The following is a 60,948-nucleotide window of genomic DNA, read 5'->3' on the forward strand; positions in this document are numbered from 1 at the left end:
TTTTCCTGTCTGTCAGTCTGTCTCAAACCAACTCAGCATCCAGAAGGAGCGGTGGGGGACGGCACAGACATTTTTGAGACTTTTGTTGTTACTGCCTGTTAGAACGCATTCACATTAATTTGTAATGCACAGTAATGGCGGTTAATTATTTTTATGTCTCCTTTTAGTTTGGACATCTCAAACATTTCAACAGGTGATGGTCGCTGTCCGTCGGGTGCTTAAACCGTTGGCCCAAAGAATCCACGAAGTATGACAGGAATGGTGGAGGTATGCGAAACACACAGAGAGAGAGAGGGAGGGAGTGACCGTTAGCACGGACACCTCGTGTCGCGGCCTCGTGTCACGTAGTCACTGGGTCAGTGCAACTTGTGCTCTCCCTTGTGCTGCTCGTGTCTTGCCGTCCACACAAAGTCCCTGGACATCAGAGGACAGGAATTGTCATGAACTGTGGCGGGCCCGGCCACCTTGTCACTTTTGTCTTGTTGGTGTTCTGTTTAGGGTACTGTAGTCATTTTGGATGTCGTTTTCGAGGTCCTCCATTCACTGGGCAGGTAACTCTGTGTGTTTCACAGTTGGTGTAGTGTCGCCAGCGAAGGATGTCTGGAGGGGAGAAGATCGGGTAGGTTGTCGCCGTCTGTCACTCCGATCTTGTCCATTCCATTGAGTATGACGTCTGTGTTCTTGGCAGTTGGAGGGACCTAGGGTGACAGTAGGAGGGTAGTCGGGGTCCGTCATGTGCTTGTCATCTTCGTTAACTGCTTTGTTACCAGCAACCTCGTTGTCGATGACGTCAGCGGTTCTGGGGCGTGTGCGTCTCGGTTGAGTAAACGTTGTTGTAAACGGCGAACTTGACTTTTTCACGAACTTTAGACACGTTAGTTGGCAACGGCTGTATAGCCTGGTGGCTACCGACAAGGTCTGAAGACTGAAAGGTGGTGTGTTCAAATCTGACAGTGACAAATAAAAAAGAGTGAGTGAGTGAGTGAGTGAGTGAGTGAGTGAGTGAGTGAAGTGAAGTGGAGTGGAGTGAGTGAGTGAGTGAGTGAGTGAGTGAGTGAGTGAAGTGAAGTGAAGTGAAGTGAGTGGAGTGAGTGAGTGAGTGAGTGAGTGAGTGAAGTGAAGTGAAGTGAAGTGAAGTGAAGTGAAGTGAAGTGAGTGAAGTGAGTGAGTGAGTGAGTGAGTGAGTGAGTGAGTGAGTGAGTGAGTGAGTGAGTGAGTGAGTGAGTGAGTGAGTGAGTGAGTGAGTGAGTGAGTGGAGTGAGTGAGTGAGTGAGTGAGTGAGTGGTGAGTGAGTGAGTGGAGTGAGTGAGTGGAGTGAGTGAGTGAGTGGAGTGAGTGAGTGGAGTGGAGTGAGTGAGTGGAGTGAGTGAGTGAGAGTGAGCGAGTGGAGGGAGTGAGTGGAGGGAGTGAGCGGAGGGAGTGAGCGAGTGAGTGGAGTGAGTGAGTGAGTGGAGTGAGTGAGTGAGTGAGTGGAGTGAGTGAGTGAGTGAGTGGAGGGAGTGAGTGGAGTGAGTGAGTGAGTGGAGTGAGTGAGTGGAGTGGAGTGAGTGAGTGGAGGGAGTGAGTGGAGTGAGCGAGTGGAGTGAGCGAGTGGAGTGAGTGAGTGGAGGGAGTGAGTGGAGTGAGTGAGTGAGTGGAGGGAGTGAGTGGAGGGAGTGAGTGGAGGGAGTGAGTGGAGGGAGTGAGTGGAGGGAGCGAGTGGAGGGAGTGAGTGGAGTGAGTGGAGGGAGTGAGTGGAGTGGAGTGAGTGGAGTGAGTGAGTGGAGTGAGTGAGTGAGTGAGTGAGTGAGTGGAGTGAGTGAGAGTGAGTGAGTGGAGTGAGTGAGTGAGTGAGTGAGTGAGTGGAGTGAGTGAGTGGAGTGAGTGAGTGGAGTGAGTGAGTGGAGTGAGTGAGTGAGTGAGTGGAGTGAGTGAGTGGAGGGAGTGAGTGGAGTGGAGTGAGTGGAGGGAGTGAGTGGAGTGAGTGAGTGGAGTGAGTGAGTGGAGTGAGTGAGTGGAGGGAGTGAGTGGAGTGAGTGAGTGGAGTGAGTGGAGTGAGTGAGTGGAGTGAGTGGAGTGAGTGAGTGGAGTGAGTGAGTGAGTGAGTGAGTGGAGTGAGTGAGTGAGTGAGTGAGTGAGTGGAGTGAGTGAGTGAGTGAGTGAGTGAGTGGAGTGAGTGGAGTGAGTGAGTGGAGTGAGTGAGTGGAGTGAGTGAGTGGAGTGAGTGAGTGGAGTGAGTGAGTGGAGTGAGTGAGTGAGTGAGTGAGTGGAGTGAGTGAGTGGAGGGAGTGAGTGGAGTGGAGTGGAGTGAGTGGAGTGAGTGGAGTGAGTGAGTGGAGTGGAGTGAGTGGAGTGAGAGTGAGTGGAGTGAGTGAGTGAGTGAGTGGAGTGAGTGAGTGAGTGGAGTGAGTGAGTGGAGTGAGTGGAGTGAGTGAGTGGAGTGAGTGAGTGGAGTGAGTGGAGTGAGTGGAGTGAGTGGAGTGAGTGAGTGGAGTGAGTGGAGTGAGTGGAGTGAGTGGAGTGAGTGGAGTGAGTGAGTGGAGTGAGTGAGTGAGTGAGTGGAGTGAGTGGAGTGAGTGAGTGGAGTGAGTGGAGTGAGTGAGTGAGTGAGTGGAGGGAGTGAGTGGAGTGGAGTGAGTGGAGTGGAGTGAGTGGAGGAGTGAGTGGAGGAGTGAGTGGAGGGAGTGAGTGGAGTGAGTGGAGTGAGTGGAGGGAGTGAGTGGAGTGAGTGAGTGGAGTGAGTGGAGTGAGTGGAGTGAGTGAGTGGAGTGAGTGAGTGAGTGGAGTGAGTGAGTGAGTGGAGTGAGTGAGTGAGTGGAGTGAGTGAGTGAGTGAGTGAGTGAGTGGAGTGAGTGGAGTGAGTGGAGTGAGTGAGTGAGTGAGTGGAGTGAGTGAGTGGAGTGAGTGAGTGAGTGAGTGAGAGTGAGTGGAGTGAGTGAGTGGAGTGAGTGGAGTGAGTGGAGTGAGTGGAGTGAGTGAGTGGAGTGAGTGGAGTGAGTGGAGTGAGTGAGTGAGTGAGTGAGTGAGTGAGTGAGTGGAGTGAGTGAGTGAGTGAGTGAGTGAGTGAGTGAGTGAGTGAGTGAGTGAGTGAGTGAGTGAGTGAGTGAGTGAGTGAGTGAGTGAGTGAGTGAGTGAGTGGAGTGAGTGAGTGAGTGAGTGAGTGAGTGAGTGAGTGAGTGAGTGAGTGAGTGAGTGGAGTGAGTGAGTGAGTGAGTGAGTGGAGTGAGTGAGTGAGTGAGTGAGTGAGTGAGTGAGTGAGTGAGTGAGTGAGTGAGTGGAGTGAGTGAGTGAGTGAGTGAGTGAGTGAGTGAGTGAGTGGAGTGAGTGAGTGAGTGAGTGAGTGAGTGAGTGAGTGAGTGAGTGAGTGAGTGAGTGAGTGGAGTGAGTGAGTGAGTGAGTGAGTGAGTGAGTGAGTGAGTGAGTGAGTGAGTGAGTGAGTGAGTGAGTGAGTGAGTGAGTGGAGTGAGTGAGTGAGTGAGTGAGTGAGTGAGTGAGTGGAGTGAGTGAGTGAGTGAGTGAGTGAGTGAGTGAGTGAGTGAGTGAGTGAGTGAGTGAGTGAGTGAGTGAGTGAGTGAGTGAGTGAGTGAGTGAGTGAGTGAGTGAGTGAGTGAGTGAGTGAGTGGAGTGAGTGAGTGAGTGAGTGAGTGAGTGAGTGAGTGAGTGAGTGAGTGAGTGAGTGAGTGAGTGAGTGAGTGAGTGAGTGAGTGAGTGAGTGAGTGAGTGAGTGAGTGAGTGAGTGAGTGAGTGAGTGAGTGAGTGAGTGGAGTGAGTGAGTGAGTGAGTGAGTGAGTGAGTGAGTGAGTGAGTGAGTGAGTGAGTGAGTGAGTGAGTGAGTGAGTGAGTGAGTGAGTGAGTGAGTGAGTGAGTGAGTGAGTGAGTGAGTGAGTGAGTGAGTGAGTGAGTGAGTGAGTGAGTGAGTGGAGTGGAGTGAGTGAGTGAGTGAGTGAGTGAGTGAGTGAGTGAGTGAGTGACCGGCCAGACACGCACAGACACTCGGCCGGAGGCAGTCAGCGACTTACCTCTCGAACCCGTGCATGGCAGAAACCACGACAAAAAAAACGGGAAAAACGATACAAGCACGCAGTTTAATAAAAATATAAACACGAATACACGTACACACACCCCCCCATAAAAACCAGATAAAAAATACACCTACGTGTCCTCGTCAACAAAACTGGGGACTGCCTCCCCGCAAAGAAAGTTACACATAATATTCACACACAGCAGAAAGAAAAAAAACTACAAAGTGTACTCTTTATCTTTTATCCTTTCTTTCGGCGGTCGTCGTTATTACTGGTATCTTCATCTGCTGTTTTATCATTGATCCTTTTGTCTAAAATTTCTCATCATCTATTTCTTGGTACAGATACGACGGTCTTGCATTATTGACCTTTTGCCTTCGGGATTCTAGCTAAAGTTGTTGTCCAAGTATGCGTCCTGGGTTTTATCCCTTTAATCAGCCATTTTGTAGCCTTATATTTGTGCTGGAATAATGATACGTCCAGAGCACCTATTTTTCTGTTGCTGACAAGATCACATATGACACTAAAGGACCCGAATCATTGCTGCTAACGGAATAAAAATAAAACGAATCTGAAATGGAATCTGGCTATAAGTGATGACGGACGTGTTGAAGGAGAGTTCAGAGCTCGCTTATTTTTATTTCCGGTAATCAGTTTTGGAGAAAATATAGTGCTTTTTTTTAATGTCTCCAGGAAATGTGAGGGTGAGAGAAGCAAGCTTTGGAAGCTGAGGGTGGCTACCCTACAACAGTCAAACGCGACTGCCAGCAATGCCAGTAAACATGTCTGTCGCCTCCCGTGACCTGCGTGACCCCCTTCTCTGCTAGTCGAGATCAATGAAAGTGATACTTCATCTCACTCGCCAAGATGCTTCATTTGTCCGTCGTACTTAGCCAGAGGTGAAAAACGGGGAGGGACTGGAGGCGAGAGAGAGAAAAGGGGGAGTGGGAACTGCTCAGAGAGTGTAATTAAAGAGGCGGTTATAAGGATGAGGACTTCCAGAGAAGAGGAAGCTTATTGTCGATGTCATCAGAGAAGCTTAGTGTTAGCCTGCTCATCAGTCGCCTCTGGTTTATTATTTTATTCAAGTAGCATTGCTGATTAGCTTAAATATTTGTCTCGCGTAGGAACCCTGTGATCATGAGTAGCTGCTATACCGAACATAGTCCACCACCCATCAGCCAGTCAGTCGTTCCTTGACCAACCCTTGCATCACAAGGATGACAGATTTCCTTTATTAACTGACCAGTAGGATGAAGATTTTTTTTTAAATAACTGGGTGTAGCTCGGGCAAGACTATTTCCCCAAATCTTGGTGAATATACTGCTTCCGTTCTCGAGATACGCCTACAATTATCCACACACACACACACACACAGAGGGGTCAAAATCGTTACCACGTGTATATGGAAAAAATATTAACCCAGATTTGGAAATAGTAACTAGTTTTAGCCAAACATTAGATGCCTTCCTAAGGTTTTGCTGATTACGGCTGTCACTCTTCTGGGTCCCGGTGCTCTTGGAACAAATATTAACAAGGGAGGCTAGACTGTCCCTGTTCCCTAGGGAGAGCTTGTGGATCCAAGAGATGAAAGAAGAAGTGTTGAGAATCTCAATGAAGGACTGATAGAACCGAGTGAGGATGGCAGAGCTGACAGAGAAAGATCTGACATTCCGTAGGAGGTGCAGACGTTGGAGGCTCAGACGGAGGATCAGGTCAGTGTTGAACTCCCGCTTAAGCTGGGTATCAACTATAGTAACTAAATATTTCTAAGAGTTGACAATCTCCATGGCATCCCTGGATAGTACAGATGACTATATCAGATTTGTTTATCATTAGGTCGAAGATCATTTGTCTTTAAGGCATTGAAGACATGGAAATATTCGTCACACCAGCCTACAAAGCCAGGAAGAGCCCCGCTATGTCCATGTTCATTATTATACATGAGTGACAATAAAACAAGATCCTATACTTCGTGCTTCTTCAACAGTATATCGTATGAACAGTAGTGGGTTGACTGGGTCTAGTGGCTTTGGGAACAATTTTCTAAATATTGTGAATATGGCCAAACTCTACAGAGACCTGTGAGAGATGTTGCAGTTGTTCGGCACAGCAATGGAGGATGCGTCCACAGATGGCATCTTCACCGGGAGCCTTGTTAATATGTATTCGCTTCAGCAGGTCTGTGACAGAGGACTGGGCAATCGCCAACCCGTGCTTAGAGACCAGAGACTGCTTTAGTTTGATAGCATTGTGAGAGAAGTCATGCTTCTTGAAGCGGGAAAGAAAAGAATTAAGCATGCTGGGAAGATCACGATCATCAAAGCCCACAAGTTCCATGGGTTGAAGAGCTTTTGCCATGTGATTAACAGAGGACATAGTCTTCATACTGTACCATGAGTCTTCATACTATACCATGCAGCCCTGAGGTCGCCACTGATGAACTGCAGCTTTGTCCTTGTATTTTATCTTTGCCTCCATAATAGCATCCCACATCCCAGTTAGCTAGGTTTTTATCATGTGTAGAACCGGTATCGAATATAAATTTCTTATTACTCAACACCGGTTTTAGCTCCTGTGCCACCCAGAGTTTATTATTAGGAGTGACGACAGTTTCCATAGAGGGTTTGACTGTCAACACAGAAGGTGGATATAAGAAGAGAGAAAATCAGCCAAGTCATTAAGTTTGTCACAGGAATCATAAAAAAACATGCCAGTCGGTGCAGTCGAAGCCATGAAGGCGGATAATGTTCTTTTCCGTCCTGAACTTTACTGTCTTCATCAGCAGTCTCTAACACAGTCTTATACACAGGAGCCAGGAGACTAAGCAACAGAGATAAGTAATAAAACTGCTCTATTGACGACGACGTCGACGCCGAGGAGGAGGAGGAGGAGGAGGAGGAGGAGGAGGAAAAAATCTATTGGATCCACACACAATGCAGTGCGGGAAACATCACCCATACTTCTACACTTCTCTCTGAAGACAATCCTACATTGTTCACACATTATCCACACATCAATACCGAATGCAGTCCAGTCACATCATCATGAACAGTTCATACTCGTACACCGACTGAAGATATAGAAGTTTACACCTCTTCCCTAAAATCACACACATTCGTTGACAATGTGCACACTTCTACCTCTATTCGAGACGAAGATCCGTTGTCCGCATTTCTACACAAACATCTATAATTCTCTACAGTTCTACATAGACTAGATACACATCAACAATTCTCTATACTTCTACACAGGCTGGAGACATGCATCTGCAACACTCTACACTTCTACTCAGAATAGAGATCACCACCAACTTTACTCTTCTTCGGTCAAAGTGGAGGCTGTAACCAAACACTAAGAGGGAGGGATGCATGTGAGCCACTAAGAAACATAAAACCCTTACCTGTAGAAAAGGTACTCTCTGCGATGGACATGATGGCTAGTCCTTTAACTCTCTGTCAACCCCAAGGCTAGCATTAGTCGGTCCTGCCCCACCCTCTCTGCCCTTCTATCTCACCCGCTTGTATGGCCTTAAGCGAAAACATGGCGTCCTTAAACGGCGAAATGGGATTGCCCCAGCGCCATGTTGAAGTGACAGCTAGGGAGAAAAGTTGTCATGGCAACCAACCAATTTGGTCTGACTAAAATCTCTTCCAGCTCCGTCCGTTGCCATGGACCACGGTGTTCTGTTCATATGCACGGCATCCACAGCTCCAATGCTTTTTTTGTGTCCATTAAAACTCTTGTCAAAATGGAAATCTTCTTCAGCAAGCATCTGTAACTGATGTTTAAGAGACGAAAGGCAATGTACAAAAAATAAATGCGACAGAAAAAAAAATCATCTGGAAGGAGAATGGAAGAGAAGCAACGCTATAAGAGAGCACTTCTCATGTGACAAAATATCAAAGGGTGTAAAATCATCGTAAAATAATATGAGATAGCAATCCTCTGCATTTTAATTTTTCACTGAATTTCAACATCGCTTTTATTTTCCTGATTATACTATATTGTGAACTCTTTCGTGAGTACTATATTGTTAAGTATTTTATGTAAGTCCTTTACAACTCATGGGATCTCTGGTGGACTCAGCCTGATTGATTTTTAATTCTTTAAAAAGAAATTAGTATATTTGTATGCTAGAAAGTAGCTGCCATGTGTATTTTCACTGTGGCATGTCATGTTAAAATGTTCAGAGCAATTGGAATTATAATACATTGCAGAAAGAAATTTAGAAGTACGGAATGATGACATACCAATGAAAAAATGAAGACGGATTGACAAAAGAATGAATAAGGACATCACAGCTTCAGGGAGCATGTAGTCTGTCAACCAACCAACCAGTTAAGGTCCTTTCAATGCCAGCTTCAGTCTGCAGACCAGCCATCTCCAGTCAATAGAACAGCTACCTCCATTCTAACGGTCATCTCTAGTTAATAGTCAGCTCAGGTCCATAAAACATTCATCTCCAATCTGCAGAATAGAGCTTTAGCTAATAGAACACTAGTCAGCACCAACAAGTAGAATATCCAGTTCTAGTCAACAGAAGATGCAGTCTCTGTCAACAGAACACCTAATGCGAATTCGCAGAACCGTTAGAACAAGTCTAGTAGAACAGTCCCTAGTCCGTAGAACAAGTTCAAATCTGTAGAATGGTCATTGCAACTCGATATAACGGCCATCTCTTGTGAGTACAACGGCCAACCAGTTAAAAGAACAGCCAGTTCCACATCGTAGAACAGTCAAATCGGTAGAACAGCCAGCTCCGGACAATAGAACAGCTCAGGTCCATAGTTGAGGTCCGTAGAAGAAGCAGAAGAGCTCATGTCATCGTGGTGGGATTTGCAATCAACTCAGACAAGACATCCGAACATTAGCCTGTAAAAACTCTCACACTGCTCTTTGTGCTTTTAGAGCTCTCAACAAAGGTGAAAAGGTCAGAATGCCCTTCCTGTCTTGTGGATGTCATCTCAGCTGAGAAAAGCCAGAGACATTCTGATGTTTGGACTTAGAGATGTGAGAAAGTTCACAGTGTTTTTCATTCTGTGTGGACTCCCGGGTAAATGAAAAGCACAGATTTTTTAGTTGTTGGAAGGGTTTTGTTTTACTCCCGTGGATAAAAATATAAGCGCTTTCGCATCCGTTAGATTTCACAAAAGTTAAATATTTTATAGTTTGCTTTTTGTGTTGACAGTTTTAAGCCACAGAACTTGACGGAGTTCGTTTGATTCATTCTTTGCCTGGTCTGTTGTAGGTTTTCGCCGGGATCTTAAATTTTGTTTAATAATAGTCTTTTTTGCTGCTCCATTCTCTGCTCCGTTATTCTAGTTTTTCTTTTTTATCATCTTTTGTTTGTTCTCGTTTGATGCTGTCTTCCTGCGTTCTCTCTGATCTTTACAAAACCCAATGCTTCTTTTTTAAATCTTTTCGATATTTTTATGCCGTTTTCCCATGTATTTTATATAAAGACTTTCTTAGTCACCCTTTCCCTTCATCGTAGGTCTTTCCTCTTTGTCTTATAGAGTTAACAGTTCTAATCATTTTTTTTCTTTTCTGTCGTATCGTCTGCGCTGACCTCGGAAACGTCCTGCTCTTTATGGGCTTGTGTCTGTCTGGTTGTCTTATGTCTGTCCTTTTCTTTCAGCTCTGTGTGTGTGCATTTTGTATTGTCACATTTGTATTAAATAATTATTCTCTTATTAATGCATGTCTTGCTACATTAACATTGATTATCTAATACATAGTCATCTTTGTACACATCTGGTACCGAAGGCCTCCACCAGAGACCTCCTGTGTGTCTGTCAGCAGCAAGTGTAGTTTATGTTGTTCCAAGTCGCATAATTTTTTTCTCGTCTGATATTTACTGTGTTTTTATGGTTGGCCATATTTCCTCTTATGATCAATTATTAATTAAAAGGTTATTTTGGGTGGCTCATCTGATTTCATCCTGTACACATTCCTAGCCATTGCAATCTGCCTTTTTGGATTATGTTTGCTATATTTGTGCAAATGACATTTATCAGGACATCCTTGTTGGTGATTTTGCTTGACAAGAATATCCTGGGGATTTTTCTTGTACATTTGTTTTGGAAGGTGTCTAGTTTTTGTATTATTTTTGCTAATATCTCTCAACATTCACTCCCACAGAGTACGAAGAAAAGGTCATCGCTTCTGTAAACTTTAATTATGTATTCTTGGTTAGAACTTTCGACTCCTTCAGACTTATTTTAGTATGGCAAAGGCTTGATTGGCTTTGATGTCCACTTTTTATGTCTTCATCTGTGCATTCTTCTGTTGTTATTAAACTGCCCAAATTCCACAAGTAACAAATAAGCAGAAAGGGGTTCAGAAAACAGAAAGAGCAGTTCAGAGAAGTAACCAGGGCAGGTGCCAGCAAAGAAATTAAAACACAGCACGGACAGTTTGTACTGGATGCCAGAACGGATGGGAAGCCAGTGTAGAAAACGAAGTAGAGGAGTGACATGGTCCCTATCAATGATCAAGTGGTTGATCCGACTCTTTGTTTTCGCAACAGGTGACTTCAATGCCATGTGTCTCGAAAGAAACATTTCTCCTGTTACAAGGTTATTTTTCTTCAGACAAAAATGTCCACACAACCTGTTGCCATAGTCTGATACACCGTCCTTTCCAATAAATCTTTCTCTTTCTTTGTTCTTGGGGCCACCTCTCGCGCCGTACCATCATTACATATTCTGTTTACCATTGCAGCCTGTAAACTGTTGTAGAAGTTCTTCTCTATTCTCTCCATCCGCAATATCCGAAAGTGCACAGCAGGTGAGGACTGACTGATGAGTCCGCAGCTGTTCTTGGTAAACAGTTCACTGAATGGCTTCCACTCCAGTAGGGAGTTCTTCTATTGTTTTTGGATAATTATTCCCGCATCTCTCTCTGTAGATCATCGTTTCTTCCACATCAGAAAATAGTCACCATTTGCAAGATTTTATTTTTCTTTGACTCTGTACTTCTTTAATATCAAGTCGGTATCGATGCAATTTTTGAAGACCTATTCTAGCTTCTTGTTTAATGTTATTCTTACATTACAGCCACTTGATCCTATTGTAGTTCGAACTCTTTTTCTGTTTTATCTGAGTCTCTGTACTGTTTCGATTGTGAATTGACAAAACTGATGTTTTTTGTTCTGAAAAGGGCGATTGTAAGTATATCCTTTTAGTTAAGAGTTTGCAGTCAAGAGCAGCTATCAGGTTGAAAAAGTTCAATTGGCTTTCGTTCTCATTCATTGTACCTCCAGTTGTCTGGTACTCTTCTTTATCTCCCCCTTTTGTTGGACTACCGATAGTATACGTTTCCATAACAGTTTGCTTTTTACGGGAATAAATTGTTAGTCCATTGCCCAACACTCTGTGACCCTAAGGACTGGTGAGCAACACTTTATCTGGTCTCCAGACCTCGACCTGTCCAACATGGGGGACCTGGCAAAAGTTAATGATCAAATCGTCACAGCTCTGTCACCCTAACAAGTCTCCGGCAAGGTGGTGATCCATCAGAGAGTGGTGAGATGATCGTTCTGTCTTATTAATAATTGCAAAGCATTAATAATTACTACAGTAATAATTATAAATCATGAAAGAAACAGGTGCAGGAAGAGATAGTTAACAAAATTTGAAGGAATGTGAGATAGGTATAAAACAAAAATGTCATAATATCGATCAGTGCTCCCGCTCAATCACTCAATACGTTTTTTTTTCTTCACTTTTCTTTCTTCACAGTGCAGCATCCGTCAAATATTTTAAAAAAATATTCCTTTCATCTCAGAAGTCAGAAAAGTCTGTGACGAAGGAATAAAAGGATGTTTTCTTAAACTTTCTTTTTGTGCATATAATATATAATAATATTATAATCATATAATTTAAATAATGATAGATAATATTAAAAAGATATTATTGTTATGAGTGTATAATAAGGAGTGACAAAATTTCCTTTCCTAAGAATTTCGCGACACGCACTTTCCACGGACTCCACAAGAGTATTAAATATTTTTTTTCCGGATAGAAGCCCTGTGGGGACGGAAGTACCGTGCAAAGTGTTCTATCACGCGCCAGATGATGGACTGAAAACAGAAATGGAGACACAAAAATCCTCTGCATCTTTTTCGAACTACTTCGGTTTTTTGAGATTTTTTCCTTTTAATGTTGCTCTAGGTTCTGCAGCATAAAGAGACTAAGGACAGAAGACCTGAAGAACAAAGACCTGTAGAATGTAAGGCCATGTGGTGCTTTCTTGTAACCCAGACATGTATGAGCTGTATTGAAATACTGACTGTAATAAAGGCAGTATCTGTGTCCAGCATTTTCATAATATACTTGTGTGAAATAGGCAGCATCTTGGGGTCAAACATTAGTTGTTTGTTGGGTTCAAATATTTTTATTATAATCATTTAATACGGGTTGTATTTGTGTCTCAAGCATAAGAAAACAATCACGGACTGCGCCGAGGAACTATTCGTAACTACTTGTAAAACATGTTAACGAGATCAGTTGGGATTTGTTGTAAACTTTTTCAGTGCAGGTGTAATAGCGTATTAGAGATATAACCACACTGAGATATTTGAGCATGCTGACAAGCTCAAACTACCTACCATTGTATACAAGCATCTCCTTTTTCAGAGAAGCCGCGTGAGAGAGAGAGAGAGAGATAAAAAAAAAGTCTTAATTATGGGACTTTCTGGATTTTGATTGAAGGTCCATTTAATTAGCTGACATTCTTCTGCTTCGTGTCTTCGTATCTTCAGCACGCCCTTCAAAAGAGTAACAAACAAGAAAAAAGTGTGTGGACAAACATTTTATTGGAGACGAAGTGAGAGAAAGGCTGAGATTAAATTCTACGAGGAGCCCGCAGGATGAACCGGGGAGAGTTCACTCAACATCATTTCATACTGACTTCGCTCCCTCGTGCCTTGCTGTCGAGCTGGAATGACATGTGCGGACTGATGGTCCGAAATCCTGGAGTAGGCGCAGTCTAATTAAATCTCATTCATCAGCTCCTCGCCATAACCACGTAAAGACTCGACAGTGACAAAGGGGGCGCGCGGGGCTCATGCGTGTAACGATACCAATGTAACCAATTCATTTAGTCACGACCAGGCAACTGAAAGTACCAAGCATGTTTGAAGGAGAAGGTCTGGCACATGAAGATGCCCTGGTGATGTGGTTACCGGTTGTGATGGTCTGACGATGTTACCAAGATGTCCTGACCGGAAGTGGCTGCAAGTTATCAATCGTCCTATTCATTTGTTGAGGAGTTAAACGCAAGGCCTCTTGAACCTACCTTACAAAGTTTACCAGAGAATTCTGTTTCTCGTACTGTGCAATACTAAAGTATGAAATCAAAACAAAAGAAGAAAACGAATAAAAGTGAGAGAAAGATTGAGATGATATTGAAAATATAGACAGGCGAAAATGCGATGCCATGTAAAAGAATGAGGGAGGATGAAAAATCTTGTTGAAAGAAATCGAAAGAAGAAGAGAAAATTAAAAGACAGAAAATCTTGAGGAAAAAATGAAACGAACGAATGAGAAAAGACAGAGGAAAAGAACGTCAAGGTTGAAGTAAAGTCTTTTGAACGTGAACAGATATATGAAACCTTCTTCCATAGACATTTCCAAGTACGGTTAATTTAAAAACAAGAGTCACATGATCATTTTTTTCTTGTTTAAACATGGGTGAAATCGCTTGTAGTAGCTTTTGTTCGAAAGTGAGAGCTGGCACCATGACCTTTACACAGAAGTCGTTGTGACGATAACTGCTTTGGTATTTATTTAAAACTTTTGCATCTGGAAATAGTTCTAGCTCTGTTTCACTTAAAAACCGAGCTAAAAATATATTCTCGCGACATCTTCCTGCCATTTGTCACCCACAATCAAGATCCTGTGTCTCGCGGGAAGGCAGCCTGTCCATGAAGACAGAGGTCTCAATAACACAGAGGCTCCTGTGATCGGAAGTTAAGAGTAACTTCAAAGAAGAAATTTGTTTTGTTTTGTTTTTTAGGCCATCATCTCTAGTCAAAATCCTTATCTGGGGACACAGCGATGTTTTCTCATCAAAGCAATCACATCAAGACAGTGTCTTTCCTCAGTTCATCATTCACTCCATCCTAAAGTAATCATCAAGCAACATTTTTTTATAATGTTTATGTAGCATTTTTACACGTTTTCTTAAACACTAACCAGAAAAGTTTCTACAAAGCCAGCAAAGAGTCTCCTTGCATGGCATCAGGGGCAGTGAACTCAAGCCAAGGGCGAGAACCCAACCCTTTCCTTCCGCCGTCTTTACCTCCCCAGTGTTTGTATTTCTGAAGCATGTTTACCCAACTTGTTTCCTTATCCACGCTTAATAAAACGGCAATCGGAAGATAGCGGATGAAATCTTGTATTTATAAACTCAGAACAAGTCTGTCTAAATCGTTTTCCAGCCGTTGGTTCACCAGACCCACTCCGATAAATTTCTTGCATGTATATTAAGTATGGAAGAGATCATGATTCGCTTAGTTTATCAGAATCGAATACAAAATTTGTCTAGACCTAACAAATAAACTAAATAGTTATCATATCAGCTCTGTCTGGAACTGCCCTTGTGGATTAATAATATATTGTATACATGTATTTTGTATATTTTGTCTCGACGGGTGGAGTTGCGGCTCTTGCTGCACTGATGGCGGCTTTGGGAAGATTGAGGTTGTTTTTCCAGTTCCACCTCAGAAGTCAATTCAATTTACATCCTATACACAGAAAATACACGTGCATAGTTTTAATTATTTAAAGGAAAGTCTTCATCTACTTATCGCACACACTGATGGCAGAAAGCGAAATTAGTAGTCCCCAGGGGGAGAAGCGAACAGACTAAAGAGATTTTCTCATCCCTACAGTGACCTATGGCGACTGTCGTACAGCCAATGAAATATGTAAAATAAGTCGCAAACATCGGTGCGACGACTGGTAATTGGATTGTAGAGGAAGGTAACGGGTAAATGGAAACAGTCAATAATCAAATAGCTGTAGAATCCAATTTAACATTTAAATTTTTTCTGTGGAGGCGTTCAAGGTACCCCGCTCGATGATTAAAAAGTCTGGCTATCAATGAACGGTGGTTAGGCAAAGAAATGTTGATTCTATACCGAGATTCACTTCAGCCAATCTTGCACGAAAAGCTTTAACTTTTTACAGTTCCGTCGACTAATTATATTCGAAAATCCACATTTTCGACTAATTATATTCGAAAATCATTGGCTGACCAAGAAACTGGGAAAATCTTCTTTATCTTATTTTTTTCTATTTCTTCTTTTTTCATTCCACATCAATTTCTTTCTGTTTATAGCCTGGCAGACTCCTTCTTTGTTTCATTCATTAATTTAGTTTTTTTTTCTTTTCCTTTTTTTTTACTTTCCCTTTTTTGCTTTGTTGATTTATTCTTTCTTTGCTTGATTTCTTCGTTTATTTATTCGCTCGCTATTTCTTTTTATTTACTTTTTTGCTCAGTTTTTGTATTTATTCGTTCTTCTCTCATTGTTTGCTTGATTCTTTCTATTTATTGATTAATTAGGTTTTTTTTCTTTAATTTTTGCACCCTACATTATTTTCGCCAGCATGCCGATTATAGCGACGATTTCACATTTTCAATGGAATGGAAGGAGAGAGAACAGTTAGGTGAATATTCAGGCGATGGAAACACGGTAAATTAGACGATTTCTTTAGTTTGAAATGAAGCTTAAACAAGGCTCGATCTGTTGGAAATGTTTTAGAAAGGCTCGAAGACATTGCTAGTGAAAGTGAAAGGAAGTGACGTAGAGAAGTCTCGGACTAAAGGCAGTTCTCAGTCGAGCAAATGTCGAACTGAGAATTGGAGAGCTGTGAGTGCGAAGACCAGAGGAAATCAGTGGTTCTGGGGGTTGGGCAGAGGTAATCTGTAGTCTGTTATCTAAATGTGCATGTGTAATGTGCCTTAATCAATAGCAGACGCCATTAAAGTCGACGTCCATCCACGAACGAGACGAGAATGCAAGAGTGCAGTCCCTTCGAATAGTTTCTTGCACTGAGGTTTACTGTTGAGAAAATATTACATCCGCCTTTCCTTTAGGTCGTCTGTATCAATCCATTGAATATAATATACTGTAATTTATATTATGATTAAATGTACATACTGCAATAAAGGTTTGGGTTAAACAGCAATTTTAAAAAAATGTCAAAGTTTACTAACTCTTTGGTGTTCACATTGTTACATCTGGCAGCTAGTACAAACTTTTACTCCCACTAATCAAACAATGGAACAGTAATGATAGCTTATTCTTTCCACATCTTGAGTGCCTCATTTGTCAGACATGTTTTGGTGGAACCTCCTAGAGTAAAAAGTTCAGATGACTGGCTGCACACCAGACAGACTTCAGCCTCCTTTTTTCTGATCTCAGCGGTTTCTGAATAGACTGGCTTTTTATTCAGTTTCCCGACCACCAATAAATTTTTTGAAGTCTAGACGTTAATTAGTGCTACTAATGGAATCTTTCAACTACGATGCTCTTTAGCCTGGTCTTTAAAAAGAAATACAATACACGAGAGACTGTTAGACACTTTTATATCTTCACACTGCTACACTCGTGAAGAGCTTTACTCACATCAACAGGGAACAGAGCCACTCACTTGACTACAAAACTTTGGCTCGAGCACAGTGACCTGCTAACTTGTTTTCTCTTGACCTCCTGTCTGACCTTTGTATACTGTACTATGCTAGGTTAATTTGCACGGAGACATAATTGTTTTTCCCAGTCCCAAACTCCCAGACAATGATGTCTCCCTATTGTCATAGCCTGATCGAATAGTCGCGAATTGTAAATCGTCAATGTCGAGTATTCCCGCCTTCAATTGTTGGCTTACTTTGTTCTCTTTTATTATTCTCTGGAGAATAAAACACTCGTTTGCTTTACCTAAAGTCATGAACATCCCTTCTGGCCGTGTCTATGTACTACATTCTGTTGTATTCCGCAACTAATTGGAAAAAAAAGAAAACAGAAAGACGGTTTGGATGATAAAAGGACTCAGAGGTATAAAAGGAAATGAAAGATACAAAAGGACGGAGGGACTGAAGGAGGGAGACACCAAAGAAGAAGGTCCTTCTGATCTCAACTATCATGTAAACCTCTGTGCATGAGACAGAAGGTAGGGTGTGGACGGGGACCGAGCGCCAAAGACCAAGCCAGAGGAGACTGCGTCTTGTGTCGAGTGTCGGTGCGACTGTCACCAGCAAGGTCTCTCCCTCTCTCTCTCTCTGGCGTCGCTAGGCAACAGCGCGCGAGCGTGAAGCTCATCCTCACTGTTCCCCGATGGTTCGTTGGCTGAGAGATGGAGGTTCATTATAAGTGTGTCCCGAGTGGCGGGAGCTCCTCAGTCGGTGCTCGGCGAGTCACGCCCGTGGCAGAGGATTGGCGCTGGGTTTACGTTGTCAGCAGTCACACGGTGAGTGAACAATCTTTGTCTTCTTGCTAAATGCCAAACCACAGACTGATGCTTTCACCTTAAGGACCTGAAGGTCTACATCAACTAGCATGCTGGAGGGAGAGAATAAAAAAAATGAATGAAATTTTCATGACCGTTACAGGGTGGCAAGACAGTTGTTGTTACAGTGTTAAAAAACTAAAAATACGGAAACTCGTTAAAAGAATGTGTTGAGGTTCTTAACAGAATTAGATGGGTGGAGTTACTTGGAATTCGCTGCAGAATTTGAAAGACAAGGACCTCAGATAACTGACTGAAAAAAAGGAAGGGAACGAAAGGAAACAGATATCAGAGAAAGGATACTGAAAATAATTGCTATCGTCGACAATGTTATTTATTTTTGTAGTTCATGAATTTCATACACCATCTCAAGTAATTTTTTGTGTTTGAAGGGAATTTAGAAGTGCAGGGATATGTAAACACTCAAATTAAAAATCAAGCTTCGGTATATAAAGTATGCAAATAAATTTTAGTTATTACCACACTCTGTATCGCAGAATATTACCAGAGAAAGTGTTGTGAAAGGCGACCAAAATCTTCTATTTAATCTCTTTTCTTGGTGTTGATATTGCGGATTATGGCTAACATCATTATCGATGCCATTAAGCAGTAAAAAAATTCTGGATTTTATCATTAAGACCATTACGAAAAGAGGTTTCTAGAAAAGCTATTACACAGGACAAAAGAATTAGGTAACTTTTATTATCACATTTTTATGAAGATTACTGATGGAAACATTCGGTATTTGAAGCACGGAGTTGGATGTTGCATTGATTTGGAAAATTTCATGGATTAACTGAAAATGGATTCAACACTTTATCCTTTGTTATTTGGAGCAGAGCAAATTTAAAAAGGGTAGCAAGGAATTGGTGCATTTTACAAAAAGAATCACGCACACATTTCAGAAAATAAATTATAATCCGCGATGCTGAAGAGCTCAATCCGATTGGAAAACGAAATTCAACTTTCTCTCGTGACTTAGAAATTTAATACTGGGATTTAAGAAAGAAATATGGCGACACGTTCATGGGAACCGACAGACCAGGATTTCAGAAATAAAAATTATCGAATTTAGACATTGGGGTGACAGCAGCTCAAGGTCGGGTAAGGCACGTGACAGGTTTCATAAACTGAAAATGACGAACCGAAGTTGAGTTGAGAAGAAAGAGGCGAGAAAGAGAAAGAGAGGCAGATAAACATGTCCAAGGAAGATGGAGAAAGATTAAAATACCTAGAGGCATTAGAGATGCATAGATGGAAGGAGGTAGAGAGAGAGAAACAGAGAGAGAGATGGAAAAAAGAGAGAAAGAAGAAGGGAGAAAGAGAGGGAGAGAGATGTAGAGAATGAATTCAACTATTTCCTTTCTATCTTACAACGGTCGCTTCCAGAAAGTTCAAAGATTCCTGGGGCGTGTAATAATGTATTGCTGTCATAGATATGTACTCAGTCCTGATTAATAGAACTCCACGAGGATGCCACAATCAATCACTCACGTCAGCTACCCGTCTCTCGCCAACATACAGATTTTTTTAGTTTGACATATTCTAGTCAAAGAGAGAGAGTGAGATGTGATGATCGTGGCAGTGGAGGCAGCGAGGTGATGACGGTTTTATCTGCTGTCGGCGTTGTCGCTGCCACACAGCCAGCGTGGAATGGAGAGTTGAGGATGTGGTTGCTGTGCAGAAAACCACAGGCGCCACGAGTGCGTGGTGTTTCTTGTCATCCCTTGCGAGCCTGGTAAAGACAGGTTACCAACAGTTGGCTCGTGCAGGTCCAACCTTTTCTTTGATGCTCACGGCAATGAAGGTAAGTTAAAGTCTGTTTGTTTTCACTGAAAGTCGCTCTTGTTCTAGAATTCCCGGAATGTCTCATGGCAAGACTTCAGTTCTCTCTCGCCTCTGTTGATGACAAACGACGATGCACGGATGGAGTGTCGCAGTCCGATAAATGTCTTCCTGATGCGTTTCGCTGGTTCATTAAATTTTGCTAGGTCCCCTGTGATTTTCACAGCAAGCTTGGCCAAAACATTGGCCAAGTCACTTATATTGTGAACAGTTATGACAGACCTGCTTACCTCAAATTCCTAATCAGTAGCCTTCGTACTCAAAAGGTTAATTTTCCGTAGTATTTGGCTTTTTATAGTTCAGAGAAATGGTGACACTTTTTTCTTCATTGACCACTGTCAGTAATTTTCAGTCCATTGTCAAAAATGAACATTTCTAAACTACTATATTGAAATATTAATTTTAATTAATTCTTCAAGCTAAAGCTGAAATGTTTATGAAACAAGGAATCTCAACATTTAAAAGAACAATTAATACAATTAATACAAAACATATTTGTGCACTTCAAGGGTAACTGCAGCTTTATACAAACTATACCCAAAGAAACAAATCATGACTCAACTGTAGTTTAACTAAAAGTCCGTAGATTCTTACACGTAACCGTAGTTTCTTGTTTAGCTGTCTACATCTGTAGCTGTCACGCGGACATATCTGGTAAAGATTCTCTGTAACCGGAGAAAATGTCAAATACTTAATTATGTTTGAAAAAGGTAAACCTAAAAGTTGTATTTTTTTAAATGGCCATCAGTCACATATTTAACAAAATGTGATTAGGTTAAAAAAAAATTCTTCGCAACACTGATAGTCGTGTTACATGAAAAGGTCGAGGATTTGTTTCCAAAGCTCAGACTTTGTCCTTATTGGCTGACTTTAACGTGAGGATACAATTACAGTTCCCCCTAGCCAAGGGAAGTAACCTACGACAAGGGGACGTAAAAAAGGCGAGATTGGTCTTATCGTTGCGTCATCTGGACAGCTGGTTGAATGAAACTCCCGTATCTGATACAAGATGGAATTGTTCTCTCGTGAACTCACAAAGAAAACACTGCAAGAGAATCTGGGTCCGGGGGTCAGCTGCATGAGGAGGATCGAGTAAACCAAAGAAGTTATTTTTAGCAACCGTTGACACACGATTAACAAAGTGTTAATAACATTATATATTATTTAGTTATCTGTTAAATTGTGCGAACAAACCCCAGGAAAAGTCGGTTTGTGGAAGTCCAGTCCTCTGATTGTTTTGTAATGAGAATTATTTAGACCTTTTGTATTTAAGGGATGTAGCTGTGGTTATACAAACCTCTGTGTACTATCCATGCTTCTGTGGCTGTGCAAACTTTTTGTATTGTGTACGAATCTATGTACAAAAGAAAAGATGACCACTGGCAGCCAGAGTGTCAGCTCGCCAAATGCTGTTTTCACAGGGGAATATATCTGGACTGCTCGCAGACGAATTGGTTAACAGCTTAAAAAAAAAGCGATCTACTACTCTGCCTCCAGGAGTGAAGCCCTGTAATAGGCAATAGAAACATTTATTATCTAACTTCAGAAAGGTTTTAAAGTGCAAAACTGACACTAACTTTCACTGAATGAAAGAATGTTAATGTTCACAAAATAGCTCAAGGAGCTGATAAACACCATTCCATTAATTTATCTGAAATCAGCAACATGAATTCAGTATCTATGTGAGTTCAACTTTACATATAAACGTTCTGATCTTGTTGCTATGGTTACATTCTCAGCAGCCTTTCCCAGCAATGGGTTCAGTTCCATCCTTAGCTAATTTGATGTTTCTGACAAAGAGTCGCACTTTGATGAGTTGGCTCTTCGCAATTCTTCTTGGACAAGTCCCCAGGCTGCTCCACAAGACTAGAGACACAGAAAAGCCCTTCACCAGAAGGTGAGATTCGCCAGCAAAGCACGCTAGGTGTCGCTGCACTGTTGATGTCCACGTGGCAGCTTCTAACGTTTCGTTACTACGTCCAGCATCCGTAAGCGATGTGTTCAATTCCCCATAGAAAATCGCTGCTCTTGAAATCAAACATTAGAAGACCACGGAAGCGTCTATTTTCTTTTTTCTGTCATCACGTGCTGTTTGACAGAAAACAGGTTAAAATGTTCTAAAAAATGTTCCCAAACATCAATGTCATTACCCACAAGTACCCCAGGATTTTACTCTGGAGCTAAAGTAACGGGTCTTTTTGGTTGCCTGTCGTGTCAGGCAGCCACCGTCTCAAGCTCTGAAAGTCTTGACCTGTGGCCCGGATGTAATGGCACTGTACTCTAGCCGCGAGTGGGATTGCCATCTCTTGACCTCATCTATCACACCACAAGTGTTCTTTATAACTCTCCTTACTACAGGAATTCTTGAGGCAAAAACTTAAAAAAACTCAACTTTATTGAGCCCAGGAAACCTCGTTTTCTCTGTTGTTTGCTAAAGAGCCGCCACTTTATTCACTTCTTAACGGGACCTCAAACACTAATGAGATTCTTTCACCGAGCAGCCTACGAATGATTTTTCTATAAGATACATGTAAGTTTGACAAAACATATTGGACACGACATGGGTACCAAAAACTTTTTTTTTTCTCTGACAAAATATTTTAATCCAATGATGATCAAATATAAATTGTTTAACTTATTTACACATTACCTTATGGTTAGAATCCTCATCCATCAACTAAACATTTTACTCACCCCAGCGTATGATAAATACACAATATCAAAAACTAAAAGAATATTTGTATATCGTCTTTACACCTGTGCGGGAAGTAATAGAACACGTTCCTACTTCAGGGTTAATCAATCACCACGAAGATTCAAATAAGATTACGAACTTGTATTACTGGACTGCTGACAGACAATTTTTTTTCCAGTTAACTACTAAAACGAGGCATGAGACGACAAAGCTTCCGGTTTAGTCACATTCTTTGTTCAGGCTCGCCGAGACTAACAGCGAAGAACCCCTAAGCGTTGGTCTCGGCAGACAGACAGCAGTCCTCCCATACACGTCCATGAGAAGACGAAGGTGAGCGGGTGAGCGGGTGGGCGGTACATTCGGTAATCGTGTCGATGGCGACTAAGTCTCCTGCCTGCTGTAGAGCTGACCGGGTGATAAGTCGCGGGATGTGCGAAGAGAGAAAAGCTTTTAGCCTTCTTTGACCCGGAGATCGATGGTGCGACTCCTCCTTCGCGGAACGAGTTCAACAAAGCTCGAGTCAATCTCAGGCGCAAAAAAATAACTAACAAAACTCTAAGAAAACATGTCTGATATCTCACTCACTCACTTTATACGTTTGTGTTTTGGTTGTTAGTTACGAATGACTTCTTTCCCAGAAAATCTTTATGAAAAAGATAAAGCTTTATCACATTTTTGACTGTTTAACCACGTGATACAAACATTAGCAAAGAGGCAAAGTCTGCCATTTTGCTGCCCTAGAGGTGTTTTCATGGAAGTCTGTGTTTCTTGTGAGTGAATTATCAAAACGCCTTAGAGTTCATGTGCTTTGCTGTTAGTGGCTCTCTACTCTGCTTCATGTTTAGATGAAAGGACGAACTCGGCATTTTATCGACTGTGTACAATATCCAACTGCTTCCTTGGATTCAGCATTCATTTCAGATGTTGCTAGGCTACAGTGTTGTGATTTATGAAACACTAGGTTCAAGGATGTACTGCATGTGTAATTAAGTTTTGCATCAACCCTTCTGTGCTTTGGCTGCTGAGAGAAAACAATTCTGTTCAGACCATTCGCCCCTCCCCTCGATCCATCTGTCTGTCTACCAGTCTGGTCTAGCCAATGAAAACTGTCTACACATCCCCCCCCCCCCAGAAATAATCTGTTTTGTTTAGCAACAAGTCCGATAACAACAGAACCTGGGAAACGGGACATAATTTGATGAGGTTACATTCCTACAGTATTTCCCACAAGTGTGTTGCATGCTCTTTGTTATTTATTTTGGAAATTAACATAGATACAATGTAAGGATAAATAATTTTTCCTGGAATAGCTTGAAAATTCTACCTAGAACAAGCAGAAATAACCCAAAAATATGTCACAAGGAGTAAGTAGAACACCAGAGACAAATTTACCATCACATTCAGCAGCTTCAACGTTTCAGACAACTTCATCGCCAGACATGTGATTTACCTGTCGCCCTCGCCACTTGTGATCTTAGTCACCTTTCCCATGAGATTAAAGACTTGGAAACTAACGGCACATCTTCCAGACAGTCGCGTGCGATCCTCGTGCCTCCCCCACCTCCTTATCTTAACGCCCCCCCCCCCAGTTCCCCACAGAGAACATCTACTGCACTGAGCGGTGCTCACACTATTGAAACCTGTGGCTGGTCCTGTGGCTGTCGGGGTGGGTGGGGTTGGGTGGTGATGGCTGTCGGGGTGGGGTGGGGTGGGGTGGGGTGGGTGGGTGATGGCTGGCGGGGAGGGGCACGTCCTACTGGTTGTCTCGTCCAGACGACGTGTCTCCGGCATCCCACTGTCTTCTGCCTCCTCCAGCGCTGTGAGCCTCGCGCCTTTTCCTCCCGAGGGCGGAACCCGTGACACATGCCTAGACATGTCTTTAATGGCAGACGTGGTCTTGGACTGGAAAAGGGAGGATGGATGGACGGTTAGAAATTAGGAGACGGATGGCATGACTTTGTACCACGATTGTCACACTGTTATTGGGGGGATTAGACAGTCAGAGGTATAATTACCAACAGCATCTTGCTGCAGTGAGTCGTTGGCAGAGGACATACAGAGTTAGGTGGTCATTAGAAAAATAAACGAATGAACTTCAATTACAGTCTCAAAACTTGTAATGAAGTATAGAAAAAGAGTTATTTCAAAAAAAGGAGCAAGGCTTGATTATGGTGGAAGCCTAATGTCTGCGGAGTCTATAGCTTCCCCAGGATGGCTGAATATGTCTTCCTATCTCCTCAGAGCACGGAATATAAACCTCTAGACTATAAACAACTTGATATTGCATGTCACTCGCCTTAGTGAATAAAACTCTCCTGGAGATCACGTGCAGATGGTGTCTTCCCCATCGTTTTCATTCTTTCTTTATTTAACTTTAACATCAGCTTTGTTTTAGTAGTTGAACTAATAAATTATTTCCTTTATTCAATTTATAACTTACGAAATGTCTTATCTCACATTTAACTTTCTTCTTTTTGTAACTATTATACTCTATCAAAAGATGCAGTTAAATAACAAACAGAGATGCTCTTAGTGTCACATTGATCGAAAAAAAATACATTTCCCAAAAATCAAAAGAAATAAAGCAGAAGGAATTTTAAAAAAAAGAAAAAAATGTATGCGTGCTTGTCACACGGGGGATGAAGTGGCGGGTAGTGGTGGCTGGGGAATATTCAAAGTAACGGATACAGGATAGGAAAGCCGAAGGGAAATCAATCTTCGGTGGTGAGACAGAACTGTGTACATTAAATCACAGAAGCTAGAATGGTGCCTGAGGGAACAGTATGCGCTTGATGTGTCTAGCTCCCGGGTAGCAGGGGACACCCAGGCAGCTTCTAGACTTCAAGATCCACTCTGGGTAGACTGCCGAGCAGGCGGCTTGGGACACTGTCCCAGTGGACCACTCTCTACGAGGACAGCATTATCGTTAGACAAAAGTCGGTGACACACATTGTTCAGATTACCCATCGACAATGAAACCCTTGGCCACGTTGAACCACTTATCCGACACTCAGCTTAACCCAAATATATTAACTTTCTATTGTCCTCAAACTTTGTCCAGAAGCTCAAGACCAGGTCTCACCCTTGGTGCACAATGATGTCATGGCTGTGATGGAGATGACTGTGAGAGTTTAGGGGGAAAAAAACGTGTCAAAGAATTTAGTTCTGAAAAATGTCAGGCCATTAGCTTCACACAACACTCGATCGTTTTTTGACCATTTTATCTCCCGACAAAACAATCCATCCATCAGCGGTCTGTCTGGCTGCTGGTACTTAGAGGATGTTGAAGTTCCATGGCGCCTGATGACGTCAGTGCTGCCGCCTGTTGGGCTTTTTTTATTTCAAAAATTGAGATCAAGGACGCGAAAGCTGGAACATTTTTAACCGTGTAAGAGGAGTCTGCTTCCAGCCTCAGCCTCATCCTCCCACCTCTGCCACCATCAGCATCATCCATTTCCCTTGTTTACATCCTGTCCTCCCCCCGTGGGACCGTCATTAAGGACACTTGCATCACGTGACTACAGGTCCAAACACCAGACAGCAGTGAATTTTGATGTTTTTTTCTCCATGACTCACTGGAAATCACTCTGTGATTGTAAGGATAGCAGAAAATTTTATGGGCATTTAATTCTGTCTGGGTTTTATGTGGTGTGCCACTTTATGTTTGATCGGGTTAGTATACATATGTGAGCGTGTCTGTGAGTGTGTTGTGAGAGAATGTATACGAGTGTGTATGGTCCGGACAATACAACCAGCTTCCACAGAAGCTATGTCAACAAGAACAGTAATAAAACAAAATGGAACCAAACCCTGGTCCTAGCGATAACATAGACTTCATGGAGAGAGAGAGAGAGGAAATAAAATACATCCATACAAAAATGTAAAGGATGCACAATGTATTATATCTAATTTTACTTCCAGACTTGGGATGAGCGTGAATATTCACACTCACATCATTGCCGTTCCGCCATTTTGATTTGCCTTTTCCTTAAGAAAGGTGAAAAAATGTGGACAAGAAGATGATGAAATCTATTGAATCATGACAAATAAATTCTACTTTCATAAGATCAATCTGAAAATTAAGCTGAGTGATTTCCCCTGGGCTGAAATTTTCAAAATTTTATTTGCGACGACAACAGAAAGTCGGTATTGTTGGGAGAGATTGCAACGAAGACATATTTCGGAAAGGAAGGTGAATGTCTGAGAGACCACAGCCATGGGAGAGAATAAGTTGTCACATAATGTAAAACACACACACACACACACACAGAGACAGAGACAGAGACAGAGACAGAGACAGAGACAGAGAGTAGTAATGAAGGTTAGAGAGTAAAATAAGAGGACAAAGATGATTGCAGTAGTATCAACAGCAGAAGTGTAGTGTTCGTGGGGTACACACCTTGCAAATATCACAAAATCTCAGTCTTCCCAAGATGGATTCATATTATATCATCTACACAGTCATGCTCGTGGCTTCCTCGATAGTCGAGACAAATTCTACAATTCCCCAGCATCTCTCGGCTTCTTATTCTGTGCTGATTTCTCGTTCTGTGGTCAAAAGATGAAGACGAAGAACATTTTTATCGGAGATGCCGAGAGCGCCAGGCCGATCGATCCTTTTGCAGACCTGGAAAAGATATTAATTTTTAAACAGTGGTGTCAAAACAAAAAGGAACATTCAAATTCTCATCTTAGTAAGAGGATACATCCACATTCTTGCCTAATTACTTTTGCTGCGGACTTTTTGTCGGTTGGATGCGTCTGGACCCGTTGAAGCTTCTATGCTTCATTGTCTTTGGTCGATTCCCTCTGCTCTTCTCTAGATTATTTCCCCTGTGGCGCTGCGGAGGGTAGAATATGTGTGAACAGATGTGACTGAACTGTATGCAAAGATTTGACCGTGAGGTATGAACAGACGCACGTGCATTCTGATGGGCAACAGTGAGAGTCGGTTGTCCCAGTGGAGACTTCAACAATCAACACAACAAACTCTTGCTCTTGGGAGAGAGAAAGTGTTTGGGTGGATGGACATGCATGGCTCTATCATTCCCAACACAAAGCCAACTAGTGCCAAAGAAGGATGTCCTGTGTCGAACAAAACTTTAGCTTCATCTTCACCATACACTTGTCTGTCATGAATGGAATTCTGTCGTCTGTTTCTGGGTCAGTCTTGCACAATTTTCCATTCAAATCTGTCTGAGTGTCTGACCATTTAAATATAAATCATCTAAGCCGCCATGTTCACTTGCTGGGTACACACCTTCTTCGCAAACACTTGAGTGGCCAAAATTACTTTCACGCAATTTTTCTGCCTGACTTGCTATTTGTTATTTGTTTCTTGCTGGCAGCGTGTGGAGTACGGACAGATGGAACATCTTTTGTGAGACACAAGCCTCAAATCTCAGCCTTTGAGCAAGAACTCGAACCCTATTGTCTCAAAGATTGGGAAGCCAGGAAGGACTCTTCTGGAATTGATCATGGGCTGGCTTTCCTGGACATAAGAACACAACAACTCACGAAAATCTTTTTTACACTGGTTTATAAAAAAAAACCTCTACAAAATTAAACCAAATGCATGTCTAAAAAAGCTGAATGATGACAGACATTTTTCTTGCCCTGTCTATATCTGTAGTTTTTTTGTCATCATGATCATTTCGGACGCAAGTCTGAGTTTGTTAATAAATAATAATGATCTCTGAAGAGTTTGTCACTAACCAACATGGACAGCAATATTTTTCACGATATGTAAATCAACATAACATACCTCAGTAATATTGCAAAACCTTTAGTTTCTTACAAACTGTTTCAAACAGACTAATATTGTGTTCCGCTGCTCCTCTGTAGTAAGATCCTAACTGTACTCGGCGAACTGTATTGTCAGTGGACCCTGCAAAAGGACAAGCTCCCAGAGGCCAATGTCCGGCAAAAAGTGGCGACCCAGTTTATGTTTGACATTTTTTCTGATTTTTTCCTTTTTTTAAACTTTGTGCTGTTCTCCATTAGTTTCAACATTCATTCATCCCTCAATTTTTTTCCTTTTTTTGTCTTCTTATTCTGCACTGCTACTGTAAAGGCGCCAACATGGAAATTAAAAAGGTCCGCGTCTATTTTTCAGGATGGACAAGTGTGACACACCCGTATAATTAGATGACATGCATTCTGACGGGTGACATTAGGAGACTATTTTAATACAATTTTTAACTTGAAATTTGTCTTTCTTTCTTTTTCTCTCTCTCTCCGTTTTCTTTCTGTGCAAGCTCATTTTCTTTCCTTTATGTCCTTCTTGTGGTCATGTCATGCACTATTAAAGGCTAACATGTGGACATTAAAAGAACCTGTTCTTTTATCACAATGCAGGTATCTTTTGTCTTGTTTGTCTTCCCGGACTAATTTGGTTTAGCGCCACTAGCATGGTGAGCCGTTGCCCTCCTTGATTGCTGTCACTAGGACACACTCACGGTCCCTCCAAGTCACGTGTTTTCTCCTCTTGCATGCCGAGCCTCAGCTGCCATGGTGTCACGTGAAGGCTCCTGATTGGTTATTTTAGTCCTGAATCATTTAGTGTTGCAAGGAACGTCTGCCATTCCTAGAACTTAATAGTTATTTTAGACCCATACCCTCGATTACGATGTTGGGTAAAGCTGCTGGACTTGAAGATATGGATTTAAACATGGACACCTATTATAAGGTTAGCTCCTATGGTAAAATATAACACTTATATAAATAGATACGTCTTGTGAAGAAATCGGAAATGGAAAAAAACCCCGATATCTTAGGAAGCGATTGGGAAAAAGGTTTCTGCAAGCAGGTTGAGAGCTTTATAGAAGTGGATGGCAGGAGATTCCTTTTGAAACTGTCCACGTTCTCTCCTCGATGTTCGCGTCTGCTTATCTCCTCCTCACACTTCCTTCTTACACCGGAACCCAAGGAAGGCGTGGTCCAGCGAGTCGGCGCCGGTTGAAGCTGATGACCCTTCAAATGTATCGATTATCGATTGCAGACAACAGCACTGGTCGATGATTGTTCACGCCGTCTTCCCAACAGCATCTCGAAAATGTCGAGGTGGCGATGGTGACGATGAGGATGGTGATGGTGATGGTGGTGGGAGAAGTTAGTTCAAAACATTTTACGCCGTGCAAGGGATGGATACCGGAAGTAGTCCTTCACGGTGTGACAGCCATTCTCAATTCTTGGTGTGTCATCATCGATGCTTGCGTGACATGGTCATTCATTGCGTGACACTCACTATACGGCTGAGAAGTTATTTCCGGATTGACAGCAACCTTAGGGCTTCATCCAAAGACCTAAGATTGTCTAGGATGCTTTTTGGAGGTACTGCGAGGTAGGGCTGGATTATCCGGGTGTCCGGGATTTCTCCTCCTCTCCATCCCTTTCCTCTCTTCCCCACCATAGACCATGTGGCATCTGTATACAGGGCTGACTGTCTTGCTGTGATACATCGTTAGTTGCTGGATAAAACACCAATTCCCCACCCAACTGCCATGGTGTACTTTCTATCAAATAAACTAACCATTCACCCGCACAACAGGATTTCATGGAGGCAGGTTAAACAGTTCGACAAGGGAATAATTGGAGAACATGGAATTCAATTTCGCTTCTCTGCTTTTCCCAGCGTGAAAGACGAAGGAATCCAGTTGAATGGGTGAAGTGTGAGGGTAACGAAGCAGTTAGCTAATATGATCATTAGTCGTGGGATGTCGGGAACAAGTCAAAAAACGCCAAAGACTTGTTTTCTTTAGTCCCCAATTCTTTTTTGTCTGCTCCAGAACTTGTTGCTAATGCTATTCTACTACTATCGCTTCTTTAGATGTGTGTATGTGTGTGTATGATAGTTGATACACAGAAAGTTTTTCTACTTCTAAAATTTTCTGCCAGTCTATGTAAGCGATTCTGACTTCTGGGTACAGAGCTATATAAATTCTCTGATAAGGAGGAAGATGGGAAGGATGATATTATAACCAACATCATGATCTTACCAAATAGCTTCCAGTTAATCTTCCAGCCAGCCACAATCAGATGCTACACGTGTAAACTTTGACTTTTAAACCAAAATTACTCAGAAATATCAGCCATCTCCGTCGATTGCAATTTCCTTTCGCATCTTCAAAGTCGGAACCATGGTTCGATTACCGCAGTGAAACATTTTCAGCGTGGAAAAAAACTCCAGCAACATGCTATGTAAACTCGCTGCACGCGCGTCCAAGACGGATTTGCTGATGTCGCGTGCCAAAAACAAAACCACGAAGAAAGTCTCTCGAGTCAAAAGAAACTGGAAAAGTAGTAAAAGTTGGAAGGATGAAGGGGATAGCACCCAGTGACAGCAAGCCGGGGCTTTTCATTCATTTCTGGAAGTCTCATCGATGTCGGTGGATCCCTAGCACATTGATTGTAAGAGAAGGACCTCCCTCCCCCTCATCTCGGCAGTGGGATCTGACAAATTAAGAAACGAAGACTATATCACAGTTCGCTGTTGACTGGCTTTTAATTTCCAAGGAATCTCAGACTTCCAGTGAAACAGGTTTAGTTTAGGATTGATCAACAGATTAGGACACTTCTTCCCTCATCTCGGGTTTGTCTGGCACTGGGGAATACTCTTTGAGGGCAGTGAGTGCAAAGGCTTTAGGAGAAAGATTCCTGTGATTCGGTATTAATTCCGTGGGCCAGTTGCATGACTCATCTCTAAAGTTAAACACGTTTAGGCCTTGTATTTAGATAATCAGTTTTACACAAACACACTGCGCAACACAATTTTAAAACTTTTTATAATTAACATTTTTTTAAATAAGTTAAAATTGTTTAAGTCTACTAAGTGTTCGTATCCGTATCTAAGTGAAATCGGAGAGATTTTTGAAAAAAAAGTTTTCTCCTTTACAGTTATAATTTTTAGGTTCAAGATACATGACTTTCGCAAAACTTGAGAATGGTCCTCAGTCCTGTCTAGACAAGTGTAATATATCAAGAACAGGTATGAGAGTTGTTTAAACGATGAAAGATAAGCAAGGCTCCAGGTCCTGTAGGTGTTTGTGGTCGAACAACAAGTTTCTTTGCGAATAATCGTGGAGGCATTTTTCAAACCTGTATCAGCACTTTCTTGATTCATGCTCAATCCTTCTTATGTGGAAAGCGTTTATCATTGCATCAGTTCCGAGGAAAGCTTCAGCTCATCATCTTAACGACTGGCATTAACAAACTTGGTCACGAAAGTACTGGAGAAAATCATTAAAACATTGATTTTAGACTTCACTGAAAAATGGCTTCACCCTCGACAATTTGCTTACCGTGCTCAGAGAAATGTTGATGATGCCAGACTGTTTATCCTTCATACTCTGTACAAAGACCTGGACCTTGCTGCATCGTGCGGTAACCATTTCTTACAACTTAAAGTCAGTAAAACCAAGGAGATTGTGTTTAATTTCCGTCGGAATTCTCGATTAAGTCCCATAACTGTCATCTACGACAAGGAGATGGAAAGTGTCAACACTGAAGTACCTGGGCACCATCTTTGACAGGAAACTTCGCTGGGATACCATCCCTCAGGCTGTCGTGTAGAAGGCTCAACGGCGCCTCTTCCTTCTCCGGAAGCGGAAGTCTTTTTCAGTCTCCAAGAGCTTTCGTCAGCTATTGTATAAATCTCATAGAGAGTGATCTGTCCTTCGTGTTCATCTGTTTTTAAAAGTGAAGGACAAGAGCAATTTGATTCATGCTGTATACACCATCTACAAAGTTGTTGGAACGGTGTAGAGGGACCTTCAAACTCTGTACCAGGCAGACATTTTCAAAAGTGTCTGCAATCGACATGCCAATAGCCATGTCCTATCGGGAGAGTTCCGTCAGGGCCGATTCTGTTTACCTGAAGGCAGGAACAACAATCGAGATCGTCTTTTGTTGTTTCTTCTGTATCCCTCCGTGTGCAAACGAATCTGTGATTGTATGGGAGTCTGTCTGAATGTCTGGACATGAATGTGGATTGTTGATTGTTGATGTTGTGCTGTGTGTTTGTTGACTGTTTCCTTATAGCGATACTACCAATTGCCCTCTTGGATACATAGTCAAACCTTATCTAAACAGCAATGTACCGCCCACGTGACTAGAGAACTACCAAACATGACGATGTGAAATAGAAAGTCTAAGTCGAGCGAATAAATCTTATCGCGATTAGCTACTGTCCGTGGATAGCTATTCGAGATTGCTTGACAAAGTTTTCGAGATCTTCCTCGAGGTCACCGTGGTGCTTAGCAATCATAGCCGATGACTCATCAAAAGAAAAACGAAATTTGGGGAAAAGTGTTGCGAAGTTGATGCCTATGACATTGGAGACAAATAATTCAATGACTGAGAGTAAGTGACTGGTGTATCTGTCGATGTTTAACTTTTATTGTGTGATATTGTAATATCTGTTGGAAGGAACTGTTTGGCACACTCACTAGACATAGTGATTTGAACACACAAGGTGACGTGCTTCGTGAAGACAAAAAAAGATTATTTATTGATCTTATCATTACTGTTGGTGTTATTATATAATGGCTGTCAAGAATCATGTTTACTGACCTTCTATTAGCTTTATTGCTTTTTGTATGACTTTAGTAGTTTGGAGGACATTTTTAACCATCCCATACGTCCAGATACTTGTCAATAACCAATTTCTTCTCAAACACCAACGTTGTCACCACTGCAAAATCACAAGAGCCGCCATACTTGATTACGGATTGACAACCCTGGCAGGTCCGATAATTATTGCTCCTGATTTTTCGGTGCCTTCCGCCTGGATGAAAAGCTAATCGCGATTGGTTTCCTTTTTTGATTTACACGCAAACCGCCCTAGGACAAAAATAACAGCTGCCTGAGACAATGACATAAAATAACAGCTGCCTTTGCAAAGACGTGACGTAGTATGTGTGTAGGCAAAGACGTGACGTAGTATGTGTCTAGGCAAAGACGTAACGTAGCATGTGCCTAGGCAAAGACGTAACGTAGCATGTGTCTAGGCAAAGACGTGACGTAGCAACTGGAAGGCAGTGGCCCGTGGCAAGGACGTTGAATAAAGGTCATCTCTTTTCTGAACAAGCATCAATCTAGTGAGAGTGACTTGTTCTTTAATTGCTGCGATGGCGAGGGTGCGAAGATATCCTTTAATAGATGGCCTCCAGAAAAAGCTTAGCTAAGCAAAGGTCATTAGCTAAAGAAAGGTTGGAAAAAATAAAAGTCGGAGATAGAAAACGATTCATGCGAGCGATAAGAACCCTTTTTTGGGAAAGAAAGAGTGAGTGTATTGTAAGCGGGACTTCAGGAGACTTCCAACAGAACGAATAAAGTGACCGATGTCTTCTTTACTCTAGTATGAAGAAGGAATAAAATGATTGACATCGTCATCACTCGAGCATCGTCGAGATCAGCTTTGCCTGAGTTTCCTGAAAGATGGAATTTCCCTGGTTGATTTATATTGAATGACATGTTACATTTTCAAAATATCTCACGGGCTTAGTGGGGTAGATTTGTTTCCTAATTACTGGGTAAAGCCCGGTGCAAGATATTTCCCCAATTGAGTAATTGACTCCTTCCGTTTTTGAGATACCTGCTCAATATATATATATACATCACCACGCATACAAAGACCAAACTCGTTACGTCACGGTTGGACACAGATACGAGCTTAGTTACCAAAGCCTCTACATTCAGAATTACAGGCAGGAGACTTCAGTGACAGAATCCCCTATTTTCAGAATTTTACAGTGTGCTGTACTCATGCATAAAATATGTTTGTCCGCCAGAGATCAGTAGGAGGAGCATCACTGAGTCCGTTGACGGATGCAGCTCTCGTGCTGTCAAGATCACGTGTCACGCAGCGAGAATGATAACGGCTTAAATTCCTGGAAATGTTTGCTGTTCAAAGATGGGGTTGTTGATGCAAAGACCATGGTTCAAAGTCATCTCGTATTTCTGTAAAATATTTATCATTAGTGACTAGAATAAAAAGAAAGATTTCTTTGACCATAAAAAAGTATTTATCGCTGTTATGGAAGATTTTACTCATCATAACAAGAGTTGATCAGAGAGGTATAACAGAAATGTAGTATTTGAATTAGAGTAAATTTTAAAGAAAGAAAGAAAGAAAGAAAGAAAGAAAGAAAGAAAGAAAGAAAGAAAGAAAGAAAGAAAGAAAGAAAGAAAGAAAGAAAGAAAGAAAGAAAGAAAGAAAGAAAGTGTGTAATTCAATTCCTAAAGTGAAGACAGTCGTGTGCGGATAGTCCTTCACAGCCACACTTCCTCTGTCACCCACTGTGCTGTCCCCTGTACACCCAGTACCCGGAGACCCGGCGCAGCCTAATAAGTTCTGTCAAGATGATCAGTGTAAGAACAGAATAGCTCGCAGAGTCAGGACGGGAGAAATGTTGTGACAGGAAGATCTGTCTTCCGGTCTCATGTCTGACCCGGATGTTCTTATCGTCCTACTCGCTGCCCCGGCCAGGAGCAGGGGGGACCATCTGAACACAGACTGTCAGGAAGGCGGGCCTGAGCCTGGCAGCTGCTCGTGACGTCACGGTGCCAGACGAACTATTAACCGTCTCTGTCTCCCCGCTGGTCAGAGTTCGGAGAACAGGAGACAAAAGCACCAAGAATGCCACGTGATTAGAACGCACACTTCCGGATGTGACGTCACAAAGATGGCTTCAGGGTAGATCTCGATCCCTGTCTTTCCAACTCGAAAAAATTGTCAGTTAAAGTTAGTTTAATCACGTGAGAGGAGTACAGTGTTAATTAAGTAAGGCAGCTGAGGTCGAGGTCGTCGATGAGCACTTTCAGGAAGCTTCGAGAAACAATGGCTGTTATCACTCTTCATCATTGAAGATGCAAGAAGAGAAGCTTTGATTTATGACGGGTGTAAAAATGCTGTGTGTTTTGTAGTGACAGAGTCGTGGTTGGCATGGTAATCAGGTCCTGACAAAGAGAAATGAGACACGTGACTTGGTGTTGCTAGAGTTAAAATATTGTAGTTTGGCAGAGAAAGTGCCTGGTGGTTTTATTGAAACTAATGGACGTAAATTTATTTTGTTTATTTATTATTTCTGGAATTTTTCTTTTTTTGAAAGTGCAAAATAGAAAAGCTCAGTGCTGCTAGTTGTCTAAAAAACTAGGTTTCTGGATGGAAATCTTCTGTGGCGTGAGACCGGAACGTTTGTCACGTGCAACGTTCTATGAGATCTGCATGTTTGATCCTCCTCTCCTCCTTCACTCCCCTCCTCTCCAGCCCACCCACGGGTACCAACATGGGCGCCTGCTCGCTTGTTAGCAAGATGATCGATGTAGAGCTTTGTAAGTTAAAAGGGCAGAGGTCAGAGGTGAGGACAAAAACACTGCAGCTTTTAGAGTGAATCGTGTGGGCGGGTGTTGAACAGTTCATCTGTACCTGGGAAACTCGGTCAGAAACAGAACCACTTCAACATTTAAAAACAGATTTTCTCTTTCTTCGACTCCAGCTATACCCTGCCTCCTGCAGCCACGACTACGCTGTAGAGACAGTCTCCAATGTAGGTGGAAGCAATTCTTCTTTTATTGAAATATGTTAAAAATTGAAAGGAGAAAATAGATAGTTGTCGTTAAAAGAATTTTAACAACTGTAAAATCATATTATTTTGTGAAGTTTTTTTTTCTAAATATGGCTTTTTTCAGATTTGTCGTTTCATTCCCCACAGTGACAGTTTTTCTTGCTTTCAGTATCATCACTATCGCCCAATAATTTTGTATAAATTTTTAGTGTTGATCTTTGATGTTTCTTGTGTATGTTCTTTCAAATTGGAAATCGGAACAGAGTTTGTCAGATGAAAATAAACACAAAAACTAAAATCGTGCGAAGAGAACAGTCTAATGATCCCATTATTCTTGGAACCTTGGAGAACCACTTATGGCGATCCCTCCGGGAAATAATCTTAATGCCTCCCTTTGGTGACTGATTCGTTATTCATGTCCTTCATTCAGCAATCTTCATTATTGGATTGTTCTATCCGGGGTACACATTAAAATAACAGAGAAGTTGGGATCTGCTCATAGTGGGCAGAAGTTAGAACACTTGAAGTCTGTACATCATTATGTAAATTACTAATCAATGATTTTTAGGGTTAATCACATAAAGCTGGCCAGTTCCCCACACATTCTGGAATGTTCTTATGAGAATTGCTGGCGAGGCCAAGTAAAACTTGTTAGTGCGGCTCTTTCTTGAACCTTTTTTTGAATGTCATCTTCCCTCTCACTGTTTCTTAGACACTTTTGTCGGCTTAATTATTTCTTCATCCACCTTATGGTCGCTTTGTGATAAAATGTACGATTAGTTAGATTATTTAACCAAGAGCAGGATAGTTTGTAAAGTTCAAACATTTCTGTGTCTAAGGACCTGCATAAATTAGTAAGTGGTTTAACACGTCTAGAGGACTAGAATGAGGCCCTCAACCCTCTTCTCTTGCCGTGCTTACTGTCTCTGATAAATCATCTCTGACGGACATTGACTGGGTGGTCAGGAGGACTTTTATAACGACAGGTCCAGCAGGTCTCGAACCATCTACCTCCTGCTCCACACTTCAACACCTGGTCTGTGAGGCTCGACGGCTGAGGATCACATTAGCAAGGATCCATAAGGGTTCTGTATAATCTGCAGAGGTCTATAACTATAACAGATGCTGAAAAATGCCTTAAAGTTTAAAAGGTCTGCTGTCACATGGTTTTGTCGCCTAGAAACGTCACTAGAAATAAGGACGCGACGCCATTAGTGACACGTGACACCGCATGCGCAGTACTGAGCTCGCCTTAAGTCCTAAGGATGAATGTACTACTGACACTAGTTCTTCCTGTGTGCATGTTGGATAGACTGAAGAAAATTCTGGTCCAGACACAGAGGCTCCTTACTTGCCGCTAAACATGACAGATGGAGTGAGGGGCAAGCCACACGCACTCTCCCAAACCTGCCTGGAGCAATCTCACACGTGCAACTCGAAACCATCCCCGAGACGATTAGAGAGTAATTACAATGTCCTCCTCACAGACGTTTGCCTCCCAGAAATTTTCAAAATCTCGAAAAAGTTACAAAAGCAGGAGAAATTACACAAAGTAGAAAACAATCGCGTGGTATCTTTAAGTTACTTTAAAATTACAAGAGCCAAAAAAAACCTCCTTGTCAGAGACCTTTCCACAGACATATATTTAGAATGTCTTCAGACGCATTGAAAAGATTGATTAAAGACTTACTTCAGTGTAAAATGATTTCTGTGTTATTATGCTCAGTAGATGCTCTTAGAAACAAGCTATAACACAGTCTGATACAATACACAACAAACATTCAGTTTTTTGGTGACTATGACATACTGTTACCATGGATACACCTGAGCAGCATGGGCGTCGTCAGTTATGTCGTCAAGCCACACCCCAGCCCTCCTCTTGGGTCACCTCTTGCTTCTAGGGATGGAGAACAGTAGCCGGTGAAGAAAGACGAGCATGTTTTCAGTGTCAATAAATCAATCTGTACTTTCTGTATCAGACACGAGCTCACAACAGAATTTTCTTTGAACACTTGTAAATGAAGACAACGTATCCCAAGATTATACATAAATAAACACACAATTCTTCGTGTATAAACGCAAACAATCATACCTAAACAAACATAAAATTACAATATCTAAACACACGTGCATGTGCTCACACCCAGACTCATAAACATAAACCTTAGACAAAATAATGCTGAGAATATGACAAAATACCACAGAATAGTTAAGTCATTGTGCATCTTGCTGGGGATGGGGATGACCTCTGACCACATTTAATATTCGTTTTTCGTTTCACAAAACAAATTTGTCTCACATCCTGATTCAGTGATGTTCAGGCCTGCAATGGTCAGTAACCTTTGGACTGTCTGGCACTCTGGGATTTCTTACCCTGTAGTTTAGCAGGACACCTTACTCTGTGTGTACGGTTATGCTCGGAAAACACGGGGGTAGAGGCGGACACAGGAACTGGTCCAGACATCCTTGTCGCCATTAGACTGCCATGCATGTCTGGAACCCTGGCAGACTTGCTTGTTCTTGGAACGAACAATGGACAAGCTGAGTGGCATTGTCTACTGTCTTTCCTCCATTTTTCCCCTCGTTCGTTTGTTGTCTACAATTTTTCTCACTTTCAGTAACCGTTTTCTACATCTTCCCTACGTGTATTCTTTGCCATTTCTGTTTTGTATATTTTCTCTTTTATCTGTGGCCAAGTAGCCTGAGTACAAAATAAAACACGACTTAAATTCATTCATTCATCCCATTCTCTACAGATGCTTACAGCAAAAATCACATTTTCCCTCTTTACTATTTACAAGTAGTTAATGGATGCTTGCACTCGAGTCTGTAAATAGAAAAAAAATCTATTTACTTGCGAAGCGATTTAACATTACCAAACTCATTCCTCTTCCACCATTTCGGGACTGGTGGTCCTAACTGGAGGCAATCACCCCAACACACGGTAAACTCGTTGTCCTCCGGAGAATAGCGGCGCCATTTTTGATGCAAAGAGCCGCGGGCAAAGGTCAATATGCTGTTCACTGGAGCGCATCTTCCTTATCTGACTACACGTCAAGCGTGGCGGTGGAAAAGTCTGAATAACTAAAAAAAATAAAAAATTACCAGTGATATATTGTTTGCTTCACAGTTCAAGTGTCTCGCTGCCTTGGGATCGCAGAGGCACGGCAGAAACAACAAGTGTTTATTATTAATGCTTCAACGTCTTCAAAACCTAAAAAAATAGTTTAAAAAAAACAGGGGCTGCAACTCGTATCTATCGATCCATCTGCAAAAGTTGTTTGGCAGTTGAATAAAAAAACGTAAATTGCGTCGCTAAAAAAAGAGAAGACCTGAAGAACGTTTCACTATGTTTTCATCAATTTTTCTTCTTTTTTTCTGTTTATCAATTTCTCGTTCAGTCACTCGCTGTTGCTGTCTCGTTCTCCCTCTCTCGCTGTTGCTGACGCAAGAAAGCCAACTCAGCACATTTCTCTGTCCGTAGCGTGCAGATGACTGATGTTTGATCACGTGGCATGACTAGATGGTCTGTGAGATGACTAGCTCTTAGTGTTTGATCACCTGACATTTTTTTAACCCTTTACAGCGCACCCAGTCACCCACACACAAAGACAATTCACAGATATCTCGTCCTCAGCACCCAAAGCTATCAGGTTTGCCCAAGACCGGAAGTCCACTCCCCAGGAAAACGTCCCGCCACTACTGCAAGTCCGTCATTTGTTCTTAGCACCAATCGAAGTAAGACTCGGGAAGTGGAAGAAAGGGGCCAGCAGGACCAAGTGCCGGGTCTCCATTTGTCCAAAGGAGCGGCGCAGTGATGTGGCGTGCGGACCACGGGGCGGGGTGTTTGAGGAGCATTATCTCTTCATTTCCTTCACACCTTCTCTCGCTTTGAAGCCCCGCCGTCTCCAATTCGCCGTGCGGTGTATGACTCCATCGACCAGCCCTGGCACGAGGCCGGCAATAATGAGTTTCGTGGGCCGGTGTCTAAAAGCTGCTTGTGATGGTGTTCACCAGAACGAAACCCGATGTTGGATTCATCACTCGCGGCCTGCTTGCCAGGTCCTCACAGGAAGACGTGTCTTCTTCGTCCAGGAACAGATCGTCTCCTCCGAGTCGAAGGAAGCCTGCATGATGTGGCTTTAATTAACTTGAGAACACGATCATCCTCATTCTAAGAATCAAGTGACAGTTATTTTCGGAATTGTTCTAATTTAATGTAATGGGGAAACAAACAAATGAGCCAATTAAGAGTTTTTACTGTCAAAAACTCATGAAATCAGAGTTCAGTCTCATTTTACAATGGTTTCTAGGAATCTGTAGTAATTTTTATACACAGCTTTAATTTCTTTGACTTCTTTATGTTTGTTTTTTGCAGGCAGGTGTTTTATATATTTGAGTTTAGTGATCAATAAATTACAGTTATTGTTAAAGGTCGAGAGGCGTATCTTGTTAGAAGTGTTACCCTGTCATCAGAAGAAAATTGCAACAACTTTAACTCTTTTAGCACCTGAATTGTTGACATCTCTCATTGGGATTCAACTGGGGAACATATCAGATTTCAGACCGATTCACCTTTGATAAATGTCAAAGGTCACTTACATGTTTAAAGAGATAACCATATCTATCTGACACTCATCATCTGTTGTTATGTGCATGATACTTGCTACTGAAGACAACAAACCGTGCAGTCAAAAGCTGTTAAAACGCTTTGCAGCTCAGCTGAAATATTTCTAGCTGGACAACCACATTTACTCAGTAGCTGGGCAAGAAAATGTGAACTGATGAGATTCCAGCTTTGTTTGAGACCAGCAGCCACTCTCCAAGATTTCAAAAATAAACACAGTCTTTACTGTCGTATCAAAAGGTATTGCAATGTGTCTTTACTGTTGTCTTTCTTGCTGTTCTAGTCTCCCACCGCCTTTAAAACTCAGTAACGCGAAGATGAGACCATCGAGCAAGAAAAGTGACCACTGCTCGCCGAGTAATCTCCCCTTTCTCCGTCTTCAGACTGCGAACAATGTAGCGTCTGCGGCGGTGTAAGGGATTGGTGGAGGAGACGCCACCTGAAAAGAAATGTTGGGGGAAATATCAGAAGGGTAGGAGTCACCTGACATGATGTGCCTGACAAGAAAACAGAATTTGTGGGTCGTGCTTCCGCTGGCGAAGTCAGGAAATAGCTCTGTTGAGTGTTTCTCGGGACAGAGGTCAATTGCTTTAGGGGCTGGTCAGTGTCTGCTGACGTCTGGAACCCTGGTCTAGAAGGTACCTGTGGGCACACTTTACTGCCTTACAGATTGGCTAAGGCGGCACTAACTGCTGTCTAGGGGCAAGGGTCATCTGGCTGGTGTGTGACACAAACACAAAGAAGGAGGAGCTCTGTACTGACTGTTGTAAGACTCTACATTCCAGAGATGAAGGATAAACAGGAAAGGTTCCCTTTGGGAATAAGGGCTGCAGCAGTGTTATTCAAAGGATTCCAGTACACAATGACAACTGTAGTAATGTCGACAGATAAAAGCAGTTTAATTATATATTATAGTGATGATCTAACCACGACGACAGCAGTAGTTACAATGCTCTCCATCATTCAAGAAATTATTTCTCGACCCATTTCCTAAAATTTAGTGAAAATTATGATGCTCTAAGATCTGAAGCTGATAAAAAGTACTGCTGGATTGGAAATGTACATGTTGTAATAAACCTTTTAAACATAAAATAACTATTTAGAAAATGGTTTGCACTCGGGTTGGCCTTTAACCAAACCCACCACCCTCTCTCTCACGTGACCCAACACCCACACACACCATAACGGGAAGCGCCAGCAGCAGACGCAACACATCCTGTCCTGTAACTTGAATTAATGCCGTGCAGCAATTCCTAACAGAATTTCGAATATTTCTTATCCAGCCAAAGTCCAAATAACAGCTTCAAACTGCATCACTCGTGCTTCACAGCAGGAATCAGTCAGCACTCCTGCAGCACGGACTGCGGCAGCTGACAAGAGACGAATAAAGATTTTTTTTAAATCGAGTATCGTTTTCCTTCAGCAATATCTCAGGCCATTTCCTGAATATTTTTCTTCTCCACTTCTGTCCTTCATCTTCTCTCTTGTCACAGAATACTGTTGGGTGATCTGCCCTCTGATACGAAACTAGACACTGGCTGGCTCTGCTTGCAGGTGACATGCCGCCATCTTGGTTCGTGATCGATGATGCTCGATACTTCACCACTAGCTTGGGATGCTCTGTATTTTCATCATCAACTGTCGTCGTTGCATGCATTTTTTCTCGAAGCCCTTTTATTTATTTAAGTTTCAAAACTGAGCAGGCAAGTGTCAATTTTTCCACGTTCCATTACGAGAGGTAAGATGTCTGCATGATGGCTTCACCAAGTTCTATTACTGCCCTTCAGAAGTTTGACATCAGTTGTATAACTTTGTGCCGCAGAACTTCGCTTCGGGGTGACAGTCGAGTTATCTATCCTTGCCTCGCTTCCGTAGTCTCGTCGTCATCATTGCTGTGTCATCTGAACTGTCAGCGAGGCTCGATGACTGCAGTACCTGGAGGGTTGCTCAAAAATTACAATAAAGAGTATTAAGCTATACTCTCCGTTCATCACTCCAATCAGCCTTATGGAGAATTCACACAAAGGTACCGACTGATTAAAAATCGGAAAAGGTATATATCAGGGTTTTTTGTCAGCTGATGGTTTGATGTGATAATATGTACCTAGGTGGGTACGATGACGTTCGATGTGATAATACACCTGTATGTTATAATTGCTTCTGGGACTGTTGTAAGGAAGACTGCACCACTAGGCCTGACTCAAGTTTTAGGGAAGGAATAGTTCTACTTTTTCTTTTCATTCTTTTCTTCTATCCTTCTTGCTTACTGCTTTTGTTCTTTTAGTTTTGTGTCTATCTCTTTCATTCAAAAATATATATATATCTCCCTCTCTCACACACACAAAATAGTAACGCAATAGTTTCTTAGTTAATTTTCATTTGTTTTCACCCAGTCACTTCAGGGTGGATTGAACAGTCGTTTACAAGCACAGCGACAAAAACTGGATTTAAAATATCACTAAAAACATTTCTGGGATTATGCAATCCAGTTTCACTTTTCTCCTGCAGCATTCTCGTCACGTGGTCTTCTTCAAATATTCCAAGGGTATGTCTCCAACGGAATTCGTAAGAACACTTATCCGGATCTGTTCGGTCACGTGCTGGCTTTGATTTTTATTTGTCAAAACTCCTTAAATTCGTTTTTTTTAATTTGTTTGTGATGTTTTGCGGAAAACCTCGCGAGCAGCTTGCTAGTGATTATTCTCTTTACCACCTCAGAACATAATAAAGGTCTTTATACCACCCTCGTGGCGAGCCATCACTTTCTTCACGGACATATATCTCTGGACTGCTTGCAGCATCTTCCCCTCGGTAACTTCTACATCACGAGCAGATGATGCGAACCCTCGTGTTGATGGAGATGTAAAAGCTCCAGCTTTATGGTTTGTTGTTTTTAGTCTGTTGGCTCTGTGGAAACTGAAGGTCGAGGACTTTTCCATAAAAAATAATTAATAGTAACTAGATAAATAATATATTGCAAGTCTATTGCTGACTTCATTAACATGGCGAGAGGCTGTTGGTCGCTCCATCAGACAAGATGTCCAAAGAGATTCACTCCGAGCTGTATGAAGACAAAAATTAATTGTCAGAAGACCAAAGAAAGCTCAGTCCTGTCCTGCATGACAACAAGATGCAAATGCTGCCCATGCGCATGATAGTTCTAATAAAGAGCGGCTGTGAGAGTACTCTTGCGGTCACGTGATTCATAAAGCCACGTCGTTAGAGCCGTGACGAATGTCCACACATGCGCACTGCGGTCTTTCTATTTTTGATGTTCCGCAGCTGCGCGCGGTGTCTCGTGTTTTAATGGCGGTAATTGAGAGTTTGCGGGTGTCGAGGTACTGAGCTTGTCATCTCGCCTCTCTGTAGGCCATCATTTCTCGCGGAGTGATTTCAAGGTTGGCAACGATTTTTTTTCCCACCGTTCTCAATTTCTCTTTTTTTTTTTTTTACAGGTCTTAAATCTCAGAATCCTTCTGCCATTCTGCTTCGCTTACCATGCCCGTCATCAAATCCGGTGTTGACAGGAAACAACTAATAAAATGGCGCCAGCTTTTTTAACACGAGATGTTATTTTTGAGTTGGCTGAGTGTAACCAACAAACTTTTCTTCAATCAAACTTTTTTATAAAATGACTCATCAAAACCACATTTTTAGATAGATTATTTTTTTCGTTTCCGAAAACAGCTACAGTGCTAGACAGTTAATTGTAGTTCTTGATGAAAGCTGTCTCGTGTGGCGCCTTTGTCCATCTGGACTTCAAACTGACTTGTGATCTGACGCTCATTGTGACCTCTATTGGATCTGACGCGGATACAGCCATGTTCTATTTGATGCCAGACGAGACTGGCGTGTCATCAGACGCTTTATTATGAAAATATTCAAAGAAGCTTATTATCAGAAAAGTTCCGCGTCTGCGATTCTGAGAAGAAAGGTTCCACTGTGGCGCTCTGCCAGAAAGCCAACTGACCCAACGGTCCTGGGACGATGATGATGCAATGACGTAGGCGTCTGGAGCTGCATGTCTTCCGGTTCTTCAGTCTCCTTCACGCATGCGCGGTGTCCAATCAAACGAGGATTGGCTTTAGAGCTGCAATCAGGTCCTACTACCGACTTTGTGGTGAGTGGCTCACAGTCCGCTTAATGAATAACGGTGAAGCCGGTTGGTTAGCTTTCCTATACAGAAGGTTCCAGATGTTTCCACATTGTGTGTCCAGATAAGAAGGGCCTGACATGAATCCACTCACTCGACTGAAACTTCTGGTCGAGAGCTAGTTCGGGCCGTCGTCTGAAGCAAACATTTATTTTGGTTGATTGGATTAAAGGTGAGTTGCAGACGATTCTTATCACAGACCGTTTTCACGGCCATCAGGAGAGATTGCAAGCACCACAGTCTGGTGGGAAAAGGCCTTGACCCCTTCTCACCTGACTCCTGACCCTTGTGAGGTGGTTCAATGATTCTCACTCAGCAATGGACAAGCAGGTGGGATTGTTTATATCTGATGGATGGACAGTGACTCAGCGAAACTAAAGCTCAAAAGTAGCTCAGGTAGACTGTCTTGATGATAGTAACATTCCAATTCCAGAACAGGACAGAGTAGACTCATCTAAAGAAATTAAAAACTTTCTTATTTAGCCCGAGTGTCTCTTACTCCTGTTTAGACCTTCTGTCGGGTACACAAACACTCACAGTAACAACATCTGAAAGTCTTTAACTATTTGCTTTGATAGTCTCCCTTTTTCCTGTATTATTGATACTTAAAACATTTACCGAGATATTGGAAATAAATATTGAAAGAAAAACAGCAAACAAATAGAGAACCAATAATACAGACACGAGAGAGTACTCTCCCGAGAGAAGAAATAATCAGCAAAAGTGAAAAGAGTGAACTGTCAGAAAGGAATGAACAGTGAGTAAGAAGGATAGAAGGAGCGGCCAGCAATGTCAACACCAATCTAATTGAATGCTTTTCTGCTGATGAAGCCGGCTTCCGCTCCATCGATGTGTGTCCTTCGACTAAATGTGAAGAAACTCCCAGAAAGGGTTTCGAGACAGTGAGTGTTTGTGACTGACAGGCATGAAGGAACAGAGAAAGGAATGAATGTAGACAATTACTTGGATGGCATGTCCTGTTCGTGGTTCATCGTCGCCCTGTCCACCCTCTCAGAGGACTAAGGACTATTTGTATATTTCCTGCATGAAGCACTCAAATTTTCTAAAATTGTAAGAAGATATATCAGGAACACTGTTGCATTGCGAAGTCATTTTATCTGAAATCGTTTTTAGGGAATATCTGTAATTTTCTGCAGTGCACTTTCATCTGATTTGCTCTTCCTGGGTCTGGTAGAGTTCCTGGCTATCATCATGCTCAAGCTGTGTGGACTTGTTTGAGCAAGCTATCATCACTTATTTATCTCTAAAATTAAATGTACATTAGCTGCTGGGCACGTTCTTGTTAATCTTAATGAAATCATTAATATCAGTCCAATTGTACAGAAGAAATATTTTTGTAAAATCAATTCTCTGAACTCGCGCATAAGTATTTGTAAATTTGTTGAATTTCTCATCAATAACTTACGACATCGTAGCCCTGACCATACAAATGTGTATTGAAATAAAACATAAACAATATTTTATAACGTATGTAAAAATTTTGTAAAAGGTGTTTGTCAAGAAAATAATTTGGAGAAATGAGAAATGACTCCCTGAGCGATGGCGAAATGTCATCAGCGTATTTGCAAGGGCGCAGTGCGGATCAGGAAATCACATTAGAGAGAAATAATGGAGAATTTTAAAAGAACCTTGAAAGGCATAAATATTCTTCTCTGATAACTGTGTTACCACATTGTGGGATCGTCTCAAGTAAAGGCGGAAATCTGGGAAATGCACATGGCCTCCAGGCCTCATTGTAAAACGCTGACATTTGCGCCAACAAGAACATCGGGGCTACTTTTTCAGTTTTCTGTGCACCTTTCCACAGCTTTGCTGTCTTTCCAGTCTGTGAAATTATTTCAGATCCGTGGATAATGTTTGTATTTGAGAATCTCGATTAGGTGCAAAAAATCCTTCATGCGTAGACTCGTGTGTATATTATATTAAAGAGACTATGTATGATGGGATGATGATGACTTTTTCCCTCCCACTACTTAAAATTAATTTTTCTCGCTCAACCTCAGTTTATATAGGAATATAGTTTTGTGCAATTGTATTTATATGACTGATTTTTCAATTCAGACAATAATCCTGTGGTCATAATCACACACTCACTCTGAGTACACTGCGTGCCTGCTTACCACGCAATTCGAATTCATCTTTCTCGGCGAAATAATTATATCCACGCTCATAATCAATCTTTGCAGAACCTCTGCCCAGACTAGAACTAAGTTCTTTGCTGTCTCTGAACCAAATATTTGAAACACCTTGCAAATTTTGACAGGACCCAAAGGAAGGGTACGACCCTTGTGCCTCAGCCATGTTAGCTATGTGTGAACCGGAAGTACCGAACCAGATGGTTTTCTGCGCATATTTTCGCGCACCTAATTACGAAAAGGAACATTAATCAGTTACATATGCAGGCGGAATCATTTCCATTCGTCTGCTCCAAAGATAGAAGCACGAAGCCTTACATATCGACATCACCATATTAAATGACTTTCCAAAGGTCAGCGCCTTGTTTTTTTTGTACCCACCGACCGTTTCTCTTATTTTTTTTAACCAAGATTTTCCTGAAATAGGTCAGTCGAACGCAAACCCTCCAAGATGAAGCAGACGCTGCTGACGTTTTTTCCTCTCAAAGTTTGAACATTGGCAGATGAAATCTCTTCTGTGAGGCGCCATCGACGGGAGCGACTGTCGCCGTTAGGGTTGTTGAAGATACGTCTTTGGCGCTAACGACATCTGTAAGCACAGACCTACATGGCACGCAGCCTCGTCTTAGCTGCTAACGACATCTTCAGCAACAGTTCTACATTCCCGAGCAGAGCCAAGGAAAAGCCGTCGCGGGACTCGAGCGGTCGCCAGGCGCTGATGTTGTCCTCAGTCATCCTAACCGTTTCTGGCGGCGGGCTTACATCACGGCGTGACCTACGACCTTTCTCCTGCCAATGTACGTGATGTTGCCGCTAATGGATTGGAGGATTTCCCTTGGTGTTTGGAGCTAGGTCAAATATTGCTTGGCGCATTTTTTATAGGGCAAACAGAACAATTAACGATCAGAAGCATGGTGGGAAACACTGAATGCTGCAGGTTTCCAGGGGGGGGTCTTCAGGGATCAATTCTTTTCTCGGAATATAACTACAGAGTTTGACATGTAACTTAGAAACAAGCCCAGTTGTTACCTTATAATACACAGCAGGTAGAAAGCGAGTCACGATGTTAGGCCCATCTTTATGTTTGTGGGCAACAAAGAGGTCTAGAGAGAGAGAGAATTGGTCACAGAGATTGGACTGACTGTATTGCATCCATAACCCGCGCCAAGCTCGACTGTAAAAACTCTTTATGGAAGGAAAATGGAGCTCATAAAGTTTGTTCACAAGGCCTGACCCAAGCACCGAACACTTTAAAAGGTCATCTGAACAATCTCAGAGTCACAAAGGAAAGTTCTCGGCCCTCAACTATTGAGGACATGCAATCAAACGGTTGCCGTTTGTGATGACCTGTCTAAAGCGCAGACCACTGGTCATGGGTGGAGCAAGAGTGATGTTCCTGCAATCAGAGCACTAAAAGATCAGATACAATAAACTCTATTGCCTGCTGTTATATTGTCCCCTGATCTTTTATTGTTCCTTGGTTGTAAGTAGCAATTATTCCATCATTCAATTTTTATTTGAAATGTATAAATACTCTAACCGTAATTTTTAATCCATCCCTTTTTTAGTCATTTATGCCAGTAAGATAAAAATGTAAACAGACTGAAAAATTGTCACATAAAATACTCGTTGATTAGTTTTTTCAGGGTTAGATTATAAAAAAAAAAAAACAGCATCCAAAGCAGCTTGGATACACTTAGGGCAATGAGCACCGAGTTGACCAGCGGTGAATGGATCCTGAGAGAGTTTCTGGGGAAGAAAGGCAGGAAGGGAGAGGAAATGGATTCCCTTCCCTCACTCGCAAATATGTGACAAAAGAGTGGTTTCTAATCTCCCACTCCCTAACGACTGAAACTTATGTGAAAAAGTTCTTTATAAACCGCAGTGAAGGCGGACTTTCATGACACTGAAGCCAGACAACCATTTATTTTTCTATTATTTACAGCCGTCCTTCCTTCGACACGGTAGTTTATGTTGACTTTGGATGATTCTAGCACTGGCACATCTCTTGTGTCCTCAGCACCGCTAGTTTTACCCATAATAACCTGTACAAAGATGTAATTAATTGTAATATTGCTACACAAGCAAGGAAGGATTTTTTACAGTAACAATAACTGCGCCGTGGTACTCACCACTACCTAGCTATCCTTTAGAAACATTTTGAGTCAGAAAACTAGTTCTGCAGCATGTTTCTCGAACTTAAAACTGTTTTAAAGAAGCAAAGTTAGAAACATTTCACAAAATTCGATCCTATGCCATTTACATGCATTGAGCAAGCGAATACGAGAAACTTTGCTGACGGGAACGAAAGTCTGGCTTAAACAGTTTTATTTTATTTTCACCAATTTTAAGTTGAAAAAGTTCTACAATAGTATTGTGTGGCTATAAAACTGATTATCAAAATAGATTGAAGGCCTAAAACTATTTAAAATTAGAAATTGCGACTGGCTCCAGGACTGATTTTCTAAACCGTCTCTAAATTTGTTTCTGAGAACAGTTTTCAGTTGTAGAAGCATGGTGAACCTGAGCTCACCCCTGAGAAACTCTGTCGTCTGTTAAATGTTGTTTGTACAGTAAGTGGCAGCTTTGTTTTCAACTGTCACCGAAGCTGGCTTTTTTCGACAATTAAAAAAAAAACTTTCAATTACAGAGAATGTCTTTTAAGAAGGCGAGTTTGTGATAACACAGGGTCTGCAGCCCTTCATTACCATTTATATAGATGTTCCACTCACTGACCAGCCCCTGTCACTGCTGAAGTCGGGTGTCAGACATTCATGCCTCGCTGACCTCATGGCTGATTATTCCATCCTTTCACTCCTGGTACATGCTTTTCCTTCCGCAGAATAGCAGTTTTGATCAACGCACTACCTTTTTTCCTATTTTTCTCTTACCCTCTCTCTCTCTCTGCCCCTGTCTTTGTGTGTGAGTGTCAGACTTTCTGGTCCTAGGATGAATGTGTTTTTGTTTTAAAAATGAGAAGGACGTTTGCGTTGACCACCTGCCTTCCCTTTCTTGTTCCGGTTGGTGCCAAGATTGTTTCCAGAGGGCTGAAGACCTCTAACAGCAGAAACTCCTTTTGCTGTCCAAATTTTAAGAGGGACCGCATTGTTTCCGGAGGATTTTTCAGGGTTTCAATTAAACTTTCAATTAAACTAAAAAAAAACTGTAGGGCGTGAACAACTAAAGAAAGGTTGTTGTTGGTGCCCCTGTCATATGATTAGCAATAAGTCGCTCATCCCTGGCTCCTGTCCACGGATTTACTAGTCGTCAGAAATAAAAGAAGATGTATTGAAACAGTATCAACAATAAGAATTTTTATATACAGTATCGTCAGTTTACATGTAACAACAAGTATTTAATACCAACCCTCAGATACACGTTGGTCAGCAATGATAAACCCTGGTTTTAGAAACACAAGGTTTTAGAAAGATCTAGAACTCAAGGAGCTAAATTGCAGCTGAAACTCGTGGTACCCAATTCTTTCGAGTGCACCCTGATGTCATCCTTTCTGTTAAAAGTCCTCACACTGATAAATTTTACAAGCACAAACAAGAGATGCCACCCGATGTCGAAGTTTAAACGTTTTCAAGGTCTCATGGAAGATTTTTTAACAAGACAAATGAGCTCTCCTGGCTGAGAGGAAGAATGGTGCTGTCAGCAGTTTTCTTGTCTATGGACGAACACAGGAGAAAACAAGAGAAACGATTTCCAGATGGCATGACCCTTGCCACAGACGTCGGTTGCACTCCACACGATCACGTGACACGTAACGTTTTTGCTGTGTTGTGGGTTATGTCACGGAAACATGACATCACGCTGCCAAGAACCTCCAGATGATGTTTGTGGTGATTAAGAATAACAGATACAAATAATTAAGACATGTGTACCTGAGTTAGCAGCCTTGCTGAGAACAGTAATGTTAATGTATCGCTGATAAGTTGAAAACTATTCACGATGCTTAGACATCGAAATGGAGTTTGTCGTTAACCGCAAGACCAGAAACACTTCTACACTATGGACATAGGCAAGACCCTAGTCGTGTGCACTTTTCCTAACGTTTACTGTTACTTAACCTCTTGAAGTGTAAATATTGACACCTAGCATCAAGTATTCTGTTATCCGCTGTAAAATAACACACGATTACAGGAGATGATTAATGCAAGGGGTCCAGAAAGGTCGTCTGCCTCGGGGGACCCTGCTGGCTGTTGGCGGGCCAGCTTGATAGGTCTCGCGAGACTCTCGTTTTCCACGTTGCTAGCGGACGTTGGAGAAGATTTGTGTGATGGAGGAATGGAGGTCGCGGCACCCACACCACGAGCTGCAGTTGTCCTCCGGGGTTGGGGATGCTTTGTTGGAAACAGGGGATGTCGCGATGGACAACTGTTTGATGATCAAAGTTTTACGAAAGCTTGTTGAGCGACTGGTGAAGGACCAGGACAAAGGATCGTCCCACGTGGTACACGGTCTGCTAGGGTTGTCAAGATGGGTTTCAACAACGGGCGTCAGGAGGAGAGGTTTCGTTACGAGGGAGATCCATGCCGAGCAATGGAAAGCACTCTTCCACTGGGTTTGAGGGTGGAAGGAGTGAGTTTCGAATTCCCTCAACTACAGTGTGGCTTTAATGTGCGTTCATCTCTGCGGTCTGTGGGAGGGACTGGAGAATTTTTGTTTTCTTGTTTATTTTTGCTGACGTTGATTTGGTCGAAAGAGAAGCAGTTCTTTATAAAGAATGTTTCCGTTGACAGAGGGAGAGAGACCAGGACTTAAGTGACAGAAGGATGATAAGGAAGAGAGAAAGGGCAGAAAGCTGCAGGCTTGTACAAATCCAATTACTGCACAAAATACTTAGACTATCTTTCATCAGACTACCTAACTGGTAATATTTAAATTTGCTGGCAGGTGAACGTTCACTGGTGCTCACCAGAGAAGCTGCATCCCTTGGCTTTGCCCGAGAGCGCGAAGCTAAATTAGTTGTTAGTACCCTTCGGCCCTCTTCTTAAACTGTGTGAGCCCAAATACTTTTATTCTTTCCATGAAAAATGAAAGCTTTGGGGACACTTCCTTTTCTTAGTAAAAGCCTGACAACAAAAAATTTGCTTCATTGACACGTTGGCTCCTCATGGACCAATTTGTAGGAATTGTCCAAGTTCTTCAACCAGGCCATGATGCTACCGGCGAGTGTAGTAGCTTTTGATAAAAGCAGGAAAATACATTCGCAATCAAACAAGATCCTGACATGACCAAACGAGAGGTTGACATGAGATTATGAGGTTCTGACATGTGCCAAACAGACCAGGACATAAGCTACTGATGCTCTGACATGTGTTAATAAGGTCCTGACATGCGCCGGCGGGATTCTGACACATGCAGATGAGACAGACCTGTTTCTAGAAAATAGTTCTGATCGCAATTTCTTATTTTTTCAGCACTAATGTCCAGCTTAGCTGTATTTTGTTTACCCAGTATCTGTATTAACGGATCTGACATCCTAAACACGAGGAATCACTAAACATCCATCATCTTAATAGTAAGCAAAAATAAATTGTAAGTTAGGTGTTATGACTCTTTCCAGTGTTTATTGTTTACAATAATTATTACAAATATATTAACATTTTAACTGTTCCTGTTGAGTGTAATTCAAAGATACTTCAGCAATTAAAAAAACTTAGACGAAAAATTAAAATACTTCCGTTCTCCTGTTCCAGGCTCTGACACAAGATGCAGATGGACAACAGAACGCAGCTTCCTGCATCTGATCTGACCCTACGTCACAGCGATCACCACCATCCCCACCATCACCACCACCAACAGCAGAAACACATCAGCAACTTCAGCCACTTCCTGTCCAGTCACGAGCTGCCGGACAGCTCTCACGTGGATGGGGACGCCAACGCCTGGATTTATGCCATGCTGCAGCAGATACAGGGCGAGAAAGCCTTCAACTTCCACCCGGTGACGGAGGCCCTGCTCATCCTGTCCTACACCCTGTTCATTGCCTTCGGCTCCTTGGGCAACGGCCTCGTGTGCTACGTGGTGGCACGCAACCCGCACATGCGCACTCCTCGCAACATCTTCATCATCAACCTGGCGATCTCGGATCTGACGCTGTGCGTCTTCACGCAGCCCCTCAACCTCTACCTGCTCCTCCGCACCCAGTGGGAGTTGGGTAGCTTCATGTGCAAGCTGGTCACCATGTTCCAGGGTACCAACGTCTTCGTCTCCACCATCAGCATCACAGCCATCGCCCTCGACAGGTTTCAGGTAAGGAGGAGTGGGATGAGGGAGTAGATAAGCTTCGGCTACAGCCCGGCGGTTTTGTTGGAAACATTGATACTTCTTCATTTTGCTCTGCCAAAGTAAATTCTTTCCTTAAATTCTTTTCCTCCGTTTAATTTCATAACTTTGGCAAAGCGATAATATGATTTGCTACACGCATCCTGACATCAATGCATACAATTCTTATTCATCGACATCTCAGGTTCTGTCAACCCTTCGAAAATTTTGTTAAACTCTAAACGATTTTAAAAATCATATAAATTTTTTTATTTGACTTTGAAGGTCTTTGTAAATTAAAGTTGTATCTTATCTGTTGATTTTTTTAATTTATTTATTTATTGTTGGCTTGGCGAAGGTGATAGTGTACCCGACTAAGGACAGCATGAAGAAGGTTGGGGCTGCGGTCGGACTTCTGAGTGTGTGGGTCATCTCCTTCCTGATGGCCAGCCCCGCCCTCCTCTTCCAAGTCCTGGACGCCGTGCAGCCGCTGAAGGATTTCCCAGACGTCGTCTTCTACCACTGCATCGAGGTCAGCGGGGTCACAGTTTCACATTCGTTGTAAGCGTTGTTCAGTTGAAAGCTGTTGGCAGTGTAGGACTGTATACAGTGTTTCTATATAGTATTTCTACAAGTGTCCATTGCTGTACTAGAGTGTGTCTACTCGTGTATCTACCAAACACTTCTGTACTCTAGTATTTCTACACATCTCTAGTGTCAGTTTTTGTACTACAGTGTTTCTGCTCGTGTATCTAGTGTCGAATTCTGTACTGTAGTACCTACTGCCCTACCAGCCACTCATTCATTAAAAACGAACTCAGCGCTGGTTTGTTAACGTTTTCATCACCAACGGTTCTGTGAAATAGCACGGGGGGCCGGGGACAAAGGTCATCCCCCTTATTGACTCAGCGTCCGTCAAAGGAGTGAACGAAACAAAAACTCAAAAGAGTAATTCGTGCGAATGATGCACGCACCTCGCGGCCAGGGCGGGGCAAAAACTATCGGAGGCTAAATGTTTTTAAAGCAGAAGCGAAAAAATGTACTCGGTTAGAAATTAATGTTTCTTGTTTTTGGACCTGCCATGAATAAAAGAGAGGAAAGGCGGTAATCGGATTGGTCTAAAAGGGGTGGAACCTGTCCGATTGCAGGAAGTAGTGGAAGGGGTGGAGCCTGTCATATTGCAGGAAATAGTGAAAGGGGTGGAGCCTGTCATTGCAGGAGTGGAGGGGGTGGAGCCTATCATATTGCAGGAGTGGAGGGGGTGGAGCCTGTCATATTTCAGGAAGTAGACGGAGTTGCCATCGAGAGACGTGACGTACACCGGAAGCCATTGAAGGCAAACAGAATGATAAATGTGTCTACCTCGTTAATCAAAGAAAGAGCTCGAGACGGAAACAACCTCTGAAAGCTGCAAATCACTGACCGGATAGAAAACAGCAAAGTGAACACGAGTTCACTGGGAGGAAGAATTGTCTGCTTTGGCGTACAAGGTCCTCGGCGAACAATCTATGAGAAAGTTAGGGGGAAGCTAAAAATAGACTTTAAACTAGGGGAAAAACGATTGCAGAGAAACCTAGGTAAGTAACTGCAATTTAAGATGGTTGAGAAGCCTTTGGAAGAGACCACAGTGGAGGAAGGACGCTTAAAGGCTGATGTCACAAAGGTACCCGATGGATGAAGGTCTAAGTGGTGAGCAAAGACTAGTTCTTTAGACTCGACAACACAACACAAGGGGAACGGGATGCCATGGACCAAAAGGTCTCCATTGAAGAGGTACCACAGGGAGTCAAGTGAGCAGGCGATGGTTGTGGTGTGGGCCTCTTCTTGTCTCACAAAATATTTCTTCAGAAGAACACCTCATTAATAATGCAGCCATAACCGAGTTGTCGTTGCCACATCGTCCTGACCAAACACTCAAGACTCGGCAGAGCTCCGGTGTGACAGAGCAAATATTTTCAAAAGCTTCATGCCGCCTGAGCGCTTTCGCAGCAGAAATTTTGTTTCAGAAAAAAGAATCAGTATTTTTTTCTACTTCAACAAACATCGACCTATTGGGAAAAAAATCAGAATTCGTAAAGCTCGTGAGCTCAGACTGGCAGCCAGTCAATCTCGCGGAGGAGGTCAAAATACAAAGCAAAGACATTGTTTGCTAAACAGGAACAAACGCTCAACCCTAGGTTTTCCGCTCTTAATAATTCAATAAATATGAGTATAAGCATTGACAATCTTTGGTAAACAAATTTTGAAGGAATGTTAGTGTTGTAAACGTGAATAAAATGTTCGCACCAAAAACAAGACAGTAATACAAAAGAAGTTACTTTCCACTTCATAAAATTAAGATGACAACAGAGTAGCAGTGGCTACACGAAAAGCTCCCTTTATGGTGGGCAAATGGTTTTTCGGATCAAAGGGGAGAAAAAAACAACAAATAAAAACATAGGATATTTAGTTATAAGGAAACACTACAGCAGTTTGCCGATAGTCCTGTAACCAGGCTTCAAAACAATGGCCAGGAACTAGTCGGACCGTCTGCAACAAACGAAAGGTTGATTCAACTTGTTCTCGACTTTCATCCTCACTTAGTCGACATTCAATCAACAATGCATCTAAGTGTGGTCGAATTCAAAAATGTAAAAAAATATTTTTTAAATCCCATAGTTTAGTAGCCAGAAGGGCAATGCAAGCAAGTGGTTCATCGTCTCTAGGACTTGGCATTAGCCTCCGGCAGCCGAGGTCCTGCCACCCTCCACTGTCCTCGGGAGGTTTCATTCGCTAGGAGTATTTCTTGTCGAAGGTTTCATTCTCCTCTAGTGAATCTCTGAAGCCAGAAGCTTGCTAACTCCAATACGAGAAAGAAATAAAGATCCTCTAAATCATGTCTTCTCAATCCTGATGAAAATAGCTGTCTTTGGAGACCGCAGCTTATGAGACGAAAAAGGTTTTCTCCCGTAGAGACAGTCAGACAATAAGGGAAGGGAAGCAAATCTAATAGTCATCCCAGCCACCAGGAGGACCACAGACAGTCGCTGTAGCGGCCTGCTAAACTGTTCATATTGTATCAGCATTTTAGCTGACTGCTAGGTTTAGCATTCACCTAGTGCGACTGTGCCCCCGGCCTCACATCTTCCCACAGAACCAGTCCGGTTATTATCTGAAGAAAGCCCCAGATACCAAGACTTGGGGTTAGAGTTCAGAAAGACATTTCTGGAGCAGCAAATAGTTCTGGACCCCAAAGCTACTGAGACAAGAGTGGAAGAAAGGAACAAGCTGACAGAAGCAGATTATTGGTGAAAAGCTCGTGGAAGAAATCGCACCAGAGGACTTTTCACGCCTTCTCCATCATACGAGGCATCCTCAGCATCTGGACAGAGACTCCAGGGGTAGTGAAGTCGTCTGCACGTGTACAAAAGAACCAGAAAACATTCCTCACCACTTGACCACTTGAGACTTATGACAACAGAACCACGGCGAGCCACACTGGCCACAGCTGGCCATTCTAATCCTTCCTCTGGCAGCAAACCAGGGTCGAGTGGTGACAAATTTGTGTCTGGATTTCATCAACAGTCTCGTCAAAAAGAGTTCCCTCACACAAGATTTTTTCCGAAAATTGTTTTGAACTTTTTGGCCTTTGCCTGACCTCAGCTCGTGCGTCAGTCTTTGCCCAAGACAAAGATCGATGTGGAAGAAGAACAAAAGAAACAAAATAAAACGTCTTCTGTTGTTTTAAACATGTCGCTGAATGCCCAAGATAAAACTCAGCACAAAACCACACAGCGAGCTACAAATCTTAAGAATTTTTTTTCTGATAAATGGGACCTGACCTGCGATTGAAAAAAGAAACGTTTTCGGGAAGGAACTTTTGGGCATCAAGGAGGAGATATTGAGAACGAGCGATGAAAAACATTGCAGCAAGCGGACATAATAAATGTGATACCAGCAGACAAGGAGACAACCCAGGCAATAGAAATAGGAGGCAGCTTCAAAAAGAGAATAAAAAGATGGGAATAGTAGGAGACAAAACAGGGTTAGAGGGGAATCGGTAGAGGACCAGACAGACAGAAGTAGTACAAGATAAACAAGAGAGGGAGGTAGAAAGCATCAAGAGAGGCGATGAAGGGGAGGTAAGGGGGAGTAGGGGAGGGAAGCCAGGGCAGACGGCGAGACAGAGCGCTGTTCTTTTCTGCAAGGTGTGAATACGAACGGCTGTTATTTACAGAAAATGTGTTTCGATTCAGTCGGCAACCAGGACAGGCTGAAAGTCTTGACAGTCAGCCCTGCTTCCTGATTCCGAAATGAAGACGACCACAAATCAGCTCGACCCTGGCGAGATCGCATCCCTGCTGGCGGCTGTACACAGCAACGGTCTGGTGGGACATTGCCAGGGGTTCACATTTATCTGCTTCCGCGCATGCCTAATCGCTCGTACTCATGTGATTTCTCCCGGAAAATAAACTTTTCTTACCCTGTCCTATTCACCCTTGAGTGCCTCCATTTTCCACTGCTTGATTTTTAAGCTGCTTTTATGGCGATATTGAAATGGTGGAGAGGTTTTCTGATGGCATCCAAATGTAGTTCTCCGTAAAATGTTGTCAGACATGGCGCGATAATCCTGTCTCAGTTATCTTGCCCTGGTCATTCTGACCCCATAGTTAAAGGATGCGGGGTCATTAGGGTCAGAGGTGAAACCTTTGAGCTTTGCGGCTGTCTGCTTCCTTGTCTCGTCCTTCTGGTCAACTGCCCTCGCATTCTACTGATGAACCCGTAAACCTCCTGAATACAGGTTTTCTTACATTATTGCCAGCTGCTTGTTTGTGTTATTTTCTCTGAAATGGCACTCGCTAGAATAAAAAATCAAACTTTATCTTTGAATCTTTTCCTTTTTGAAATTACCCTGTAAAGATTAAAAAGTTAACTGCTGAAGTTATTTAGTTCGCGGCAGTTTGGTTTCAGAGAAGTATTCCTGTTTCTTAATTTTGTTGTTGTTGTTGTTGTTGTTGTTGTTGTTGTTGTTGTTGTTTGTTGTTGTTTGTTATTGTTGTTTTCATGCATGACTTCTTGCTTTCGCTTGCCACAGAGAAGGCTTATGTTGCTAACGGTATCCATGTACAACAGTGACGTCCATGTTGTTGACTTCGTTGTTTGCAGGACCAGGACATGAAGGTGGAGAAGCGGGCGTACACGGTGGCGCAAATGGTGGTGCAGTACATCCTGCCCTTCATCATTCTCACCGTCGCACACCTGCGCATCTGCAACAAATTGCGCTACCGCATGGTCAACCAGCAGCAGCAACAGCAGCAGCAGCGGGCGCCGCACAGCAAGAGTCCAGCAGGCCGCTCGGCCACCTCGCCCTTCCAGCGCAAGAACGACGACCGCCGCAGTCGCCGGAAGCGGAAGACGAACCTGCTGCTTGGCTCCATCGCCGTCGTCTTCGCCCTCAGCTGGCTGCCGCTCAACATCTTCAACCTCCTCAGCGAATTCCATCTGCAGCTCTTTAGTTCCGCGGCCATCAACAAGACAGCAGGTGACCACAGAATTATTGTTAATTATGGAAAATGTTTCAACCTGACGGCGATTTGTGGTATTACAGGAAAGGCTTTAAATGGGGAATAGCTAGCGGGGACTTTGAGCAATGGGGAGTTGTGGTTTAAAAGTGTGGTGCTCAGAAAAAATCCGACGGCCATCCCTGTGAACAGGTGTCAAGTGCACATGTCTTGAGACGATGAACCAGGATAGTATCGTCCTCAGGGCAATGATGACAAGCACCTGAACTTATCGTTATTCTGATTATCGATAGCTTTTCACAAATAACCCTCATTAACCTTTTCACTGAGCTTTGTAATGACCGTGAGTATTACGTCACCTGTCTAGAGCAACGGTTGAACAATTTACTTTTTCTTGTTTACATTTTTTCGTTTTCTTTCAAAGAATGATTTCTGTCCTCATTGTTAGAAGTATGGGTAGTTTGTTGCTATTATTTAAAACATCATCGCTGTTAACCTTTTTGACCAATCTTTCAACAATTCTCGAACTTTCGCTCATATGTGCAGGTGAAGAACACGTCCTGGAGGGGTCAGTCAACATCAACCTCGCCTACGCCATCTGTCATCTGCTGGTTCTCTGTTCAGCCTGCGTCAACCCGGTGGTCTACGGGTGGTTCAACGACAACTTCAAGGTGGAGTTCCTGAAGATCCTGGTCTGTCCTTGCTGCACCCAGCTCAAGGTGGCCATTAAGAGGATTCTGTGTTGCAAGCGAAGCAAGCCGGAAGTGCCATCGATCACGCTAACCAAAGCGTCCAATGGAAACGGGTCTTACGGAGCTGTTGGACATTGTGATGAAGGTGACGGGGAAAAGTTGTCGACTACTTGCGTGGACGCCGCTAAATCTGTCAACACCTACCTCGCTGTTTCCGATGCAACTATTCATGAGTGTGTTTAGCAAACATCTGCAAGAAAGTCCTGTGTGCAAGTCATTCGATGCTCTGATTCTTTGTGCAAATAACGAGTTACCACTCCTGGACATACAATACTGTTGGAAGTGAACTTAACAAGATGCTGTTTTGGAAGTGAGACGAACAAGATACTATTCTGAGAGTAAATAACAAAGTACTGTCTCTGAAAAAAGCAAAATATTGTTTTTGGGTGTGAATAAGGATTACAGTTTAAGAGAAAATAAATCCGAGGACAAGTTGCAAGACTTCTCTCGTTTCTTACAGTTTGCAGCCATGAGACGTTTGAAAACTAAAATCTCTTTATGACAATGATTCCTGAATAACCTGTCTAGACACTATTTATGCTCTGTTATACCATAGCTATTCTCTTTTATTACATATTGGAACTGTACAGAAGTTCAGTTGTTTACTCGTGAACACAAAAACAAAATTGCTTGTCGGACTAAGAACTGACATCAGAAAAGCTTTGATGTCTTTCTTTTGTTTTAAATCACATTTTTATTCTAAGGTGTATTTTTACTTGAACTGCTCACGTGGACAATCTCAACTTTTGACAGTTCTGTTAATTATGTATGAACTTCTCCAGAATCTGTAGCTCAGTATATGACTTTCGAAACAAAAAGAAAAAATCTCAGAAAATTGTAACCGCATCGTAATCTCATTTATGTCTCCATGAGCAAGACAGATGAATATTTAATATGTGAAAAAGGTCTCTTTAAAGCATAGTCTATAAGAAAATGTAGAGTGATCTTTGTGCGTGTGTTTTATGTGTATGAGAGAGAGAGAGAGAGATAGGAGAGAGAGAGATACCACGAGGAACATAATTCTAATTACATTATTTTATAGAATGCATCCCGTCTTCAATTACATAATTTCGTTGAAAGATGTTAAAGATTTTTATTATGGGTGGTGCAGGGTACCTTTGGTGTTGGCTATTTCTGTTCTGTGCTGTCATGGAAAGTGAATCGTGATATTATCTTTTCTATTGAGTTAGTAGTAGTGTGTGTGTGTGTGAAGTATTATACTTTATTGTACTTTATGTATTAAAAATGTGAATGGTTGGTCAAAAAGCATATGTGCGTGCATGCGTGAGTGAGTGAGTGACAGAAAGTCCAACATCCCAGGATGCAAGGTACCCAATACCTGTGTTACATCAATCGTCGGCTGCAATATGATGTCCATCGAGTCTTTACAGCGAATGTCAGACATGTGATCACTTGTATATAATAACTTGAAGCTGTACATTTATTGGATGAAATCACAACTGTTGTTCACTTAGTTGATTGACTTCAGAGCTTATACCCTTATTTAATGAATTTGCAAGTTGTATCTTTATTTCATGAGTTCAGAATACTGAATAATGACCTGGCATTCTGCAAATAGCAGATACCTGAGCCCCACATCACTGACCGTTATGTTTCTAAGTATTAAACACACGCCAGTCATTTCTCTCGTGTACTGTGTGCATGTGTGACCAGCCAAATAATAATAATAACGATGATAATAATAACAAAGGCATCCTGCTACAGCAATTCGTGTCTCACACATGCAAGTATTGATACACACATGTACACGCACACCTACACACAAACTCTCTCTGGCAGATGACAAAGATAAGATTTCAAAGACATTGACTGATGAGGTTTGTATGACAATAATACCAACAA

The 60,948-nt window shown here is 42.3% G+C and overlaps 1 protein-coding gene across 1 annotated transcript; it reads left to right on the plus strand.

Annotated features, from left to right (window-relative positions):
* Nucleotides 1-17,066: 17,066 nt before the first annotated feature.
* On the plus strand, nt 17,067-60,717 carry LOC112565278 (neuropeptide F receptor-like). The gene is made up of 5 exons (XM_025240645.1): nt 17,067-17,479; nt 52,265-52,820; nt 53,191-53,364; nt 57,978-58,353; nt 58,880-60,717. The coding sequence occupies exons 2-5, from the start codon at nt 52,278-52,280 to the stop codon at nt 59,266-59,268; spliced, it is 1,482 nt and encodes a 493-aa protein (XP_025096430.1). The 5' UTR covers nt 17,067-17,479; nt 52,265-52,277; the 3' UTR covers nt 59,269-60,717.
* The last annotated feature ends 231 nt before the right edge of the window (nt 60,718-60,948 follow it).

Source organism: Pomacea canaliculata, linkage group LG5 (assembly GCF_003073045.1).
Source record: "Pomacea canaliculata isolate SZHN2017 linkage group LG5, ASM307304v1, whole genome shotgun sequence".
Lineage (NCBI taxonomy): Eukaryota > Metazoa > Mollusca > Gastropoda > Architaenioglossa > Ampullariidae > Pomacea > Pomacea canaliculata.

Excerpts from the sequence above, each read along its gene's own strand:
- LOC112565278 (XM_025240645.1), top strand. The coding sequence starts at position 52,278 with ATGCAGATGGACAACAGAACGCAGCTTCCTGCATCTGATCTGACCCTA. Across the intron at positions 52,821-53,190 it reads TCGCCCTCGACAGGTTTCAG|GTGATAGTGTACCCGACTAA; the intron begins GTAAGGAGGAGT and ends GGCTTGGCGAAG. Across the intron at positions 58,354-58,879 it reads GGCCATCAACAAGACAGCAG|GTGAAGAACACGTCCTGGAG; the intron begins GTGACCACAGAA and ends TCATATGTGCAG.